The following is a 60,948-nucleotide window of genomic DNA, read 5'->3' as shown; positions in this document are numbered from 1 at the left end:
TTCTTGAGTTCCTCTGCGAGCACACAACAGAGTCCTACACCTCGCACAATGGAGGCATTAGTCGAAACCGACCACCCAACACAGCGTCACTCCCTAGGCAGAGCCATTGATTGATTGATTACAAACATCTTTATTTCTTGAATATTCTCAGAGCATGTGGGTGGGCCGCCTAGTCCGGTAGTCCACTGGCTGCTGCTGCTGCACTGGCCCTCCCCACCAGCCAGTGCTGACGGTCAGGATCATCGCTGAGCAGAATAGCCTCCCTCCTCCGAGGGGTTGGGAATGGGGTCAACTAAGGGATTATATTGGCATGCCCACACCATATAGTAGAGGTTAGCTACCGCTCCACAATGTGGACACTGCGGAGAGTACAGGCTGACCGAAAAATACTGTAACGTGCGTTGAATTTCATGTTATTTATTATTGTTTGCATTTTTGAGGATCGACACTGATTTTTTCATGTAACTTGTGTTTTTCTAAAATATAACTACTACTTTTACTGCCATTGCCGCAATATTTTCTAAGAAAAATGGTCTCTGAAGAATTGCGGTACTCCATTGTTGCCCACCACAAGCTGGAGATGCCTATTCAGAAAACTGGAAAGATGCTTAAATTGCACCGAGTTCAAGTGCATCGTGTCGTCAAACAATTCCAGGAGAGAGGAGGTGTCATGGACCGGCTGCGAAGCGGAAGGCCTCGAACTGCAAGAACCAGGGAACTGAAATTCGCTGTCAGCAAGAAAGTCGAGCGAAATCCCCTGAGGAGCATGCGAAAACTCGCCCGCGAGCATGGAGTTAGCAACTCCACCAAGCAATTACTTGTAAAAGAAGATCTAGGACTTCAGGTGCGCAAACCAGCAAAGGGCCAGCTGCTTACGGGCCACGTGAAGGCCTCCAGATTGGAAAAGTGCTGCAGAATGAAGCAGCTGAGCCGCGGCGAAGCCCTCAAATGGGTTCTCTTCACAGATGAGAAGATTTTCACTGTTTAACCGGCCTGGAATTCACGAAACAATCATGAATTGCTGCCAGTCGGGTCTTCTCGAAATGTTAGAGTGGATAAAACCCATTTCCCCGAGAGCGCCATGGTTTGGGATGGGATTTCAGGGCTTGGGAAAATCAACCTTGTTTTTGTCCCAAACGGAGTCAAAATCAATGCCGAGACCTACCGTGAGCTCATCCTGGAGGGCGCCGTCATACCCTGGCCTGAAGATAATGCAAAAAACGTTGACTGGCAGCTGCAGCAAGACTGGGCACCTGCCCATGGAGCGAAGAAAACAATCCAGTGGTGTGAGGCGAATCTCCCTGGCTTCTGGGAGAAAGACGTTTGGCCGTCCAATTCCCCTGACCTCAGTCCTTTGGAACTTGCTGTTTGGGGTATCCTACAGCAAAAAGTGTGTTCTTCCAAGCAAAAATCCATCGAATCCCTCAAACGTGTTCTGCAGACGCCTGGAACGAAATCAGTCCAGAAGGCATCGAGGCTATTTTGAAACATTTCCGAAAGCGTCTGGAGGCCTCTATAAAAGCAGGAGGTGGACATTTTGAAAATCAAATGTGAACTGTTTTCCAGAATTTATTGCGCTTACGAATAAAAAAAGCGCGCCTCAATTGGGTTGTTTTTTGAAAAGTTATTGTTACCTTTTTGCGTTACAGTATTTTTCGGTCACCCTGTATAGTGTAGGGTACCACTGGTGTAATTTAGCTGGTGTCGAGTATGTGTTGGTTTGTAGTCTCCTAAGGGTGTTCTCTTCTAACTTGTTGAGGGATTTGTGTGGTGTTGGGTACTCCTTTCTGGCTGTTCTGTATGGCGCAAGATTGTCAGCATACACTGCTAAACCTATTAGGTCGCGGCACCCTTCATGGTCAACAGGGGGAGACGCCCGGTATAGAAGAGCTCGGGCATGCCTGTGGGCGGCTTCGTTTCCTCCTGGTAGTTCCAGGTGACCGGGGAACCAGATGACTGAGACTTGGTTGGGTGGATGTTTAGTCAGCAATGACAACCCTGACTTGTGAATTAATCCGTTATTGAAGTTGCGACAGGCGTTCTGGGAATCAGTGAGCACAACGGCGTTGGGGTTAGATGCTACAGCTAATGCAATAGAGACCACAACAGTCATGACTCCATTCTTTGGTCCTGCTGCGTCCTCGTAAAGGGTGTTAATTTGCTTGTCCCATTTCTTCTGCAGGGCTTCACCTCTTGCTTTCCTCCTCTCGATGTTATATGCGGGATGCATATTCCGCGGAATGGGGTGCACGTTTATGCGTCTTCTTACATCGCGTGGGACCTCTTCCCTTTGGTCACTTGTGTAGGGCTGATTAACATGGATTTTTTCGAGCAGTTCTCTGCCGGGTTTTGTAAGTGCGAGCCTATTCAGTTGTGAGAGACATTGTGCTTCCCACATCTCTTTGAGGGTATTATGTACTCCTAGAGCCATGAGCTTTGCCGTTGGCGTGAAGTTCGGTAGCCCCAGTGCCTGCCGTCTTGTAGGCTTTCCTGATGAGTACCTCCAACTTTTTAATCTCTGACCTGGAGAGGTTAAGGAATGGCGTCCCGTACATTATCCGAGAGATCACGAAAGCTTGCACTAAGCGGATGGTGTCCCTTTCCTTCATGCCATGGTGTTTATTTCGGATACGATGTATCATCCGGAGGATTTGCTCGGTGGATGTTGTAAGCTTCTTCATAGTGGTGGTGTTCTGTCGCCCCTGCGGGATATACTGCCCTAGGATCTTGATCTCCGTGGGTTTCTGTACTGGGCGGTTCTCTATATACACCGAGATGTTCTGAGCTAGGGGTGTCCTCGGGTTCTTCAGGATTAGCAACTCGCACTTTTCCGGCGCACACTGAAGGCCTCTCTCCCTGGCGTACCGGTCCACCGTGTCGGCTGCTGCTTGAAGACGCTCCTCGATCTCGGCGTCACTCACCGAGTTGCACCAGACAGTGATATCATCCGCATACAATGTGTGTTTGATGCCGGGGATTTCGGAAAGAAGGCCTGGTAGATCTTTCATAGCCAAATTGAACAAGAGGGGTGACAGTACCGCCCCTTGCAGAGTTCCCCTCGGGCCTAGAGTGATGGGATCTGATTTTAATCCACTGAAGTTTATAGTGGCTTGCCTGGCTGATAAGAAGTTTTTGATATAGTTGTAGGTTCTTGCGTCACATTGGTATCGGCGAGGCTTTGCAGGATGTTTTTATGTAGAACGTTATCCAACGCTCCTTTCAAATCAAGTGCCAGGATGGCCCTTGTCTGTGACTTGGGAGGTGTCTCAAGGAGGTCTTTGTACAGGTACAAGAGGGCGTCCTGTGTCGATAGGTGAGGGCGAAAGCCGAATATCTAAGTATCTACACAGTCTCGTGTTGATGACCCTCTCTATGAGCTTCCCCAAACACGAGGTCAGCGATATCGGTCTTAGATTATCCAGTTTAAGGGGTTTGTTAGGCTTCGGAATTAACCGAACCTCAGCTGTCTTCCAGGATATTGGTAACGTTCCTGTAGCCCAATGCTGTTCGTTGAAGCATTCCACCAGCGAGGTGATGGTGTCATCGCTGAGGTTAAATAAGAGCTTGGCTGTTATTTTATCTGGACCTGGAGCTGCATTTTTTCTCATGGCCGCGATTTCTGCTTTGATTTCTTCTTTCGTGAGTGGGATGTCCAGCTTGGGATTTGGCAGCCCAGAATACTCCGGCTGTTCCACGACTTGGTCTGTGCACAGATACCTGGTCTTGAGCTTTTCCATCAACTCTGTGTCCGTACCCGGGGTGGTGTGTACGATCTTCGTGAGCCTGTCTTTAGTGGTCGACTTGCTGCTGCTGGGGTCGATTAGGACACGTAGGAGCTTCCAAGTCTTTGACACACCTAGCTTCCCCTGAATACCATCGCAGAGCGAATTCCAGTTCTGTCTGGTTAAGGATATGGCATAGGATTCTGCCTTTTTGTTTATCTCCTCTTTGTCAATGAATGCCTCGCTTCCCATAAATGTAGAAGGTGCGGATCGACCGCTGGGCAATCTTCTGTCGTGCAGATCTCTTTCGTAAAGGCTTTCAAAGTATGCACCTCATCTTTAACCCATTCCTCTAGGTCGGTAATAAGGTTTGCAGTAGATGCCTGGGCCTTTCTCCACCTGTCCCAGTTCGTAACTCTTGCGATACCTATTTTGCGCTTGCACGCGTTTGTGCTTATCTCCAGAGAGAGTATGAAGTGATCGCTTCCCAGGTGCTGTTCGATATTCTTCCAAATGACGTTTTGTATGTTCTTGGTAACTCAGCCGACTCCTGAAAACCAAAAACAGCAGGCAGTACCTAGCTCCCAGTCTGCCTTAGGCGAGGTCTACCAACAAATCATCCAAGAACTGAGGTCCTTCAAGGAGGAGTTTCAAGCTTTTCCAATTTACGTAAACGCTCAATTCCAAGAAATTCGAGAGGAGATTGCAAACAACCGACGATACACGGAGACGGCAATTTCTGCACTTCGGAAGGAACATGCTATAAAAGACATAAGTCGAAATTCGCTCGTACAATGCACGTGGACGAGCCATCCGATACGGATTCAACATGCCAGCCAAACCTAGAGTAAAGATCTGGCAGTGGAACTGCCGGGGATACAGGAGAAAGCAGGCTGCTCTTAATCTCCTTCTATCTCAGGAATCTGACCCACCGGCAGCTATCCTAATTCAAGAACCCCACCTAATGCTTATTAAACTCCAAGACTATGTGACTTATCAGCACGACCAGTTAACTGCCACGTTAGTGCACAAATTATACACTGCCATATTGCATGATTCTTTCCAGCTGGACATTGCGCATTGCTATATAACTATTCTTCCTCTCCAAAGAGGAGCGGCAAGCACGCACGTATTGAATGTCTACAGCCCTCTTAAAGACAGGCACGCAAAATTGGGTTCCCTCATAAATTTCTAGCCTTAGCGGGCCATGCCCCCTGCGTGATTGGGGGCGACTTCAACGCACCACACCCTTCATGGGGCTACCCGGCGGCGACACCAAAAGGCAGAAAACTGGAAGAAGTAGTGACGCAAGAGGGGTTATCGATCCTCACCGATCCCACTTACCCTACGAGGCTGGGAAACAGTGTCAGCAGAGCCAGAAATTCACCAGAGCTCTGCCAGGCTGTTAAGCAATAGAAATGAGAAGCCTAAAATTGAACTCAAAATTTTGTAGTTGACAACAGTAGTCGTGGCCATAAAGCGAGACCACATGCAACCTCATGACCGCCGAAGTCAAACCGCCACGTCGCACGATTTAGGTGCGGTCTTTCAAAGCCCTGTCCCGCAACTAAAACTTCGATGGAAACCACAAAGCTGAGATCACCCAATACCCTTTGTCAACGGAAACGTCCTGTCATTCAATTGCGCCACGTGCCCGTACGCTATGCTCTGCCGGCTTCTTTCTGTTAGAACCTATTAACACCATCGGCTAACAATGGAAAAACAACCCTGTGCAAAGTCGCACCTCAAAAGACCTCTACAGACGCAATAGACGATATGCGAAATTGCTTGGCGGTCTGGCAACACCGCGCCCACAACTTCCGGTTTCCATCTTGGCTCGGTCGAGCACGTCGAGCTGGTGCATCGTTTGCTATGCGTAATTTCTTCTTGCGAGTGGAATTTCAACAGGCAAGCTTCAGCTGCTGCGTTGTTTTCACAGCTGATCTTTGACCAAATGTAGGTGCTTTCAATAAGCGCCAGCTTACTCCTACCGCGTCCTCAGCTTCGCTTGAAGTCTGGCGCTGATGATCACAATAATCGGCACTCGAAAGTGGGTTGGAAAGTCGAACCGTGACCGTGTGCTGTTGTCGTTTTAATACTCGCATTAAAGCACCAGTTCAAGCATCACGCATTATCATGGCTATTTTATTCCCAGGTGGACGCGAATTCATCTGGTAGGGTAGCGAGCGGTTATTTTGCGGGGAGTGCGCACGTGTGTTGACAAACTTCTGTGACAGTGCGAACTTTCGTTCGCGCCGACGCCAGGAGCTTCGTGCATTGCAGTATAATCACACAAGACCCTCGACCAGCTGCGTAATTCGATTCCTTTACTGTAATGTGCAATGCGCATCCGCGGTTTTCAACGTCACCGTTTCAGAGCCCGGCGTCGGTTGATTTTCGCCACGAGTGGCGCTGCGGTCGCCGACGGGAGGGGACGCGCTTCTCATCGGCCCCTGCTATTATGCCAATTAACGCAGTGTTAATTTACAGTTACCGCGATATATTTGGTATCAAAGTGTGCGCGAAGGTGCGGGGCATCGACCGGTACCAGTTTTGACCAAGCGGTACGTGATTCTCCCGATTTACGAGGACTTTTCTCTGGTGCGGTGCTAGGCCTAGCGTCGGCCTACCACAAGTACGGCCACCGGTGGCGACGGGCCCGGCCGCTAGGCCTAACCCGACGACGAGTACGACCAAGATGGCGTCCGACATGGAAGTGGCCACGTCGATGGGAGACAACATAACATCAGCGCCGAGCATCGGCAGTCTCGGCGGGCGTACGTCCATTGAAGTTCCCGGAGAGGACATTACACCGGAAGAAGCCGAAGGCTGGTCGGCCTCCGGCAAGCGCATCAAGCAGATCATGGCCGGCAAGGAAAACGGTGAGTCCGCCGCCACTACTCGCCAGTCTAGACCCAAGACTAGGGCCAGTTTTGCTAAGAGAGTTGCAGCCTCGGTAACGAAAGCGGCGATGATGCCGATAGACATGCCGAAGGAAGACACCAAGATAGTCATGAGACCACGGGGAGGTCTCAACGTAGCGAGAACTGAGGTTTCAATAATTATGTCGGCTGTCATGACGGCGGTTCGAATAACGAAGGAAGAAGCCAAAGCAGACACCATCTGCACGAACGCGCAGCAAAACTCATCGTGGTCAGCACCCCGGACGAGAGGCGTGCCACGCTGTACTCTAAGGTCAAAACCCTAAACGTAGGAGACAAGGCATACGAAGTCAGCGCCTACCGAACGGCGCCGGACGGCACGGTCAAGGGAGTCATCCGAGGCATAGCCGTACACGACACCCCGGAAGAGATAACCGAAAACATCGTGAACCCATGCAACCCCCTAGCGGTGGAGGCGCACAGAATCGGCAATACAACCACAGTGATAGTACTCTTCGCTGGACAAAAAGTACCGAACTACGTCAAGTATGGCTCGATATTAGTCAGGTGCAGGCTTTACCGCAAGCACTTTGACGTGTGCAGGCAATGCGGCAGGATCGGCCATAGAAGAGACGTATGCCCGAATCCCAATGCCAAAGTATGCTTCGGCTGCGGAATCGTGAACCCCAGCGAGGATCACAAACGCGAATGCAAGCCCAAGTGCAAGCTCTGCGGGGGACAGCATCCAACGGGCGAGAGGGAATGCAAAAACAAGTACAAGATGCCGTATGTGGTCAAAAAACGGCAATGGCAACGCAAGATGGAAGCCATGCAGCAACAACTGGATCCGAAAAGCTTTCCGCCGCTGCGAGCGCCGTCTGCTGAGAGACCCCGCGGGGATTCGAGGCAGCGCGACAGCAGCCGCAAGAGGGACAACAGCAAGGGAGGCAGGAGCAACAGCTGCCACAGACCGTCGCAGTCGGGGGAAAGAGTCACCTGGGCCGAAGCAGTCAAGGCTAACATGGCAGAGAAGAGACAACCACCGGCGCAAAACGCCACGAAGAAGTTCCAAGAAGAGAATGGAATGGTAATAAAAGCCCTAAGAGACGAGAACGAGAAGCTAAAGCGAGAATCGCCGAGCAGGACGCAACCATCAAGGAAATCAACGCGAAGCTAACGACATTAATTGCGATGCAGCAACAGCAGCAGCAACAGCAGCAGCTGCTGCCGAAGCCCGCACAAGAGAGGGAACAAGAAGAGATAACCGAGGACGAACTAGAGGTCGAGGTGGACCCGAGAGCCACGAAAACGGCGGGACCGGCTCCCAAGAGGAGAGCCATAGAGGTCGCCAAGGGACGAAAGACAATGGAGAGAATCGAAAAACAGGACGTCAGACTCGACCGTCTCGAGGCGACCAGCAAGGAAACCAACGAACGACTTACTGCGCTCGCGCAAACGGTTCAGCAGATGACAACGAATATACAGAGCACGATCCAGAACATGATGGCGCAAATGCAAGCACAGCTGCAGACGCAGATACAGGCACAAATACAATGTATGGTGTGATAAAGATGAAGTGTGGAAGGTGCGCTGCACGCACTCGCGCGCACGGGAGTAGAGAAGACGACGAAGTAGCAGAATACAGATCGGCTCGACCGTATGCTACGTGTACTGCTTCATTCTAATTACCATTACTTACAATACAACATATTTTGGCGACGAGGATGCTGTTTTGATTCGGGACCTTCACGTGGCCTGCTCACCTTCCGTCATGAGCTTTTCTGGGCTTCAGCCACCACCGCCTTTCCTTCCGACTCCTGGTCGCCCTGCCCTTCCATGGGAGGAATGGGAGCTGGCGTTCCGGAATTACATGCTGGCCTCTGGTGCCTCTACTCTGGGCGCGGACAGGCGGAAGGCCATCCTGCTGAATTGCATCGGACTGGAAGGTCAGCGCATTTTTTATACCTTGGCGCCGCCGTCGTCCACTCCAGCGCCTACAGCAGCTGCATCGCACTCCGGTGACGAGGCGCCGCGCCTTGACGAATTTGATGCGGCGATATCCATCCTGTCGGCGCATTACAAATCGTCCGTGAATATAATCGCAGCACGTCATCGCTTTCGCCGTCGAGTTCAGGCTCCAGGAGAGACAACCGATGAGTACGTCGCTGTCCTTCGCAGCCTTGTCGGCGACTGTGGCTTTGGGACCATGGCGGACGATATGATCAGGGACCAGCTGGTGGAGAAGACCTCGAGTTGCCATCTGCGTGAGCGCCTACTCATGGAAGGCCCCTCCTTGACTCTGTCGCGCGCCGTGCTCCTTGCTCGACAGTGCGAGCAAGCTTCCCGTGAAGCCAGGGAATTGGCTGAGGAGGACGCTCCAGTACATCGTGTGGGATGCGAGCGCGGATCGAGACAAACACGCGACATACATTGCTGCAAGTGCCAAAGTCAACCGTCACAACCTGCTGCTGCAATACCACAGCGCATGTGCTACCGTTGCGGTTCTACGGCCCACCTGGCGAACAAACTTGCATGCCGAGCCCGCAACCGCAAGTGTCGTCGGTGCGGCAAGATGGGCCATTTCGACTCTCTCTGCAAGTCGTCCGACCGTCCTGTTCATGTTCAGCAAGTTGCAGATACTGCTGACACATCGTCGATGCCGGATGGCTTCAGCAGTGCATCTATTCTCAATGTTGAAAGTCAAAACAACGGAATTTTCGCCTCGGTCCTGATTGAAGGCAAGCCCATCCGCTTCCTGATTGATACCGGCTCATCTGTGTCAATTATTTCTGAAGACCTATACCACCGATTCTTCGCTGCAATTTTCCCGCTTAAACCAACTGCAGTTCAACTATTGGACTATTCTAAGTCTCGGATTATAGTCCAAGGCTGTTTTGTTGCCTCAGCCAAGTTTCACGACCGTACCGCCTGCATCCTGTTGTACGTTGTCTCGGGAGGCACAACGCTGCTGGGTCTGGATTCCATTGCAGCCCTACAAATGAAGATCAAAGGTGCATCGTTGGAATGTCTTTCCATGACACCTGGTACGCCTCTGTTACCTCCTGAGCTACGTCCACAATTCGAACATCTCTTCTCCAAGGAACTCGGAATTGCTCCTCTGCAACCTGTCGCCTTCCCAGAAAAACCTTGGGATAAGGTTGCCATTGATATCGTGGGGCCTTTCGACCAAGCTCCTAGTGGCTGCCGCTTCGCGATTACTCTAATGGATTATTATAGCAAGTGGCCAGAGGTTTTCTTCGCTGATGCCATCACAACTCAAACCGTTCAAGAATTCCTGCTTGGCCTTTTTGCTCGTGAGGGTTACCCTCAAGAGATTGTCTCTGCCCACGGACCTCAATTTTCATCGATGGCCATGCAAACTTTCCTCCGCGAACGGGGGATACGCCATTGCTACTCTTCAGTGTACCATCCCCAAGCTAATGGACTCGTGGAACAATTCAATCGAGTGCTTAAGTCCTATATTCAGCTGGCTCTGTGCGAGCGACGCGACCTACGTACAGCGATTGTGGACTACCTCGGTGTCTACCGCTGTACGCCCCATGCCACGACTGGAATTGCACCAGCTGTCCTACTTCATGGCCGGTTGCCCCGCACAAGACTCAACGTCGTAGGACTGCCGGATCAGTCCTTCTCAATGGATCCGACAAAAGCGCTTAAGCTTTTGCGGCAGAGGCTTGAGGAGAAGCAAACGCAGTACAAGCTTTATGCGGACCAGCGGAGTGGCGCTAAGTGTCGTCACTTTCAGATTGGCCAGTACGTGCGTGTTCGCAAACCAACTGTGCGAGCCAAACTGTCAGCTCGGTTTTCGGAACCTCGGAAGATTGTGGAGCAGCGTGGACCTGCATCTTATCTGCTGGATGATGGGCGAGTGTGGCACTCGTCCAAGTTTTCTGCGGTTCGCCCAGAAGTAGTTCAGCAGCAACTGTCCTCCCCAGCTCCAGCGGCCCTTTTCGCTAATATTTCGCCGCCTATCGAAGTTAGCTGCCCGGGCCCTTCATCGCACCTGGTTTCGCCCGCTCCGGAATCGGCAGCCGCTCCTCAACCCTCGTGTAGTACCATCCACAGCGGCAACTGCGGCTTCACTTCCTGCGCCGCCTCGCCGAAGTACTCGCAAAAAGAAGCGGCCCGCATGGTTCAAAGACTATGACATCCGCTAGACATTTTGTTTCTTTAAAGTGCGGCGGAAATGTGATAAAGATGAAGTGTGGAAGGTGCGCTGCACGCACTCGCGCGCACGGGAGTAGAGAAGACGACGAAGTAGCAGAATACAGATCGGCTCGACCGTATGCTACGTGTACTGCTTCATTCTAATTATCATTACTTACAATACAACATATGGAAGCACAGATCACCGCCAAACTGCAGCAATCATGGACGGGACAGCAAGTACAGCAGCATCCACACCCCCAGTGAGAGACCTCTCGGTCTGGCACTGGAACTGCAACGGCTTTACCGGCAAGAGAGCAGTGCTGCAGCAACACTTGCAGCAACTAACGAGGAAACCAGACGTCATAATGAATCAAGAAACACACAGCGAAGAGACGCCGAAACTACCGGGCTACCGGTCGCACGACAGCCCGCCGAGCAAAAGGGACACGTCCAAAGGCAAGGGCAGAGGGGTCTGCACCTTCGTTAGGAGAGGGATCACCTTCGTGGAACACGAAATGATCGGCAGAAGCGCCATCGAACACTGCACGGTGGAAGTAATCACGGGAAAGAAGAGGAGGGAGAGCACTTTCCTGGTGAACGTCTACAGCAACCCGTCCCACGGACAACAGAAATTCAAGGCACTGTTCCACAAGGCAGCTTCAGTCGCGGGAAGCAATACGCTCGTAGTGTGCGGAGACTTTAACGCACCGAGCCAAGACTGGGGCTACCACAGAACGACGGTCAAGGGGAGAGAGCTGATGCAAGACGCCACCGAAGTCGGACTGAAACTAATCACGGATCCGGCCTTTCCCACCAGGATCGGCACATCTGTTACGAGAGACACAACTCCGGACCTTACCTTCATCAAAACTGAAGGAGGATCAAGAGAAGCGAAATGGAGAAACACGGGCCAAGAGCTGGGCAGCGATCACTACATCGTAGAGGTCGTCATACTGCTCGAAGGCCAAGGCAACACCGGCATAAGAAAGCATCGCATTACGGACTGGGACGCCTTTCGAAAGGCGCTACCCGCGGTGCAAGAGGACATTACGGACATCGAGCAATGGGCGGCCAACGTCGTTGAGACGACGGAAGGAGCCACCAAAGAGCTAGAGACGGACGAACGGATAGACAAGATGGACAGTCGGCTGGCCCACCTGATAGAAGCCAAGCAGTCCATAAAGGCGAGGTGGCAGAAGCGACGAACCAACCGAAGTCTAAGGAAGAAGATCGCCGAGCTCAACAGGCAGATCGAGGTCCACTGCAGGGTGCTATGCACCCAACAGTGGAACGAGGCCTGCAACGAAGCCGACGGACAGATGCACAAGGGCAAGACGTGGAACATGCTGCGGCACCTCCTCGACGAAACCAAGACCAAGGGCCACCAACACAACAACCTGGCCAGGATCCTACACAAGGCAATCTGCGAACACGGGGAGGACGAGGTCAAGCGGCGCTTGGACGCCAAGTACCTGCCGACCACCCCCACGGAAAGACACCCGGATTACCAAGGCAAGGAGAACGAGACGCTAGATCGCGACATCCAGACCTGGGAAGTAAGAGTTGCCCTGCAGGAACTCAATGGAAGGTCTGCCGCGGGTCCCGATCGAGTGACCAACAGAGCGCTCAAGAACCTCAACGAAGCGGCCATCGAAACGCTCACGAACTTCTACAACAAGTGCTGGCAAGAAGGAAGGCTACCCAAGCAATGGAAAGCAGCCAAGACGATCCTCATCCCCAAGCCTGGCAGGCCGCCCAACATAGAGAACCTCAGGCCGATCTCACTCACTTCGTGCGTGGGAAAGGTCCTCGAGCACGTTCTCATGAACAGGTGGCAGCGTTACCTGGAAGAATCGGAGCTTTACCCAAACTCCATCATCGGGTTTCGGAACAAACTCGGGACGCAAGACGCCATGATCTTACTGAAGAACGAGATCATCGACGATACGACGGGCACCAAGGACAACAGAGCCGTACTCGGGCTGGACTTGCAGAGCGCCTTTGATAAAGTGAGGCACTCGGCTATCCTGGCCCAAGTATCCAGGCTAAACATGGGCAGGAGGACATACCAGTACATCAAAGACTTCCTGACGGAACGAACCACCGAAATCTGTGCGGGAGACCTACAGCTCGAAGAGAAGAAGCTGGGCAGCGTCGGAACTCCGCAGGGGTCGGTGATCTCCCCGCTACTCTTCAACCTCGTGATGATCGGGGTGGCCACCCGGCTAGAAAGAGTAGCGGGAGTCCGGCACACCATCTACGCCGACGACGTGACGCTATGGGTACCGGGAGGAAGCGACGGACACATCGAGACAACGCTGCAAGAAGCGGTCAACGCCATCGAGGAGCAGCTGGACGGGTCTGGACTCGTTTGCTCCCCGGCCAAGTCAGAACTGCTGGTGATTCCCCCGAAAGGATCGTGCAGGAAAAGAAAGAATATGGAAGTCAAGTACGAGCGTCCCAAGATCACGGTCAAGACGGCGGGAGGACAGGTAATACCGGAGGTCGAGAAGATTCGGGTACTCGGGCTGCTCGTCCAGCGAAACCGAGTCAACGGTGAAACGGTCAACAAGCTCGCGGGCAAGGCGGCTGCGGCAATGAGACTCATCAAGAGGGTGTCCAACAGAAAAGCGGGGATGAAGGAGGAGAGCCTGACTAGGCTCGTTCAATCCTTCGCAGTTAGCCACATAACGTACGTGGCCGCCTTCTACAACTGGAGGCCGAGTGAACGTAACAAGAGAGACGCCACCATACGCAAGGCGTATAAGGCGGCACTCGGTCTCCTCGGGGGCACGAGCACCGAAAAATTCATGGCGCTGGGAGTCCACAACACGCTGGACGAAATAGCCGAAGCACAGAGAACGGCGCAACTCGAGCGTCTCTCCGAAACGAGAACCGGAAGACAGATACTGCGGGACCTTGGCCTCGAACCGAAGGAAGGCAAGCAGCAGAAAGACGTACCTATACCAGATAGCATCAACAGAAAGCTCAGGGTCTTCCCGATCCCGAAGAACGTGAACCCCGAGCACAACAGGGAGCGGAGGTTGGCGAGGGCCAGGGCTCTTGTGGACCTCCACGCCAGAGAAGAAGGCGCCGCCTACGTGGACGCGGCAGAGTATCAAGAGTGCACCGACGCATACGCGGCGGTGGTTGTCGGAGCATCGACGGGTGCAACGAAGACCGCGGTGAGCGTCCGGACTCGAGAAGCGCACCGGGCGGAGGAGGTGGCCATCGCCTTGGCCGTTTCCGACCCCGGATGTACTACAGTGCTGTGTGACTCTAGAACGGCAGTGAAGAACTACGCCAAGGGTAGGGTATGTAGTGAGGCCGCGCGCATACTGCGCAAGGCCGAAGACATCGGACGCAACAGTCCTGTGGTGATCAAGTGGTTTCCGGCCCACATTGGCAGTGACGTGTCGGAACGCGGAAACGTGAACCACAACGAGACGGCCAACTCGGCCGCGCGAGGACTAACCAACCGCGCGGCTGAAAGCACGGCCGACTCGGAGTCCTGGTCGCGGCGCAGTGCCAAGGACAAGATGACCACCTTCAACGAAATAGTGAAATGGTACAGACTGAACAGACAGACTATGCCGCCACCTCACCCGGGGCTTACCCGGAAGGAGGCAGTGTTATATAGACAGTTACAGACGGGGTCCCTGCTCACCCCGGTGCTAGCTAAGCACGTGTGTCCGAGTGTGCACGCGAGCGACATATGCAGACTGTGCGCGAAGGAGAGAGCCACCGCGGCTCACATCCTTTGGGACTGTAGCGTAAATCCGCGCGAAGCCAGCGAGAAGACGACGATCCCGCCGCAGCTAGAGGCTGCAACGAGGAGCTGTGATCAAAAGACACAACTCAAGGCCGTCCAGCAGGTCTCGCCAGCTCTCGAGAGGCAGCGACCGAGCGAACCCGAGGAGAGGGGGGCGGCACCCCCAGGAAGGGGGCGGCGGCCCTCTCGAACCCGCGGAAGTAGCGAGGGACGTAACAAGACCTCAAGGAGCACAACGCACGAGATTGACGTAGTGGCCGCGTCGCGGTAAAAGCTTGTCCTCCCTGCTTGGAGGGAGCCTAACCGACTCTGCAGGCTGTCTAAATAAAAGTTGTTCTCTCTCTCTCTCAATTCGTTGAAACCGAGTCCTGCAAGTCCTGGAAAGTAGGCATGCACATGTAATTCAAAATATTGTAAGCAAAGACGCAGCTTTTTTTTTCAGATAAGCACTGAGCCACCGCGGCGGCTTGATTAGAGAAAGATGCTACAGCTGTAGATGCATGCACGGACTCGATACGCTGGTCAAGCTGTGTGTGCAGGGGCGAAATTAGCATGTTCGGTTGCTTCCGAAACTTAATTAGCTTACTCCCAAACTTGGACAAATGGCTTTGTTGCGAAGCAAGCTGTTGGAGCTTGCCACAACGATAATAAAATCTGATGGCCTGAAGCGTTTACAGAACACTGTTGCACGTATACTTTCTAGCTTAGAAATGCGTCCCTCCATAATAAAGTAGCTGTATTATTCGCTTATTTTTTTTTTTTAGATTTTCGTCGCCGCAGATATCGAAGGTATAGGAATCCTCAAGAAATAAAGCATTCGCACCTCAGTTTTTATACGTAGGGTGTATTGCTTCACAGAGACTCCTTAACGCGCATAACATATGCATATGGTCCAGAGAGTTTTCTCGCCCTTCTAAAACTAATTGAACACGGGAAAAACTTGACTGAACACGTAGAAAACTAAGCAGTAATCGGCATATGGTTCTTCGAATGAACTTATTTCGTCACGGCACGAGCGATTGGCCCGCTCAAAAAAGTTACCTTCTCTATCTATTACGTTGTTCAAGTATGCGTCTATATATATTCACGCCCGACCGGAGAGTTGATAAATGCATGAAATCGGCTTCTAATTTTGATCAGAGACAACAAAGGCTGTGGTCCTTATCTTAATTTAAACGCAAGTCACCTCGAGAGATTTGTCAAAAATCAGCGCAGAAAGCGAAAGCTGCGCACTGATCCGCGTGCTGACACATGATACCTCGCATGGCATTTGTGTTACTAAAACGTTGTGACGGAGTAAAAAAATAGAAAAGCGAAAAGCTGGAACGCACCTAGTTCTGGCACGCATCGTAGTGTCTTTTCACAGTGGAGAGGGTAGCGCAACACTGCATCGGCATTTTACTTTTCAAACGAAGCGCAGCCGTTTTAACCCAACGCTAGGCAGCGGTTTCGTTTTCTGTACCGTACCAACATGGAGGACTTAGTTCTCGGAGCGCCGAGAGATGGCGCTGCGCATTTCGCATATCGTCTATTTATCGCCGATTACTATGACTTGCCAAAACATCACATTCTGTCAATGTAGCCAATGACAGTATTACCCACATAAGAGTCACCTATGTTGTCTGCCTTTCTTTCTGGGGCAAAATCATCAACACAACTAAAAATAAAGTTATTGGTCCTAACAAATCCCTCTCCAGGGCCCACCATAAACTTTCACTCTCATTGAGTCATAGCCTGTCCTCCCGCATGGTCGAAACATACAAAAAGAACGGTCAGGGTTCTGGCTAGGATCCCTATACAAAAAAACTCTTTCACAAAAGAAAAGGATAAGCCCAAGTTCACTCTCTCTTGTGTTCAGGGATTGCCACTTAAGCTGCGCCCTTCGGGGTCGCGTCTGTCTGGCCTTTCTTCCAGCTGTGGAAGCGGGACGAATGCCGTCACCTGGCGGTAGTCATTCCCTGACCACTGTCTTGGTCCTTGTGTTCTGTCCAGAGGCTATGAAAGCCTGGGTAGCACATGTAGTGCTGAACCCTACTGGACAACAATGGTCCGGCTGCACGATTCCCCTTCTGACTCGTCTGCTGACAGGGCAGACACAAACGAGTTCCCTGTGCCTTTCCCTGTAGCCTGGTGCTACATACTTGTCGTGGTGGTTTACGACGCCGTCTTTTCTGCCTGGGAATCGTCCCCAAACCTTTTCAGGGAATAGCGTGGTCGATCTTAACAATACCCAACCCTCGCCGATATTTCACTTTTCAAAGGTTCGACCACGGCTCACTAAGTTGCCGCGGTCGTAAAACTTGCGCGAAATGCGCCTCAAAGGATCACCATTCTGATGAATATGACGCAGCCCCGCGCTGTGCAAACTGTGAAGAGACCATGCAGCACGCAGACGGAACCCTCCTTTTTCCGAGACAAAGGGCATCTGGTCTGTAGGCGTCGCGAGGTTGTTGCCTTTGTTGACAGCTCTTGGTTGTCGCTTGCTCCGGCCCACGTGACCAGAAGTACGATCATAACAGCTCGTCCGCCGCCAGGTAGAGGTCTCGAAAGGGGTTACAGCTCCTCGCTGTCCTCTGAAGAGACCGCATCAGCTGGGCAGGTCCCCTGTTTCCTGGGTGATCCATGGGTCGGTGTCTGCAGGCCAATGGTCTCAGGTAGAGCATTAGTGATCAAGTCTGCACAATGCTTCTACCCCGGCAAGGCAAGTTGTGGGGTTTTAACTGGGGAGATAAATACGTTCTCCTCGTTTAACCGCGGCTGACACAGTTCAAAACCGCGCGGACCACACCCCGTGGTCGCGTAGGCTACTGAGCGCACGCCGACCACGGCGGGCCTTGCTCTGAGGGAACAAAGGAACGACACACTGGCTGACAGGACGGCCGACTCACCAGCACGGTTACGAGCGAATGTTCGCCCATGGTAGGGCACAGGAAAACTCCGAGGCGGACAGGACGAGATGCGGGCGAACGTTTCTCCCGCTTTTATTGGTTCTCTAAAAAAAGGTAAAAAAACATAAAAGAAAGAGAGGATGTCTGGACCAGCAATGCTTTGCCAGGCTTAACGCCAATTCAAAATAAATGAAAAAGAACTAAATGTTCCAAAGAAAAAATAATTAAGCGAAAAACACTCAAAAGAAACTAAAAAAAACTAAAAGAAAAGAAAACAAAAGGCTCGTCACAATAAAAGTTAGTCGCAGGCAGATAGCCAAAGCACAGCGTGCAGTCCGCGGAATAAATAATACTAATATAAAAATAGAAAACCCAAGTCACTGCAAAGTCATGGTCACCGTAGCAGTCTAAGAAAGCACTGAGTGCCGGCCACAAAATAAAAATCAGAACCGAAGTCGCAGTCACACAGTCAAGGACACAGTCAAGACAGAGTTACAGTCACACAGTCAAGGACGCAGTCACGCCACGACAAAGCTGCTTGTGTTCAATAAAGGAGCACGGGGCGCTCCTCTGTGCAAAGCTTGGAGAAGAGAAATTTGTACTACTTATGAGGTGAACCATTTGAAGGAGAAGAGCATGTCGTGTCCGGTCGCTGTGTTGAATGCAGCGAAAGACGCACACGGTACTTTTAAGACTGTTTATTTAAAGCTGATGAGGGTGCGACCAGCGTCGACTGAGGCAGGAGCCGAACTGGCCGCCCGAAGAAAGGAGGGAGCGGAGAAGCGTCCACGGGAGGGAGTGGCTTCCCAAAACAGGAGGAGGATGCGGGGGCGCACCATGGGGGGCATCTGGCGACAGCGTGCGACGAGGGGCAAGTGGTCGTTAGGACCGAGCACTGCACTGGTAACACACAAGAGGGGGGTGCGACGAGGGGCAAGTGGTCGTTAGGACGGAGCACTGCAGGGGTAACACACACACAAAAGCAATAAGGGGACACAACACTTCCGTCCCCCTTAGAAAGTTGCCTGGTATCGTGCAGGGGGTCGGCGCTCACGCGTGGAGGCGCGCTGGCTTTGTGCGCTCGGGGGATAAACACTTGTAGGCTGGCTGTTGTTCGCTGTGTCTCCTAGGTCTGTCCTGGGCGAAGTCTCTTCTTCCGGGGAGAGGTGCCACGCTATGTGGGAAGATGGTGCACGTTTTCTCTCCGCTGGCGGACAGCTCTCAGACGGCGTCGTAAATCTACGCAGCTGGTTGAGATGTCGGCGTGCTACTGTGCCATGTATGTTGACGAGCCAAGAGCGCAGGCCTATGCGTCTGACAATTGTAGCTTCCTCCCAGCGTGGCTTTTTCAGAAACTGTCGGGCGAGGACGCGCTGCCCCCCATTAAGCGTGCCGCAGCGCGGAATTGCTTTTTCTTCCCGGAACGTCTCTGCCTTTGGCTCGGGGAGGATGGCTGTGAGCTGGGTTCGCATTTCACTCTCGAACATCATTTTCGAGGGGGGTCTCGCCTGTTGTGCTCTGAACCGTCGTGTGCTGCTTGAAGAGAAAGCGCGCAAGGCGGCGCTGCAGCGAGCCTGTCTGATCTCTTTCAAGGGCGCGTTTTAGCTCGGCTACGTAGCGCTCGGCTTGTCCGTTTGTCGCTGGGTGGTAGGGGGCCGATGTAACTGAGGAGATCCCGTTGTCGCGATAAAACTTGAGAATCTCCGCAGACACAAACGGTGTTCCGTTGTCCGATACTACCTTGCGTGGCAGGCCGAACGTAGCAAATAGTGATCGGAGGTTGTCAATGACTGCTGCTGAAGTCGTCTGTCCCATTTGCCTTATCTCAAGCCACCTTGTGTAGGCGTCTACGACCACAAGGAAAGTGCAGCCCTCAATTGGTCCTGCAAAATCAATGTGCAATGTGTGCCAGGGTGTGTCTGGCTTTTCCCATTCTGGGACAGGAGCTTTCGGCGGGGCGCTCCGGCTGCTCTGGCAAGGCTTGCATTCTCGCACCACTGTTTCGATGTCGTTGTCAATGCCAGGCCACCACATGTAGCTTCTGGCACACTTTTTCATTGCAACGATGCCCCGATGTCCAGCGTGGATGAGAGACATAGCTTGTGGGCGTAGTTCTCTCGGAATCACAACTCGGGACCCAAATATGATACAGCCGCGATGGGTGCTCAACTCAGTAGCTCGCCTGCGGTAAGCGTCGAAGTTGTCTCCTTTGAGTTTGTGCACGTTGCCTTGTTGAACAGCTGTGTAAACTAGCCGGAGAGCTGCGCACTTCTGCGTAGATGCTGCAACTGTGCCTGCTGTAAACGGAGGTTCTGGCAGTGCTTCGAACATCAGAACGTCTCCTGGTGGAAATGGTTCGTCAACAGTTGCGTCTAGTGGCAGACGGCTTAGCGCATCGGCGTTTTGATGTGTACTCCCATTGCGGTAGACCAGAGCGTAGTCGTACGCTGAGAGTTTGATGCACCAACGTGTCATTCGCGGAGACAAAGTTGGTGGCATAGGCCTTTGTGGTCCCAGAATGCCCAATAGCGGTCGGTGATCGGTTATAAAGGTCACCTTTCGGCCGGCAATGTACTGATGAAAGTGTGTCGCCGCGTAGACGATGGCTAGCCCTTCTTTGTCAAGTTGCGCGTAGTTGCGTTCTGCTTGCGACAACGTACGTGAGGCGAAGGCGATGGGGGCCTCCCTTCCTTGGTCGTCAGTTTGCGACAGAACCGCGCCGACTCCGTGCGCAGATGCGTCGCAAGCCAAAAGCAGAGGCTTCCTTTCGTCGTAGTGGCGGAGGACTGTACATCTTCGAATGAGGTCTCTCAGGGCATCGAATGACTGCTGATGGCGTGGCGACCATGTCCATGTCACATCTTTCCGAAGGAGTTGGTATAGGTCGTTGGCCACGGTAGCTCTTTGTTCCAAGAACCGGTCGTAGAACGTCAAGAGTCCGAGAAAAGCCTGTAGCTCCTGCTTGTTTGTTGGAGCTCGTGCTTCTGTGATCGCTCGCACTTTGTCCTCGGTAGGGTGAATGCCTTCTGCATCAATTCTGTGTCCCAGAAATTGCACCTCTGGCACCGCAAAACAGCATTTCGCTTTGCTTATGCGCAAATTTGCGTTTGCTAGCCTTTCGAGAACGAGCTCTAGGCGCACTGCATGCTCTTCAGTGGAAGTGCCACTGATGATGACATCATCAAGGTAGACACAAACTCCTGGGAGGCCCTGAAGCACTGTCTCCATGAATTTTTGAAATATGGCCGGGGCTGCAGCTACGCCAAAAGGCAGTCGCTTGACTTTGTACAAGCCTTTCAGTGTATTAATTGCCAATAATTCAGCAGTTGACTCGCTCACCTTCAGCTGCTGATACGCCTGGGTGAGGTCCAATGTGCTGAAGACTCTTGCGCCACGTAGTACACTGAATACTTCTTCAGGTGTCGGTAGCGGGTAAGAGGACGCTTTAGTCGCAAGATTAACGGTGCTCCGGTAGTCTCCGCAGAGGCGTATGGTTCCGTTCTTCTTGCGAACTACCACAAGTGGTGTGGCCCATTCTGAATGTTGCGTCGGCTCGATGACACCTTGCTGCTCCAGTTTGTCCAACTCCTTTTCAACTGAAGCTCGGAGAGCAAACGGCAGCGGTCTGGCCTTCAGAAATTTGGGTTGCGCGTTGTCCAACAACTCCAGTGTGACCGGGGGCCCTTCGTTTCCTGGAATCTCTTCCGAGAATACTGTTTCGTATTTCTCTTGCAGTTGTTCAACCATGCTGTGGCTAGGCGTCTGGTGTATGCCGCATATCGTCACGCCTAATGAAGAAAACCAGTTTCTCCCTAGAAGGCTTGATCCTGAGCCCTTCACAACAAGCAGAGGTAGCGTATGGGTCTGGCCGTTGTAGTTAACCTGCACGTTGGCAGAGCCTAATAGTGGCAGATTCTGTCCTGACCACGTTCGCAGGTGCGTGTCGTCTTGTTGCAGGGCGGGTGCGTCAGATGGCCATGAAGTTCGGAACGTCTCCTCACTGATCAGAGTACAGGCCGCGCCGGAGTCCACCTCGAACTTAATCAACTGGTGATGTACGCTTACTTCTGTAAAAATCTTCGGTCGCGTGCCGAGATTCATGGTGTTCAGGTCGTACAACACAGATGGTGTTGCTGATGTTGTTCCATGGAGATCAGATCGCGGCGTATTCTCTGAGGCGTCGACGCTGTGATTAGGCTGGGAAGGTGATTTTATCTTGGCAAGTCTTCGCTTCGTAATGCATGCTCTCTCGATATGCCCTCGCTTGTGGCAAAAATTACACGTGGCTGACTGGAATCGACATCCCTGGGGGTTGTGTTGGTCGTCACACCGCCAGCAGCGTTGTGCCTTTTTGACCGATTTTACAACAACAGAAGGTTTGCGCACCTGGTTGCTTGTCTGGTGTACCGGCTCGGTGTTCCGGCGAATCCCTCTCTGCTGGTGACCGGCGCTTTCCGCTCGAACGGCGATGTCGTAAGCTTTGCTGAATGTGAGGTCCTTCTCAGCGAACAGGCGCTGCTGCAGTGACTCGTCACTCGGTCCGCACACAAATCTGTCGCGTAACATCACGTCCAAGGGAAGCATGGTGGTGTTAGCAGAAGAAGCTGCGTCTCCCTCCTGCCCGGTAGCTGTTGTCGACAGCGTTCCAAAATTGCAGTCGGCAGCAAGCTTCTTGAGCGCGGCTACGTAGGCGCTCACAGTTTCTCCTCCCAGTTGATCTCGTCGTTGGAAGCGAGTCCGGCTGTAGACCTCGGATGGCCTTGGGTCGTAGTGTTTTTGCAGTGCTGATACGATGTCGTCGTAAGACACTGCCGCTGGTGTGCTTGGCTGAATAAGGGCGCAGACAGTGTCGTAGGTCTGCTCCCCGCACAGCGTCAGCAGGTTGGCCCTCTTCAAGGCTGGGTCTGTGATGTTAGCTTCAAAGTAGAACTGAAGGCGTCCAACCCACGATGACCATGATGAGCCGTTGAATTCTGGTATCTGATTGGGAAACCCTCGCGTAAGCATGGCTTGTCAATAGCGTTGCGTAGCGCGGGTCGAATCCACTTTCTCGTCCAACCCGTCGCCACTGTCGTGTCCGGTCGCTGTGTTGAATGCAGCGAAAGACGCACACGGTACTTTTAAGACTGTTTATTTAAAGCTGATGAGGGTGCGACCAGCGTCGACCGAGGCAGGAGCCGAACTGGCCGCCCGAAGAAAGGAGGGAGCGGAGAAGCGTCCACGGGAGGGAGTGGCTTCCCAAAACAGGAGGAGGATGCGGGGGCGCACCATGGGGGGCATCTGGCGACAGCGTGCGACGAGGGGCAAGTGGTCGTTAGGACGGAGCACTGCACTGGTAACACACAAGAGGGGGGTGCGACGAGGGGCAAGTGGTCGTTAGGACTGAGCACTGCAGGGGTAACACACACACAAAAGCAATAAGGGGACACAACAGAGCACAAGAAGGGAAGAGCGGAGAAAGGTGGGGTAAACAGATGGTGTGATGTCCGATGAGCAAAGAGATTTTGAAGGAGAAACTAAAGAAGGAGTAACTGAACAGTCCCGGAAGTAATTACGGATATTTTCACATAACAATCCACAGGAACAAATTGAAGACGGAGACAGGCCAAATTTTTAAAAATAGAACGGAAATCTACCATGCCCAGTAAGTAAAGTTATTAGAGGATTCCTGTGTAGACGAATAGGGGGAATATTAAGTGTATCAGGGATCCAATTGAATAATTCAGTGCCACCATTATTCTCGCGCCAAAAAATGCTCCATAAAATGAGTGAAGAATGATGCAAACTGGAACGCACGCAACGACGTGAAAGGGTAGAAATATGTAAACTTCCAAACTGCCTGGCACTACCAGCAGCTTGGTCGGCTAACTCGTTTCCGAAAATTCCGGAATGACCCCGGATATGAAATAAAAGTAATGGGGCTAAAGAAGACAAACGATCGAGATCTTTCTTAATTGCAATAATAGTCGGATGGTAAGAAGTAACTGAAGACAGGGCAGAAAGCAGAGATAGAGAATCAGTGTAAAAATGAATTAACAGGCATAGAGGGAGGGTTGTGAATAGCATAAACATCAGCAGAATGAAAGGCTACAAGCTCAGCGGCATAGGCGCTAGAGGGTGGTTCTAAAGAGAGACGATGAACATGTACAGTATTTTGTGTTGAGCTAAGAACAACAAATGCAGCACCAGCTGAGCGATAAGTGAAAGACCCATCAGTGTAAATATGCAGGGCACGTTGACAAGAAAAGAACAAAATCTCTGCCTCTCCCGTAACCGAGAGTAGAGTAAGCATGAAATGTTTACGGGCATAACACATTGGTTGTAGATGGTACTAGTCAAAATCTTGAAATGGGTCTAGCGTTCAGCACACCACACCACACTCTTCTTGTTGCGTTGAAGCGATTGCCTGCTGTAGTGCGGGCTTAGGTAGGCAGCCGCGTACCGCGGCGGCCTTGTCGCTTTCGGGAGCGGCCGCATAATCATGGCGTTGTCGGCAGGGATGAGCAGTCTTCTGCTGTGGCGTATCACTCGCAAAGCGATCGCTTTCCGCAAGACGCTTCCCACGAAACACACAACGTCTTACAAACGTCTCGGAACAGCTTCAAATGACTACAAACGTCTTGCGCTGCGTTCAAACGTCTCATAGATGTCGACAAGAAGAGGTCTCCTCTGCGACATCTCTTAAACATTTGCAGCAAGACGTTGTGAAACATCTGTAGTCAGATGTTTTCTAGACTTGTTTCTAACACGTACGTGGAACTTGAGACCACGTCAAGGAGAGGCGCCTAGCAATCAGCAGAGAGCTGCCGCCGTTGATTAAACATGCTGTAAATCACGGCACATAAATTAGATGGCTCTCCTGCTTGACGTTTCGAAGAGCAGGCGCGCCGGTGCAAAGACCGCTCTTTGTATTCGAACACTGAAAGCGCGTTCCCTTCTACGGAGCTCGAATCACGTTCCACATCGAGTGCAGCTAACCCGCCACTCGTAAGGCTGGATTTATAGGTAACATATAATGGCCCTGAAAGCCGGCGGTAGTTACGCGAGTGAAAAAATTTGCTTCATGTTGCGAACGCCTCTGTTACGCCTCGGCTAGCTGGCGGCAGCACGCAGATTGACAGGCGCAGCCATGGACGCAGCGTACGCTACCTTGCCGCCTTCCCGCCTCCTTCGCCAAGCTCGCTCGCGCGCAATCTTTTTATGGCCTCCGAGATCACCCGCGCGTTATCGTTTCGGCTCGGTGGACCTTGGAGGCAATAACCTTTCTTGAGTCACGCCGCAGCTTGCTGCTTGGTGTCGCTCCGCACGGTGCCGATGCAGGCTAGTTTGCCAAAGTGGTTTTAACCGTTTCAAGCAGAAATAAATCTTATTGCAAGCTGCAAGTGCTTAGTTTTATACATGAAAGTATAGATTCAGTTTGTTTTTTTGGTTCTTTGATGATTTGTTTATTTTTGCGTTTAGAAATTTAGTACTTTATTTGGCGATTTGGCGTTGCAGAGGCTAGCGATAGCTACGCGCGCGAAGTGGATACTTCGCACATTGTACGTTTCGCTGCGCACTTTTCTCTGCGCTGGTTGGCACTTCACTAACTTCACGCCGCTGCATTTTGCACTTTCCCCTTTTTCTGCGGTGTCGTTTACTACCAGTGTTGCACTGAAAAGTGAGCCTCGTTTTCTGCGAAAGTAAGTAACCTTCCATTTCTCTTCTGTGGTGAAAGTGTCGGCCTTGCTTTGGCTAAGCCACTAACGCGCCTGATTGAACGGTCGGCTAGTGTGTCACTCCTTTGGTTTACAAATCACAAAACAGTAGCAGCCAGTGTTTTACATACCAAAGTGCAGCGTTGAATGTATTAAAACAGGGCATTTGCATGTATTTGAGCTTTTGTTAAGTGGATACAGCTAGGCTGCTCTCGCATGCGAGTTGCTTTCTTTACCAAGGCGGTGAAAAGGTGAACGTGACAAAGCTTCAAACCAACCAGCTTTGTTTAAGCGTACAGTCGCGGGTAAAAAAGATTAGCACACGAGACGGAACACCAGAGCGCCGGAATGACAACGCGTGGCGCTGCGGGTGGCGAAGAGGCTGATAACGAGAGTGCCGGGCCGTTCCCATTCTACAGTATTAGGGGGGGTTCAGTGGACTGCCACGGACCAGCGAAATTACTAGGCTAAAAGCAGCGCTATCAGCTATTGTTCCCGCGAGTTCCTTTTGACAAACCATCGCGGACATAAAAAAACAGTAATAAAAAAAACCATCTTTGCTTGATAACCGAGCCAAAATAAATGCCACATGCACAGTCACGTAGGGTCGGCACTTCAACGCTCGGGTGGTGCACGCTTGATAAAGCTTACTTCCTGCCGTCCCCCCCTAGGCTGCAAAACATGGAAACGGCCCGATAAGCAGGTCTGCGTACCGGAGCGCCGCGTGGTGAGATATACGAATTCTGATCGCCAGTGATCTGTGCTAATATTTTTTGCTCGCGACTGTACGTTGATAAGGCGCGAATTTTGATTGCCGTCAGTGAAACTCGCGTTAAAAACGCTTTGGTTATCTTAACTGCGTCAAGCTTTTATTTAATTACGATTGAGAGCCCCGGTACAAAGGTAGTTTACTCAGTAGGGCTGCTCTGTATGTGTGCAGGCTGTTTGACAGTGCAGTGAAGTAGTACGGTTACTGTTACTGTACGGCTCTTTGCAGGCATGGCTGCTTTTATTTTTTGGAAAACCATTGCACCGTGCACAGCTGGCGTTGTCTCAGCTTCACTGTGTATATTTCGTTTTGGCTACAGGCTGTTCAACAGTGGTGTTCAGAGGACATCCTTGCCTGCTCAACTTCTCAAGTTTTGGTAAGCACGCTTTGCAGCTGACACCTTTTCTTTCACTTCATGATTTCTTGTATAGGTCTAGGCTGTTTGCTAATGTTCATTCCACAAGCCCCATTATTTGTTTGACCTTTAGAACTCCAACTGTTGGCCGGAGGAGCAAGGACCTGGTCTAGTTTCACACAAATTAATCGCAGCACCTTGTACCTGGTTGTTCAGACGACTTGGCCTGGAGATTGTTTCAGTTCTGAGGTGGGAATCTGGACTAATGCTTCTTGTGCAGTGGTGTAAATAATCTCTTGTCCGCTGTTTGAGCTTCATCGTACAGATTAGAAAGGGTTTGTTTGGCAATGCAGTGTTAGGAACCTTATACACACGCCCTTTTATTTGTCTTATCTTTCAGATGTGCCCCTGTGTGGCTGTCAAGGTAAGGTCCAAGATTTAACCCATCTCTGGTGTATACTGAAATGATGCAGGTATTACCAGGACAGCAGCATCTCTGCTATGTTTTCTTGCGACGGTGCAAGATGTCAACCATCAACCACTTTTGATTCAGCCACATCTTGCAGGTAAGAGAAAGCCTGTTTGCAAGATGCAGCTTAGGAGGTTCTGTGAGTACAGTGTGCATCACAGTAAGGCAGTGCACTTGCTATTGACTGCTTGGCTTTCAGTGTCCAAGCATGCTGTTTGAATTTTGCTTCTGTTAAAGGCCTCCACAGTGATTGACTTCTTGAGTTTATGGTGAGCCGTAGAACTCTGCTGAAATGCCGCTTGCAATGACATCATATGCATCTATGTTTTTCGTTAGCTTATTTTATTGCCTGTGCTGTCACTCCTTGCCATTTCCTGGTCTTATTTGCTTCCGACTCCTCATTGGCCATTCTACATGCACCTGACCGACTGTGCTTTTGGTTACTCTAATATTTTTCACTTCTGCAGGCTGCTGAACAGAGCTGGATTTGACTTCCCCTTGTTACCATCTAGTTGTCATCCTCCTTGCAAGAAAAGCAATTTTTGGAACACCTAGCGAGCTCTTCACTGCCATCCACATCACAGCAACTTGCTCATCAATGCATCCGTTGTGAACAAGGCCCGGGGCCGAATCAATTTTTGATTTAACAATTGGTTGCTGCTCGATACTTCCCAGCCATCCAAGTTATTACCGTTGTAATGTCAGCCAAACCAGTGAAGCTACCTCCTCCATGGCTTCTAACATTAATTTCCTGGTCCTTTTCTTTTTTTGTGTGGGTGTATGCACTGGATTCAATAAAGAATTACGCAGTGACTGAAAAGTGTGCTAGCACATGCATTTATGGCTCCTTACTACAGCCATACATCCCTTGTAATGGGGCTCATTATTTTGGTCATTGCAAATCAGCTTTGAGTTCTTTTTTGAGTGGTGTATACCAGAAAAATGAACTGTAACATTTTCAAAGCTTTAGAGGGTTTAAAGGCAGCTTTAAAATCCGGCTTGAAATGCGTAAAATAATCCAGGCACCCATTTCTGAAAAAAAAGGAACGTCTAAAAAAATTCTAGAAAAGTTCTACCTCAGAAGTTTTCTAGCCGTATACAAGCGTAGCGTTAGCAGAGCTAATAGAGGGCTAGTAAACGTCTAAGTCTAAAAAACTGCTTAGATGAAACTTCTTTTAGATGTCAAGCTTTTTCTTCCGAGACTTTTTTTAGACGTCTATTAGCGCTTTTTGTGTTTCGTGGGGAATTCCTATCTCTCCTTTCATCAGGCTCCATTGCTCGGCTTAAAGGGAGACTGAAGCACTTTTTTTGAAAATCGGGCTGGCAGCGGCATCCTATAGTTTTTCATGCTGTATACTGGAATATCGCATCCAAATAAGGCAAAAGCAAGCGCGAATTGCCTTTTTTAGCCGAAATATGCGGCCTGTGCCGCGGGGCACGCCGCGCGGCGCGCCGCCGCCCGTGATTGGTCAAGAGAGGTCGTGACGTCACTTTGAGGACTGGAGAAGCTGCCGATGCAGATCCGGCGCTTCATTGAGTGCAGATCGCAGCTTTCCGTGTCGTTGTAAAAGCGAATATGGCGACTATTTTTTTTTACTGACCTCCGAAGAAAAGGATACTACAGTTTGCTCATTCCACGTATCGCCTGAAACCAAAAAAGACACGAGCAAAAAATTCTACACCTAGCACAAGCATACGCCAGCGTCAAAGACGCGATGCAGACCATGCGTAAAAGGTGCCAGAACAACCTCGGCTCGTATTCTCGGAAAGGAAGGGGTGCGAACAATACTCAAGTCAATTACCACCACCGGACGCCTCCTGGCTCACCCGGAAGAGCGTCATCCTAAAGAAAAGGCCCAAAACAAAAAATCCTGTTCTCAGTACCCGGCGTTGCAGGTTGGGGCAAGAAAGTATTTCAAGGAAACGATGAAGGAGCACACAGTTGGTGTCAAAATCAGCGAAGCGCAGTGGCCAAGCACTGCGAGGCATGTGACCACAAGATAGTGACGCAATCACTGTGCGCTGGAAACCAAGCCAAATACGCGCACAAGGCTGCTGCTTCACTCGTGGCGCGTTCAGCAGATGCCAGAAAATATTAATCGCTGCCTCGCAAACGTTCGCCCTTCCTAGATTTGCAGTTTAGGTTCAGTGAAGTAGTTGCCAACTATATGTGTGTTTAAAAGCCAAGCTAGCTGCAACTCGCCCGCTGCCACAGCTTGATGAAGAAACCGAGTAAGGTTGCGGTGTTTTTTTGCAAAAACTCGGTTGGCATTCATTTCTCTCATAAATTTGCATCCGAAATCAACGTCGAACGCTTTCATTTGAATTGCTTAGCTGCGATTAAACGAGATGCCGCATATGAAGAAGAGCTTCAATGCTTGCTTGCTTGCTTGCTTGAACACGTCGAGCCGAGTGTGAAATCACTAACCGAGCCTTGCTGAGCACGTCTCAGGTGGTCTGGCCGCACCTAAGCTGAGGAGAGCGACACATGCTTAAGCCTCTATAAGGTTTCTTCAGGGGCTAAGTGAGCATGTTTCTACTTTTAAAAGAGGCGCTTCTTCGGAATGGTGACACGCGTCTCATGCGCCAGGAAATCGAAGGAACTGTGTCATGGTTCAGCCGCGCCTTTTCGACAGAAATCTCCAGAGGTCACATTAGGGACAAATGTAGCCGCTCTTACGAAAGTGCTTCGAGCAGAGTAGGCTTGCTTTGGTCAGCTTGAATTCTTTGTCACAGCAGCGAGCGCTTGCGCTGCGAGCTTTTGATCTTGCTAAAAACAGTAGAAGACGACACAGTCTCGGCCGTATTTGTTCATGGACATGAACGCAGAGTAGTACCTCGTGTTGAATCTGATTCTCAAGGTCGGCTGACACGCTTTGTACGTCACAACACGTCACAACGCACGCAGCACGAGAAACAACGCGCGCTGAAAGCTCGCTCGCGTGCGCCGAAGTATCCCCGGCTCCTTAACGGGACGTCACGTTGGCCGACATGGACGAGGTTTCCCTCTCCGCTGTTCTCCTCTCCTACGCTCGCGCGGGGCGCGGGAGATTTGAACATCGCGCTTTTAATTGGTGATTGCGCCACTGTTTTAGCCAAAATCGAAAAAATAATTTCACAGACGTGATCGGCAATGACACTATTTCAAAACCCTAAAAAATTAGCTGATTCGAAAACCGCCTCAGTATCCCTTTAAGCAGCTGTGACGGTGGCGGCAATAATGAAATGCAGGACGATGCAGAAGCGTACGCGGACACGACGAGACGCAGGCCTGACAAGAATGTATCTGCAGCAGGGTGTCGAACCGGAACCGAACCTGAACCCGAAACCGGAACCGAACCCGAATTTTTGCCCGGAACTGGAACCGAACCGAACCCAAATTTTTTTCGCCATCTTGGAACTGAACCCGAACCGGAACGATTGAAAGGAACCGTTCCGAACCGGTTCGGGACTCGGTTCAGCCGCACATTTTGTGCAACACGGCATACTTTCGTTTCTTTTTTTTTTTCAGACCAAACGGCATATGCCAGCACGCAGATTTACCCAGCGAAAGCTGTCGGCGCTATGCAGTGAGAAAATGGCATCCAGTCGAAATTGCATCCAGTTCGACAAAAAAACTGAAAGAAGTCTCGTGTCTAGGAAGAAAGCTAATTGGCGTTTCCGCAATGTGCTTTTGCTAATTCTAAAGCATTTTACGCCAGATTGACGTGAGATGTTATATTTTATAGTATCCCCCTTTCACATGCTTACGTACAGCTTTACTCGAACTGTTAGCACAGCTTTAACTTGTAAAGCACTGAGTGACAATGGTTTCCTTTTCTTTGTGTCGAGTACCATAAATATGTGAAGCATAGGCGCAATGATCCAATTACGTTGTGCAACATTTACTTTCTGAGGCATTCTTTGTCTCAGATGGCAGATAATGAATAAGACCCCTCACGATGGCTCAGTTGTTGTGGTGCTCGGCTGCTAATGTCAAGGTCGCGAGTTCGATACCGGTGGCGAGGTCGCATTTTGATAGCGACGAAATGCAAAAAGTGCGTGTGTGCTGTGCGATGTGAGTGCACTTTGAGGAATCCCTGCTGGTTTACGATAATCTGGAGTCCTCCACTACAGCGTTCCTGATAGACTCCGCGCCGCTTTGACTCAGAACACACATAATACTATTATTACAAAACAAAGAAATATACATATGCGCTTTCTTTTTAAAGAATCCGAACATTCTTTGTGGCACGCGACGGAAATAAGCAATGAAAGGCTGGCATGTAGCAGGGGTACGATACTTAGAAAAAGAAAATAGTGATTACACAAAGAGGCCATGCGGAAATACATGCGCTCGCTGAGATGTGATAAACGCCTAGAAAGGGGCTACTGAAATGAAATGTAACTGTGATGAAGTGGTTTTCTGTTATGTCGATGCACTGAAATTCTTCTGCTTATATAAAAAAAATATCAATCGCTAGCGGGCAGCTTCGTCACGCTGTCCTCAGACTGCTGCATCTTGAATTCTCTGACGTGCGGCTTATATCTGCCTCTCTGCCGCACATGAGGGAAGCCAACAATAACCGAAACCAAGGAGCATAGGGGATGTACTTTTTTAAAAGTAATTTGCGGTGTTCATCAATAGGAGCTTAAAGAGTAATTATTTTTAACGATAATTGATTAAACTGAAAAAAAAACATGCCGCCAATAGGATCCGAATCCCCGACCTCCGAATTTTGTGTTCGGTGCTCTGCCAACTGAGCTACGGCGACGATTTTTTATTTATTGCATGGAAATAGTGCCGAAAAGGAAAATCGGAGTAAGCCCATGCCACAAAACACCAGGCTGTGTAAAACGAGCCCACCACACCGCTGCACGTCCCCACCTCCCTGAACATCTGAGAGGCACACCCATGCATATAGATAGGAGCGCCAGCAAAGCGGCCCTTCCAGGGCAACATATACTCCCCTCACCAAAGCGCACTGCTCACGGAACAAAGATTTCGATGACCGCGGTGATTCGGCGGTGATTCGGCGGCGATCAATCATACGGTTCTTGAGACTAAACAGTCGATCACACGGCAAAACACAGTTTTTCTCCACTGGCAAAAAACGGGTACTAATCCGTGCGATTTCAATGCCCTTCTCAAGTGTACGTTCGCCGTAATTATGTCCCAGAAGAACGTAGCATCACTGCGCAGAATAAAACAATGGTCAATGGTCTTTGTCGCATTGAGCAGGCGGTAATTTACCGTCCATGACACAAACATCTCCTCAGCATGAAGTAATGCCTTGACAGGCAGCGTCGGTGTATGAAGCTTAGAGAAGAACGTTTTTGCAGCAGAAGAAATAAATGTACATTCACTTAACACGTTTTAAAGCACTGGTGTTAAGGAACTCCAGAATAGGTTGCCGGTACAACAGTAGAGGAAACAAATACCCTGTAAGTACATGAGTCGTCTGCCTTCTTCTGTGGAGGCTGTACAGAAAAGCGCACAGTGAGGAAATTTAAGTTGTCTGCCTACCTCCGCGCTGCGGCTGCGATTGTCTTATATTTCTGGCTTTCAGGGGTACTTACGTGCAGTGAAACCGAACCATGAGAGAGTTCACCAGCGCCATCCTCGTCAATAGCAGCGAACGCAATGCGTCTTCTTTTACCGAGAGTGCCACATAAAAAACGTGGTCGAACGGTGAGGGCGGGAGCTGTGCGAGAACCCTCGCTTCGGCTTGTTTGTGTCTGAGGAGAGAGGCTTAAGGTTGGTTCACATGCAAGCGAATGGGCAACTGAGCGGCGCGTCCCAGCGAAAATTTCCAACTTATTGTAATCTCGCCGCTCACCACCGCGACGACTCAAAGACAAGTTTTTGCACCACAGATGCAGGATTCGCTAGCGTTTTCGCGTTCTTTTGTAGAACGCTTTGCGACGGCACACCTGCAGCACTCACAGCATTCCACCTCAGGTAGATCGGCTGCAGGTAGATGGGGCATTTTAGACCGCAGCTATTATGCGTCCATTCCCCAGTTGCGCGTCGTAGTCGGCGTAGTCGGCGTAGCCGGTTGTCCAAGTAGCAGAGCCACGGGAAGACCCCAAGAGTGGCTAGCAGCGTACGCCACATGCCAGGTAGCGTGTGATGAGTTGCGCTTAAACTTCGCATTACCGACAATTGCAACTGTCTGTCAAATTTTTGCCAGTGAGTGCCCGGATGTGCGCCCACCAAACACATGCTTAAGCGCACGCATGCATTGACACACACACACACACACACACACACGCACGCACGCACGCACGCACGCACGCACGCACGCACGCACGCACACACACACACACACACACACACACACACACACACACACACACACACACACACACACACACACACACACACACACACACAGACAGACGGAAATTTTTGAATTTTTGAGAAAGGAGACTATACTGCTAACGCAGTAAAGAAACCAACTACATACAATACTCTAACGCTAAGTGGGAATCAAGCCAGTGGCGGCGGCCGCAACAGAGAAGCTTCGTTTACTGATGCCTTAGGCTAATCGGCCATCTTTGAAGATTCTTTTTATTGTGGCCGCATAGAATATAGAAACCTCCCTGACCTCGTCTTGCCTTACTTGACTGGGTCGAATTCCGCGACGTCGGCATACGGCCTCATGCCACTATCACTCCCTTGCTCTGCCTGCACATAAAAATTCCTGAATACGCACACGTCAAGAAAGGGCTACCAGTCAGGAGGTTGAACTTTCGCAGCATGTACGTTCTGAGCTGAAATGAACTGTTCTCTGAACAGTGACCTGGCCGAAAGTGGCAATTGTGCGTAAGCATACAGCTTATTCACACGATAAGCAGTCTTATTAACAGGAAAAGTTCACACGGAATTCCGGTGTCCTTCATTACTGGCACAAATCTTATAGTGTAAGGCATGACCTCAATGTCCTTTTTAAGAGGCTGCTGAAGCGAGCTATGTCTGAAACGAACATAGCGTCACAAATAATTTCGTTGTTCAATTGTCCCTCCTTGCTTGCAGATGTAGCAATTCTCTGATCATGGCACAAACGTCCCCTTGGCTCGATGGCATGTGCTGACACGTATGGTCGACGTTTGAAGTCTAAGAAAGGTTCTTGGGGCCCATTGAATGTACATCCTCTGAACTCGCCTTAATATAAGGCCGTCAAGAAAGGCTAGGTAAGGCTGCACGTAGAGGAAGTAATGACCGATCAGGAGCTTTGTCAGCTGTATTCTGGAGAAGCCGTGAAGGTATTGTAAAGAAAAGCGAATATTTAGGAAATCGAGTGTGTCAGCGCAAAATTCCCTCACGGCTATGTACATAAAAGACAGATGAGCATTTAGTCACCTAATAAGCACAGCTGCCAGGAAGCGGTGGTTATCGGTTTCGGAAAATAAAAATCATGAAACAGGTTAGTGGACAAAAACTCCACGAAACACTCACCATCTGTATCAAGGTAGCATGGAAATCTGTCCACGCATGGGCTGCCTTTGAAAACGTCCCAGAAAAGTAACAAAAATTCTATTTTAACGAATTTACGGTCCTCCTCTCGCAATGCACCAATCGCTGCATTGTCACAACGCAACGTCGCATTGAAGACGTCGCATGTTTGTGTCCGTGCAGACACGAAGTGCCCTCAACCAATGCAAGCCTGCCTTTTTATCATGCTCTTTTCATCAGAGCAATAGACGGCGACATCAGCATAGGCTAAAATCTTAATTTTACACTGTACTAGCGACAAGCCACGATTAGCTGTGTTTTTGAAGAAACGAGCTATAGGTGGTCGAGGTATATAATGCGAGTTACAAAGGCGATATAGAGCAGGTGATGATGATGATGATGAAAACGTTTATTTAAAGCCACAATGCCTTAGTTGAAGGGAAGGCAGGTGATGAAAATAAAATATTTTTGGTAAACTCTCTAGATGTATGCTGCAGGTGTGCCAGAGTGGGGGGTGACTGGCAAGCCGCTTTTGGGGTGACAAAATGGTGTCTTTACTGTATATACCTGCAAATACAAGGCAACTTCCGCTCATAGTGGGCGCATGCAGCGGTCCTGACGGCGCCCGCTTAAGCATTTTGCGGCGGAGAAATTCCCAATTGACACGAGCTTCAAGAGAGACCCATTACTCGCCTGACGGGGACTCCGAAACTGCTGAAGCTTAAAAGTTTCGTAGATGAAAAATCCATCAGCCTTTTTTTATGTAGCTCATCAGATAGAGTCTAGTTCACAAAGCCAGTGTACACTAATTCTGAGTTCATTTGATTTCGCGGCTCTTGAGTAAATTTAAATCCTTTAGCCGCGGACAGTAAAACATCTCGCATTGAGTAACTTTTGCAGTGTTGCTTTATATGTTGATTTCACAAAGAAAAGTAAGCAGAAAAACAAGGTTGAATAAAAACCTACGTTCAGAATTTTTATGCGAAGCATACTACTTTAGCTACCACTTCAGCCCTTCACCGTGGTTATGCGCCTCCAAATCACGTGATACATGACGTCACTCCACGTGACACGATGACGTCACGACAGTAGAGAAACGGGGCCCACCTCGCGCCGTCGCTGTGGTTGTGCGCCTCCAAATTACGTGACACGATGATGCCACACCACGTGACACGATGACGTCGCGACAGTGGAGAAACGGGGGCCCACCTCGCGCCGTCGCTGTGGTTGTGCGCGACACTGCTTCCGACAGATCGCCGTCACGCGCTGGGAGTGGGAGAACGATGCCATCGCACAGACGCCGGAATGTCCTCGAGCGGCATTCCCGCGCATTTCGAACGCGCGTTCACACTCGGTGTAGGTGAAACGCTCGCTCCACTGGGCAGGCAGACGCGGCTTCCGTAGCAACCCAGGCGCTCACCCAACGCGCGTCTCGGGGTTAGTCGGCGTTCCGCTGTAGCCATGCCGTTGTCTTCCCCCACGACGAAGGCTTCTAGTGGTTGTATTAAAATGACCAAGTATTCAACCAAGGAAAGCCATGTATTACCAAGCCTAGCCATCAATATGCTTCGCATCTGACTAGGCTTAACCTTAGCTAAGCCTCAGCCATTTTTTATAGTCTGAACCCGTTTGAACCGGTTCGACGCTATCCGGAGCGGTTCGAACCGGAACGGAATGTCGCTCCGGAGCCGAACCCGGAACTGAACCCGAAAGGCGTGAACCCGAACCTGAACCGAACCCGAAAAAATTCCGGTTCGACACCCTGATCTGCAGCGCGTCCGAATACTCCGCGAGCGTGTATACATCTGCCTGCCAAAGGGGAACCTTCATGAGCTGAAGGCCCAGCGGCCAGTCTTTTACATGCGTGAGTGTGGGATCGCAGCGCCATCCTTGGGGACGGCGCGGAAGCGCGGCCCTCTCTCTTAGAGAGGGCCGCGCTTTAACGAGACTCTCGTAGAGAGTCTCGTTAAATCTCGTACGGTGCCCGGATGCTCTCGTTTCAGTGCCCGGATGAGTGGAATTCAGTGCTCGGATGAGTGGAGTTCAGTGCCCGGATGTTGGCTCTCGGTCTCGGCGTGACGTCACCACACTGCCGACAACGGGAGCTAAAAGCATTTCATGCTTAATACAGCATCTTGAGTGTTCGCGAAGAGCGGAGTCTCGCGCTGCGTACGAGATGCGGGTAAACGTTCCTCCCCACGAGGGTTCGCGCCAGCCGGCGACGAGCGGAGTCTCGCGCTGAACGTCAACGCGCTTCCCCGGCCCCAAGCAGAAGAGCCCCGTCTCTCCTCCGCGCGCGCAGCAAACACGCCATCCGTGGCGCTTGTGTCGCTGCGACGCCAGCGCCCTCCCCTGTTAGTTAAAGTAACACAACTAAGGAGGGTTCGTTGCGGGGAAGTGAACCACCTGGGACGAGTTGAGGGTGCATTGCGGGGAAGCGAACCTCAGGGGACGAGTAAGCGCGTCCCCGTAAATTGCACCACCCTTTCCTGAGTCGCGCCAGGCAAATAAAGAACAAGGCCTTAAGCTGTGCTGCTAGAATATCCCCTTTTTGGCTCCACCCCTCAGGCGGTCTTGTTGGGTAAGCTGCGGACGTGACCTACACGGGCGATTCACTGGCACCGCATCTTTCAATTTTGAATCAGGTTTGAGGTTGGAAGAAACTACAGCTGCCGTTGCGGTCCACTGACGGACGGCCGGTAGATGAGTTGTGAGGATAGTAGAGTTCAACTACTGCACATATCATAATCTGAAACGCTAAATACATAACACAACATACATAACCTACACTCTGGAACTATACATTACAAGACCTCAACATATGCGATGCCATGATAGAACAAAACATTTTATACGCGCAGGGGACACTACATCTCCAAGGGAACTTGATTGTTGCTGCAGTAATCGTTTCCCCAGCACTGCATGGGACAACACTTAGGTTACATAAAAACAAGCGCCTTTAAGGTACTATCGGCCGGAAAATAAAATGGACCACCGCTCAGGGTAACCGAGCGGCTGCGGGGCCGCACAGGGGTGCTGTTATCTCGCGCCGCTCGCTGGCAGCCAGAGTGCCCCGAGTGACGACAAACTTCGCCCTCACCCTCGCGCGGGGGCTTGTCGCGCTTGATAAATATCTAGTGTTGCGTTCAGCTGCTCTGCTGTTGACGGTCCCGACGAAGGGGAGCGCGCATCGCCTATTCATCGAGCACATCGGGCTGTGGCAGATCAGTTGGACAGCCGCAGTCCGTCAAACCGCGGCTGTGTGAAGAAACGAGTCGGAGTTTTGTTTTTGGTTGTCCTTTTATATTTCCCTCATGTTAGATGTCACTGCTAATCCCCTGCATCCACCATAGCCGGATTATAGGCAACGTGGTCCAAGACGCCGCATCGGCAGCCACCGTGACGGGCGCTTTTTCACGCCAGTGAGATAGCAGAGACGGCGAACTTCTCTGCGGATTCTGCTTCTCTTTCGAAGCTGTCGTATTGGCACTGTCTTCGCAATAAGCTTAATATTCTGTTCACCAAAACATCTGCAAATTTTTTTTTAATTGGGGTCTACGGTACGTAGCCTTTGACGATAATTTCTTTGCAATAGTTCAGTCCCGAAGAGATTCTTAGGAAGACGAATCACAAAAATTATTGTCAGTGATGAAGTTTATTTGCGAAAGCAGATTAAATATCTCACTGGCATTCTTCGGAGGGACCTTAGTGAGACGAAAAGTTGCCGTCTGCCGCGATGACATGACTTAGTCGTCTTGGCATAGAGTCATATAGTGCCGCCACTAGGTCTGGACGTCGGCGCAGGGCTTCCCGTTCCTCTTTGACGGCATGCCAGAGCTGGTCAGCTGTGCCACTACAAAGGCGCCGTGAGGAAAGTTCCTTCTTCATGACTCTCCAGATGTTTTCGGTGGGGTTAAGGTCAGCCCCGTTAGGCGGCCACGGGAGCCGACGCACGGCGCAGCGCTGAAGAAGGTCGCTTACAGCACGTGCCTTGTGCACAGGGCTGCGGTCGTGCTGGAACACGTAGCAGCCATCAGGGAACGGTCCGTCCAGGACGTAGGGAATCAATCATGTGACCGGTAAGGATCTCGCAGTACCTCGGCCCGATGAAAGAGCCCTCGATCCTCACCAGTGGGCCGAGGCCGTCCCTACTGATGGCGCCCCAGACGCTGACTGAACACCGGCCACTGCTGAGCACGTTGTGGGTGTAGTCAGGGAGATACCTGTGCATAGGACAGCAAAGATGTTCCAACAAACATTAGCATATGTCGGCTCCCAAACTTAAATCAAGAATGACAGGTCATACCTGCTGTTGAGCGGGCGCCACAAACGTTGCTGCTGGTCCCAGCGCGTGCAGAATGTGGACTCATCCGAGAAAATCGCTTCCCGCCACTCCTTTGGAGACCACTGCTGGAAGGCTCTGGCGAAGCTGAGTCTCTCTTCTCTATGGTTTCTTGTGAGGTGTGGTTTTTGAGCTGCAACGCAGTTCACTAGACCTGCTTCTCGCCACCTGGATCTAATTGTGTCGCAGGAGCAGCTCATCCCAAGTTCGTCACGAACCTCCCTGACGTTCAAGAAGGGGTCTGCAACTACTTCAGCAACGATTAACTCATCTTCTTCAAGCGTAGTACTCCTTGGCCGTCCACTGCGCTCAGCATCGGAAATTCTGGCAGGGTGCATTACATCCATTGTGGCGGCGGAGTCGCGCAGGTTGCGTCACCATCGCCCATCATTCACTGTCATTTCGCGCATGTATGGCTCTAGTAGGCGGACATTTTCCTCGTCGAGAGTAGTGAGCGAAAAAACCAGCCGTCCTTCGACAGCCACTCGTGATGTGCCCGGGCTCGTTACAGCGGAAACAGACTGTTGGTTTCCTCGCCTCGAAGGCTTTTGCACGATCCTTCTCTTTTTTCCCTTGTTTTCGTCATTTCTACTGACGGATCCTTTTTCGCGGTCCCCCTAATTTACTCCTTTCTCCACCCTCGGCGGTGCCGCTCTGTTCTCGTCCCGCAGTGGGCGCTCCCCGAACTCCCTGTAGAGCTTTGTTGCTGCCCGCAAGCTTTCCTTTCCTGTCTCGCGCCTGACTTGGAACTCTTCTGCGAGCTCGGCAGCGCGCTCCAAGCTTTTCTTTTCGGTCCTGTCTTGCACCCAGAGCCGTATTTCCTCATTTAGATAGGCCTGACCCGATTGGGGAAATCGGCAGTCGCCTTTTCCTATCCTCCCCTCCATCTTTCACTTTCCTATCTTCTTTCTTACAACTCTCCTGTCTCCTCCCTTCTTTGTTTTTCCTTTTTTCTTGGCAGCTAGGGTTAACCTCGTGTGGCCAACCACCCTGAGTTGTGTCATATTTGGTTATAGTTGAGGTGTACAGCTGGCGTATGCGGGACTTGCTCGCAAGTTCCTGTCCCGTCCCCTCGTTGGGCTCCATGGTGGGTGGCTGGCACCATGACTGAAAAACTTAAATTTTTTATGGTGCCTCCCCTTTCTAAACCTGATCGCTCCCTGAAAAGTGGGCGGAACGATGCAGGCGACTTTTTCCAGAAAAAAAAGACAACTTCCCGAAATTCCATGTTGTACATAGCAATGAAGAAGAAAAACAAACTAGACTGATATCCCCGTTCCTGGTAGCAAAACGCTTGACAGATACCTCGGGCATTGGGTACAAGGTATCAAAAATGGCCAGCGGTGACTTACTGCTCGAGCTGCATGACACCGCCCAGTACTCTAAACTCTTCAAACCTCGTGTCCATAGGGGAGATTCCCATCTCAGTTACTTCACATCGATCTCTGAACACTATCCGAGGCAAATGTAAGACCCTACATACCCAACCCACGCGGATGTTTCAATTGCCAGAGGTTTGGCCACGGCTCAGAGAGTGGTCGCGGCCGCAAAACTTGCGCAAAATGCTCTTTGAAGGACCACCAATCTGAAGAATGTGTTGCTATACCGCGGTGTGCAAACTTTGAAGGAGACCATGCTGCCTACTCCAAGGCTTGTCCTTCTTGGAAGAAAGAAAACGAAATAATTACTTTCAAAAGTACTGAAAACATTTCTTTCAAGGAAGCAAGAAGGCGCGATATGCTCAAACAAACAGGTTTTCCTTCAGTGCAAAAACAAACTTCGCCGATGGGGTGCGTGGGAGCGGCGCACCACACCAGGCTTCGGCACCTGTCCAGGTCACACGCAGTGATCCTGCGACAGGGCCATCCGCGCCCTCGTGTGGAGTAGCTAGCGCTACTCCGCCAACCCCAAAGGAGACGACGCAGACCCTCGGGTCGGCGGGCCTCAAGACCTCTTCCCACAGGTCGAGGTCAAACTCGAACGCAAACGTGCCCTCTGCACGGTCGTCCAGCGCCTCCGCAGAGGCGATGGACACGGCCCAGGGCAGCCCCGTGCTGTCCACGTCGGACGGTCGGCAGAGCTCCCTGGATCGGTCAAGAAAAGTCAAGCCCCGAGTCCCGGGGCCATAAACAACTTGATCTAGTTTTTCACCCTATAGAAACACAAAATTAAGATGGCTTTCATAATACAATGGAACTGTAGAGGACTTCTAAACAACTACAGTGACATAAAAGACATACTAGGAGCACACGCTCCTGTCGCCTTATGTCTACAAGAGACAAATTTAGGTCCCCCCCAAAAAATAACTTTCCTAAGAATTATACTGTTTTCCGCCGCGATCGAGAGCAGGTTGTCGGGAGGCGTAGCCATCATAGTGAAAAACAGTGCCCCGGCTCGTGAGCTTAAACTAAAAACAAGAATCGAAGCTGTCGCAGCCACTCTGCTTGCACATAAAACCATTACAGTGCGCTCTCTATATATCGATCCGCACCTTAAGGTAACACATCATGACTTGTGTTTTAGACAATCCATATGGAAGCGATCATCTCCATGTTATAATAAGTCTCTCATCCTCGCCAACAGTCGTTCCCACGAAACCACGGCGTTGGAAGCTACATTTAGCTGACCGGGAAATGTTTAGAAAAAAGGCCACATTGGAGGATATAGTTTTAGAAAATCATACCAAATGCTCACAACATGCATCCTTTCTGCCGCACATGTATCAATTCCAAAATCCACCGGAGTGGTGCGCCATAACCACAAATTGTGGTACACACAAGAATGTAAAGAGGCGAAAAAACAACAGAATGAAGCCGCACTTGTGCTCTTCATGGTGGCATGGGGGCCACCATGAAGAGCACAAGTGCGGTCTATTCGGCGGAAGGCCGAGAGAACATCACGGCAAGCTTATGTCTCTTCTATAAAGAGCTCAACCACATTAAAACAAATGTGGGAGGAGGAGGAGGATATAGAAGATGAAAGGCAGGAGGTTAACCGAAATAATAATCGGTTTGCTACCCTACACGGGGGGAAGGGGGTGAGGGGATAAAAAAAATAAAGAGAAAGGAGAGTAACAGGAAATTGAAGTCACTATAAAACGTCACTGTTCGTTAAAGTCACAGCCTGTCGTGCAGGCCAAAAGTTCTCAAGAAGCGGAGCAGTGCCTGGCAGGCCTTCTCCGCCGACGACCGCCGCGGCCAGTGGCCGAGAATCTTCAATTCCGTGAAAGGGCGTGTATCTAGGCGCTCCAGCGCACGGTTGAGAGACTGCCTTTCGGTGGTGTAGGCAGGGCAGTCACAAAGAATGTGGGTTATGGTCTCGTCATGCCCGCAGATGGAATATGCAGGACTATCAGCCATACCGATTAAGAATGAGTAGTGGTTGGTGAACGCTACACCAAGCCAGAGGCGACACAGCAAAGTTTCTTCTCGTCGTGGTAGGCCTGATGGTAGCCGGAGCTTCAGATCTGGGTCCAAGGATTGTAAACGGGAATTGCAAAATTGGCCGGAATTCCACGCGGCAAGCGTGATGTCCCGCGCAAGTGCGCGAAGCCTGCTCGCTGCATCCGATCTCGAAATGGGGATCGACACAAAATCGCCGTCGTCGTGCGCAGTTCGCGCGACCTCATCCGCGCGGTGATTACCTGCTATGCCGCTGTGCCCCGGTAGCCATTGGTAGATAATGTCATGTCCTTTGTTGATGGCAGAGTGATATAGCTGTCGAATTTCTGCGACCAGTTGTTCATGGGCTCCACGGCGAAGAGCTGCTTGTAAGCCTTGGAGGGCAGCTTTCGAATCGGTGAAAATATACCACCGCTGAGGGCGCTGCTGACTGATGTATTCAATGGCGACACGAAGAGCGGTGAGTTCTGCACCCGTCGAAGAAGTGCGGTGACCTGTCCTAACTCTAATTTCTGTAGTGCTTGCGGGTAGGACGACGGAGCCAGAAGAAGAGATAGGGTTCACTGAGCCGTCGGTGTAAACGTGCACCCGGTTTGCATGGTGCTCATGCAAATATTCAAGGGTGACTTGTTGTAGTTCTGTCGGCAATAAGTCTATCTTCTTCCTGATGCCAGGTATCGAAAGAAGCACACGGGGATTGTGCAGGCTCCAAAGTGGCGAGGACAGTCTAGAGGCAGGTGTAAACTGGGATGGCAGAATGGCGGGATGTGCGTTAATGATGTCTGTAAACGATGTGCGCGGCCTGGCAACAGGAAGACTGGTGAGATGGTGAGAGGGAACCCGGGAAATGTGCCGGAAATGTGCCCTCAGTGCGTCAACTGTTAAGTAGGTAGGGATTGGATGCTCCTTGGCGATAAGTACAGATGCGGCCGTAGAGGCACATTTCGGCAATCCTAGGCAAGTCCGGAGAGCTTGAGCTTGAGCGCTTTGCAGACTTCGTATGTTTGTTTTTCGAATATTTCCAAGTACAGGGAGGCTGTAGCGAAGAAATCCCATGAATAAGGCGTTGTAGAGCTGCATCATCGACCGCACCGACGCTCCCCACGACTTTCCCCCAAGAAAGGCGAGAACGTGAGAAATCGCTGTCAGTCTCTTTTTCATGTATGAGATATGAGGGGTCCATGATAGATTTCGGTCGATGATTACTCCCAGAAACCGATGGCTCTTTACGTAGGGTATTGCTGTGCCGTTTATGCATACGGTATAAGGAGACATGTTCTTTCGTGTAAAGGCAACCAGCGAGCACTTTTCGGTTGAAATCTGTAGGCCTTGCTGGCGAAGATAGGCCGCAAGAATACTTGACGCCTTTTGAAGTCTCGCTCGAACTTGTGGGCGCGTAACTCCGGATGCCCAGATACAGATGTCATCCGCATATATTGAGAGTTGCGCCGACTGTGGTAGTATATCGACATGCCCGACAAGTGTAAGGTTGAACAGCGTTGGGCTGAGCACTCCACCCTGCGGGACTCCACGGGAAGTGAAATGAGAAGATGTTGGGCCTTCCTCTGTCTGCACAAAGAGAGATCTGTTGGATAAATAACTACGTATCCAGCAGAATACGCGGCCACCAAGCTCGGCAGCTTCCAGAGCGTCCAAAATAGCCTGGTGGGTTACATTGTCGTATGCGCCCTTTACATCCAGGAACAATGCCGCGGTCAAGCGCTTCAAATGTTTTTGGCGCTGGACGGATGACACTAGATCGACCACGTTGTCGATTGAAGAGCGTCCACGTCGAAACCCGGACATTATATTGGGATATATGCGGTAGCGCTCGAGGTACCACTCAATGCGTGAAAGTGCCATCCTTTCCAGTACTTTGCCAACACAACTAGCCAGCGCAATTGGACGGTATGATGTCAGGTCAAGAGGCGATTTCCCTGGTTTCAGGAGCGGAACTAGACGACTGGACTTCCAATCGTCTGGGACTGTGCCCTCATTCCAAGATTTGTTGTAATGCTCCTGAAGGACACGCCTAGCTTCTTGTCCAAGGTTTGCAAGTGCAGTGTATGGCACACCGTCGGGTCCCGGCGATGATGATCGTCTGCAACAAGCCAGCGCACGTCAAGTTCCTCCACGGAGAAGGGAAGGTCCATCCGAGAATCCCGAGAAGCAGGAACATCGCTGCAATGCAGCGTCGCAGATGGGGCAGATGGTCCTGCTACCCTAGCGCAGAAATCCTCAGCTACCTCGACCTCGCCACGTCGTTGGAAGAGTGCAAGAGACTTGAAAGGGTGCAGCTGGTATGGGGATGTTCGAAGGCCACGAACTACATTCCAGATGCGTGACAACGGTTTCTGTGGATCAAGCGTTTCACAGAATGACATCCAACGTTGTGCCTGTACTGCTTGAATTCTGCGCTGAATTTTCTTTTGCATGCGCCTCGCATCTCTGAGGTCAAGGCTCGACTTTGTGCGTCGGTACCTACGCTCGGCCCTACGCCGCAGTGATCGCAGGCGCCGCAATTCCATATCGAATTCCGTGTACTTTTTAATTGGGGTGAATAACCGTGTCGCGTTCTCCATGGCCTCCTTAACTTTCCCTTCAAAACTTGCGGATGAACCTTCTCTGGATGCGTCTTCCATAAGTGCTTGAAACACTGACCAATCAATGCGTCGCATGCGTGTGGCAGAGGTGCATGTGGAAAGGCCAGTAATGGTCAGATATGTAGGGATATGGTCACTGTCGCGGGTTTCAATATCCGAAAACCACCGTACATTGCTGATAAGGCATCGAGAAACGAACGCCAAGTCAAGGCAGCTGCTGTAAGTTGTCCCTCGAATATAAGTTGGGGAGCCGTCATTTAAACACTGAAGATCATGGTCAGAAGCGAAGGACACAAGTTTCCGTCCCCTAATGTTCATTCTAACGCCTCCCCACATGGTGTGGTGAGCGTTAAAGTCACCCATGACGATCCAAGGGCCGGGTGTAACAGCGATCAGGTCACTCAGTCGTGCGGCGTCAAATCGACTTGATGGAGACATATACGCACCCACAAGCATAAACGTGAGATTACGCTTCTTCACTGTTAGACAAACGTACTGGTTGTCGTTATTAGGGGGAACTGGATGAAGCACATATGTAAGTTCACGCCGAATGTAGATGATGACTTTACTGTTCCCTCGGTGCGTGGGAGATGCAAACGCCTCGTAACCTGACAGTCGCAATATCTTCGGCACATTAGGCTCACAAATGATAAGGATGGGGAAATTGTTTACGTAAACATACTGCCGAATATCTGAAATTCGGGGCTGAAGTCCGCGGGCATTCCATTGAAAAATAGAGGCTTGCCTCAGCTGCTTTTGAAATGTTAATGCTGGGGGAGCCATTGTTCCTGCTACTGTAACGCCGCTAGGACTGGTGTTAGCGCGTCTAGTACTTGCAGCGCATTCTGTGCCGCTGGCGTACGCAGGCCTGCCAGCACAGCGCGGATGGGACTCAGGATGGACTTCAGCATTGCCATAACCTGTAGTTCTTGGCCATGGCTGAGATCTTGGCCTTTCTCCGGATCAACAGTAGGCGCCGAACTTGGAGATGGCATTGACTTTCCTGACGCAGTGGATGTGGGAGGTTTCGGGAGTGACGGCCAGGTAACGGCCGATGCAGCAAGTCCGGCCTCATCAACTGTCGGGCTCCCTTGGTGTAGTACGGCAGGCGGAGGAGGAGGACAAGATGCAGCAGTGCTAGAGACCTCTCTGTCAAAAGTGACGGCTTTCTTTGAGGACCTTCGACGACGCGAACGACGTCGTCGCACCTTAGCAGCGGCCTCTCTGAGCGTGGTGCACAAACAAGTATAGGGGAACAAGAAGATATCTGATGGGAGCAATTCGTTGCGGTTTCAAGTTTATTTATTAATTAACACTATAGCCAGTCATTTTTAAAATACAAAAACATAGCTGAAAAACAGAGGCTCCCAACAAGTGGAGGCCCAAATGAAAAATACAATAGTCTAATTACCCTCCAAGAAATCAATAGAGTACTATCTACCGGCAAAAAAACTGCTCCAGGATCCTACCATATACACTATGCTAGCAAATCTTTCCCAGCCTGCCGTAGAGGCAGTTTTAAGATTCTTTCACAGAGTTTGGGTATCGGGGAAAATACCCGTGGCCTGGAGAAAAGCCAACACTGTACCATTTCTTAAACCTAGGAAACCTCCAACCTCTCCTAGCAGTTATAGACCTATAGCCCTGACCAGTTGCATCTCGAAATCCTTTGAAAGTGTCCTTAATATAAGATTAAAACCTGTCCTTCAATCCTCTGAACTTCTTGACAGCCATCAGTGTGGCTTTAAAAAGGGATGCTCCATTACAGATCACCTAGATCGTCTTGAAAATACTATCCGAGAAGGTTTTGCTCATAAACGGCACTGTCTTCATGTATTTTTCGATTTAGAGAAGGCATATGACACAGCGTGGAGGTTCGGGATTCTTCAAGACCTTGCAGTGCTTTGCATCCGAGGCAGAATGTTTAACTTCCTACAAGATTTCTTATTTAACTGTTCATTCCATGTACGCCTGGATTCAACCGTTTCGAAGAATTTCTTCCAGGAGAATGGGGTACCTCAGGGGCGTATGTTAAGCACCACGCGGTTTATTGTAAAAATGAATTCTCTAAGTAAAATAATTCCAAGGTCAGTTATGCACTCCGTCTATGCCGACGACCTCCAGATAGCTTGCATAAACTGGCAACATGGGCGGACAGAAATGGTTTCCGCATTTCTCCACAGAAAACAGTGGCCATTTTGTTCGCACTCAAAAGAGGTTTACAGGCAGATCCCACCCTAAACTTGAACGAAACAGAGTTACCCGTAAAAATATGAGCATAAATTTCTAGACATAACATTTGAAAGAAAACTTACTTTCCTGCCTCACATAAATGCATTGAAAAAGAAAGTCTCCCGATCCCTTAATATACTTAAAGTACTCCCCCGAAAGCACTGGGGATCCGATAGGTCATGTCTATTACAAATTTATCGCTCTGTAGTGCGGTCTTTCCTGGATTATAGATGTATAGTATATGGGTCAGCGAGACCATCGTACCTGAAACGACTGGACCCGGTACATAATTTAGGTTTACGTCTTTCCACTGGTGCATAGAGGACGTCGCCAATAAACATTCTTTATGTAGAAATGCTGGAAAAATACCACGTGCGTGCCCCATCCTCTTATTATGCTCATTAAAGAAAAACGTTTTCCAGCGTGGCTCATCATGCATACGGGACCTGATACGCCAGCACGCAAGGCCGCATTTGAGCGCCTATTATTCGAGTGCTCGCTCTCTACGGCAAAGCTGTAGCATGCAGATGCCATATGCAGCTAGACCGGCATTACGGTATGCGCGCTTCTGCGAAAAATACGTTAAAGGCCCGTTCACACTTGCGAGTCGCAGAGGTCGCGCGACTGTTTTGGTCGAAAAGCGACAGTCGCAAACGGTCGCCCTGGTCGAAAAGCGACAGTCGCGGGCCAGTCGCTCGGTGCTCGATTTTTCAGCCTCGCGACTGCGAGTCGCAAACCTCTGAACCAATCAGCGAGCGAGCCAAGCTTCCGGCAACGACACCGCTCGCGGGCGCGCCGGGCGACGACCTGCGCTGCTCCCAGCGGGCTGCCGTAGTCGTCGCTAAGCCTAGCCGGTTTCATATCGATGTCGCAACTGAGGGCGCTTCGGATCCTGGCCAGCGCTAGTAATTAAGATGCTGCTTTCGTCACCACTTTATTGCGGACCTTGTATCATAATAATATCAAGACATGCTCGACTTCTGCGACGCCTTCAGCAGCGGAGCTAGCAGACAACAGTCGAGCCGCATGGAGCAGCAGCAGCAAAGCGGCTCTGGGAAGAAATTTGCTTTTGTCGCTGTTATCCCTTCTACCAGCAACTCGGTACTGGCCAGCGATCTTCAAAAATGATTCATTTTTACATTCCTGTACCCAAGGGCTTGGTATGAACGCGAACAAGCAATCTTTGCGCATTTTTGTGACGCCGCGGCGGCCGACATACTGCAAGCTGGTAGGCCGGCCCTACAGAGAAGCGCGCCTCTGTCTTCGTGACGCTTGTACGACCTCGGTGCACATCAAAACCGTCACGACAACCTAATCTTCGCTCGGGTAGTTGTATTACATTGCGAATAGCAGTGTAGACTATCGAGCGCGAGTACAGGAGGCGCGGCCAACACAGACGAAACTCTCGAAAGCGAGCGAACGTCATTCCCGAGAGTTTTCGCTTCAAACGAGAATCTAACGAGAAGGCGACCCGCTGGTCGCGCTTGCAAGTGTGAACAACGGTGTTGTCGAGCTGCTACTTGGTCGCAAGCGACTGCGAGTCGCACGCCCTTTGCGACTCGCAAGTGTGAATGAGCCTTAAACCAGCTGATGCGTGTTCGTCAAGATTACGCGTGTATCCCCTGCCGACAGCTATAGCCGGCAGGCGGCAGACTACACTCTGGTGGAGCGTACCCTGAAGCTTTTAAGGCGGAAGCCTTTAATGCCCCATCGTTGTAAGCAGGAGTTGTCGACAGATGTCACGCTTTTTGATTGGTCGAAATGGTCGTGAAGTTACAGTGCGCGAATTTCAAACGGGCCAATTGTACTTTGGCTAGTAACCATGCAACCAATTAAAGGGATGGTATAGTGATGCTCCAAGTAAGTGGGACTGAGGTTAGTTAATTGCTTAATTGACCAATTAGCCTAATTAACCTTTCTAGTAAGACCAGATAGATAAATAAAACCAAGTAGGAAATTGGTCGAGTTAAGGAATCGAGCCAGGACCTCTGGAGTGCGAGACGAGCACGCTACCACTCCGCCATGCCAGCTCGATGGTTTGGAATGAACAAAGGCACGTCTAGTAAATACGGTGTGTTCGTTCACTCCCATCTTCCTCCCTTCCCTTACAGCGAGGTTCAGGTGTCCACCGAGTGTGGGGTTTAAACTGGGGAGATAAATCCGTTCTCCCCGTTTAACCGCGGCTGACATAGTTCAAAACCGCCCGGACCCCACCCCGTGGTCGCGAGCGCTACCGAGCGCTCGCCGACCACGGCGGGCCTTGCTCTACGGGAACGAAGGAACGACACACTGGCTGGGACAAACAAGGCATTTATTGCTATAACAACAATAACGCCAGCTAGCAACAAAATACACTGAGGAATCGAGGATGTCCGACTCACCAGCACGGTTACGAGCGAACGTTCGCCCACGGTAGGGCAGAGGGAAAACTTCGAGGCCGGACGGGACAGGCTTGGCGGGAGCAAGTTCCGACCAAGAGACGCCCGTCGACGAAGAGCGAAGCCGCCAGCGAAACGCCACTCGCTTCCCGGTCCCAGGGAGAAGAGCGCCCGTCGCTCCCCGCGAGCGCGCAGCAAAACGCCATCCGTGGCGCTGGTGTCGCTGCGACGCGAGCGCCCTCCCCTGTTAGTTACAGTAACCCAACTGAGAATAGTGCGTTGCGGAGGAGCTAACTACAGTAGGGGTTGCAATGCGGGAAAGTGAACGCAGGGGACGAAAGCGTCCCCACATCCCCCCAACCTTAAATAGACCCACGCGCCTGCAAGTTACATGCTATGGAGGAGTCTCCTGGTCTTCGTGCACTTGAGGCAGGTCTTGCAGCGGAGGTCACGCCGACAGCGTGCACGCGTCTTCCGCGGTATTCCGAAGGCGGCGTGAAGGTCTCCGCTGGGACGACTCCGGTAGACCACTGCAGGCCAGGATTCTGCAGTAGTCTCCGGGGTAACAGCAGCAGACAGCAGCCAGAAGTGTCTGCTGTCTGGTCTCGCCACGGCTGCCCCGGATGGATGCGGCGAACAGGATACAGGCCGCTCCGTCGCAGCAGGCGGCAGCGAGACGATGTGCACAGGACAGCAAGCCGGAGTGGCTCCACTGGATCTGAAAAATTTCCGAAACACACTCCGCATGCCTTTAAAGTAGGTCACGGGAGGGGAAACGGCGTACACAAGGGCCTCGTGGCTCAATGCTCAACTCGCTAGCAAAACGTGTCGGGCGGCTGTGCAACGCAAAGTTCGAGTGAACAAAGCCCTTTCTTGAGTTGAACGAGAATGCTCGGTTCATGCGAGGTTAAAAAAAACGGGCGGCCAGCAAAGTGCGCCCCCTCTCAACACCACGGTCCGGTGGTCGTGTCACTTTTGACAAGGTGCAGGCAGCTATGAATAGCCTTAGGCCTCACTACCATAGTGACGGTCGACGACCCCCAACAAAAGAAAGACCCGAAACGGGTTTCGTGCGCGCAGCCGCGAGGAGACATCAGCGTTGTGGGATGGTCCTACCCCACTCACTGCACGAAGCAGCTTCTGAGTGATCGGCGACCTCCGTATCGGACGGTGTCGGAACGCCCGGTGCCGAGCTGCAATACCAGCGAGCTCGTAGCGGCACCCGTGGCCCCAGGCCACCCGGCTCCCGGAGCCGCGACTCCCAGAGTCGAAAAAGAGACAGCGAGAAAATATATACAGAAAACTCGGACCACCCACGCGGCTTCCGTACTCACTCGCTTCGGGCTCGGCAACTCCGCGGGCGCTAGGCCTAGCGCTCCCTCGATGCGGACCAAGTGGTTCTCGTGCCGAAGAAACCCCCGAGAAAACTAGACAAAAAACATGCTGAGCATGACGAAAAGGTTCAAACATGCTGCAGCGCAATACACCTCGCACTCAAGAAAGCATGCCGCAGGTCCTAGCGATCAAAATTCACACTAGGCGTACCACTTGTCAAGTACGGACAAAGAGCGTTCCTCGAACCGAACTGACAGTCGTCCAATGTTCCAAGAGCAGGCCCCACGTTGGGCTGCCAGATGTGGGGTTTAAACTGGGGAGATAAATCCGTTCTCCCCGTTTAACCGCGGCTGACATAGTTCAAAACCGCCCGGACCCCACCCCGTGGTCGCGAGCGCTACCGAGCGCTCGCCGACCACGGCGGGCCTTGCTCTACGGGAACAAAGGAACGACACACTGGCTGACACAAACAAGGCATTTATTGCTATAACAACAATAACGCCAGCTAGCAACAAATACACTGAGGAATCGAGGATGTCCAACTCACCAGCACGGTTAGGAGCGAACGTTCGCCCACGGTAGGGCAGAGGGAAAACTTCGAGGCCGGACGGGACAGGCTTGGCGGGAGCAAGTCCCGACCAAGAGGCGCCCGTCGACGAAGAGCGAAGCCGCCAGCGAAACGTGCGCTCGCTTCCCGGTCCCAGGGAGAAGAGGCCCCGTCGCTCCCCGCGAGCGCGCAGCAAAACGCCATCCGTGGCGCTGGTGTCGCTGCGAAGCGAGCGCCCTCCCCTGTTAGTTACAGTAACCCAACTGAGAAGAGTGCGTTGCGGAGGAGCGAACTACAGTAGGGGGTCCAATGCGGGAAAGTGAACGCAGGGGACGAAGGCGTCCCCACACGAGATATGCGAGATAGATACATTTCCTTTCCTCAAAAACCAATTTACGGACGAGCAAGGCGTAGAACCGAACGGGCGATGGCGTTCTGTGGTCTCCCTGGCAGCGTTGCAAGACGCTGTCGCTTTCCACTCTTAGAGGCGAAGTTTAACATAACCACACATCAGTGACACAAGCATCACCACCGCGCTTAAGGCTTCCGACTCACCGCACTTTAGGTCAACAAAGCGCCCCCCTGAATTTTTCCGCCCGCTTACAATCTACCGGAAGCAATTCACGTACGTAGAAATCGTAACTAAAACAGCAGAGTCAATCACAAGGGTCGTCTGCTATCATACTGTGTATAGTTATAGTCAACGAACAAGCGCTAATCGACAGCACAGCGCGCCGTGTGATTAGCAATGCGCTTGCAGGCTTCTCATTCGGATGTGGTGTTGAATGATATGTTAAAGCGCGATTGCTGCTTGCATGCTTTTGGGGATCCATCGAGGCTTACGTGTACACTTACAACAGTAAACAACGCACAGAAGGCCACACGCTCGCGTGGTCGTCAGCAATTTGTTCTGCATTCTGTGTCTGCCGTCGATAATTTCACGCACTTTTTTTCACACCCACGGGGCCTATTTCTACAGCAGTACGCGTGTGTTGCAACGAGACACAGCCACACGTGATGCAGCAGCGGAGAGCAGCTGCCTTTCGGTGGGGTGAGCGGCTAATACGGCCTGCACTTGAACCTAGCAGCTGGGACGGCTCACTCAGCCTGCGGACTAGTTCCGGTTTCCGGCCGCGTTTCCTGTCTTTGGAAGTGGCGCCTTTGATTGGTCAGAGAGCTCCATCGCAAAGGCGTCGTGAAAATGACGCACTGTTCTAATGTTTCGTGGGCGGTTTGAATGTAAAAGGGTTTCAGGACTTTAATTTGCGATTTCTCATCAGCGGAGCCACCTTAGCACGCCGAAAAAAGCCTGGGTAGCGCTCCCGATGATTAATCTATACGTCTTGCTTAGTTTGATATCTCCCTTTAGTGTCAGTTTAAGCTAGCGTTGGTTTCTGCAGTGTCTTCGGTAGCGAGGAAAGCTACGCAGACCAGGCGAAAGCCGCCGCTAGCATTGGGTCAGTTAGGTTGGCTTCACCGCATGACAAGTAGTGTAGCAAACGTCGGCTTTCTCGCATGACAGCGGTGTCGCGCGAAAAATGGATCGGCAAACCAGGGACTACTCCAAACTACACTCCGTTCTTCTTGTCATGCGGCTTTACAACGCCATCGCGTGACCGGTGTGGCCATCGCTGCCAGCAGATGTCGAAAGCCGAGCAGCTGGCGCTTCGCGCGCGAAAAGTGATCGCGGGAGTGTCGTTAGAAGCGCCACCTAACCAAGAGCCGTTCGATATATCCAATGTACCGCTCAGTGGAATTTCGATAAACGCGAACGATATTTCCATACTTGATGACGGAATTTTCAAGGGGATGTTTTCACTGTTCGATACAAATAATTCGATATATCGGGATTGACAGATCCGGGATCGACGTTCTCGCGATCGGACTGTTAATCTTGGCTTTACCTTTGTACTTTATATTTAGTCTTCCGGGAAACCAATTTTGCTTTACCTGTTCATACCAGATGACGATCTGCTCTACAGCTTTGAACAATGCCTTCTTACTTTGTGGCGCTAGCTCAGCAATTAACCTGATCGGAATTTTATGGGGTCCGGTTGCTGTATTCTTAGGAATCATTTCCAGCGCTTTCTTCTGATTCAGGTTCCCTTTGCTTAACTGTTCGTCTGCCACATTCCGCATTGCAGGGTCTTAACTCAAACGGCTACTCAAACTACTACAAACTCGTTAATTATTCCAATCAATAACGTACCGTAATGCCGCATCCCCCTTTAGATTCTCACTTCACTTGCTCGTGACATTTGTCTTCTCTATTTATTATGACGAGATCATGTAGCTCATAGAGATCTAAAAGCAGGACACCGATGGATGGAAGGATGGACTGCGGACGGACAGACGGACGAGCGGAGAAAGCTTCCTTTGAAAGAGCGTGCTCTTTGAAACGGGGTGGTTGCGGGTGCCACCGGGCTCGGCATTTTTTTGTCATTTTATTCCTTTAAACCTACATAAACATACTTTCTTCAGATATTCACAGTCCTTAAATACAGATTCCAATGATTTCCCCGACTTCTATGTTTTCGGTCGCTGGCCTGCTTTTAAGCCACCAATTGGTAACCATTCCTACTAATGTCTAGCGCATATGCATTCACGTTACTTTCGTTACAGGCAAACTTAGTCCCTTGTGGATACTGACTGTGCCTGCCCCGAGTGGATGGATACTGCCACATTCTAGTAAAATATTCTGAATCGATTCTTCTTATTTAACACAACATGCACATACATGGCTCATCGTATTGGGCACATTCCTTCTTTCGCTTTGCGTTCCAGGCATCCTGATCTCGCTTCAAAAGTAGAGCGGCTTATCTTGAATTGTGATCGAACGATTCCTTCCTAGCTTCCCTGTTCCTCGTTCTGTACTGGTCCAGAGTCGTCTTTTTTTTCCCATCGCACTGATCCAGTTTACACCTTCTGCCTTTTTGGACCCTGCGTTCAACGCTGCCTATTTCCAATGGCGAGGGCCGGTTCTCATGAGCTTGCTAGGGTGACAATGCAGGCAATGGCAGATGAAAAGGGATAGGCCACTCCCTTCATGGTCGGGGATAGTATCCTCCCTGCATTGTCACGCCGCTCCCTGCATTGTCACGCTACCTGGGTCATGAGAATCGGCCAACGCCGTTAGTTGAAAGAGAGTCCCCTAATGGGGGAAAGCCGCTTCGTTGTTGAGTTGAATCCGACTGTAGCCATTTTCCTCCCCTCTGAGTCAATGGTTTTTTTCTTACAGGTACTTAAATACCAAGCTGTCCTTCTTCTTCAGCCATTCTTCATACAATATTTTACTGCACGTACCTGGCGCTTCAAGTGGTGGCCAGCCCATTCCCCCTATACCTCATTTGTGGTGTTGCCGTGAGCACCTAATGCTAATATTTTAACACCTCTCTCGTTTATTTCTAGCCCTGATTGAGCTTTGGATGTCACACACCCCACTGCATTTAGTGTTCCTGTATATGCTGCCGCAGTGCATATATAGGAACACTAAACGCATTGGTGTGACAGTGCCATGTCGCGCCGTGGGGAGGAAGCACTTGCATTTTTTTTCTTTTTGGGCCCTCTCCGGATTAACGGCCCGTGAAAACCCCACCGCGAGCCCGATAGAGGTGGCTGTGCCTGCTACCGTGCGCTGAGCTACGACGTGCGCAGGAATCTCATTGCTGCCATTCCGTCGCCATTTCATTAGGGACGCCAAAATTCACCGCTGCCCACCACGGCAGGTGTGCGGGAAAAGGGGGGGGGGGAGGGAAGGGCGTGGCGACGAGTGCTTCGGACTTGTCATGACGGTGACCGCGCAGGGAATATAGTACGTGCTTAAAAACGTGAACTCGGCTTACCATAAGCCAAATGGGCTGAGATCATATAGTAACTCGATGATAGCAAGCCGCGTGTGCACACAGCGCCAGCAATAGTGCGCTTAAGTGGTCACATGATATGTTTATAAACGGGCGCGCGAATGCTCGCTGCTGTATCGAAGGCCGAGCCGGTGCATTCTCCTTCTGCAGCCAGTCATGATGAGGCAGGTCGGATGCGCATGCACTTCGAAAGTTGTGTTTGAGCTATCTGGCGTTTCCTCTAAGGCGAGTTTGACGGGACCATAGCATCATTTAAACGCAATAACATTAAGGACCCCCGTGTCCCATAAAAGCCGGCGTCGCCGTTGCTGTTGTAATGCGAAAATCTCCAAGGAAGCAAATAAATATAAAAGTCACATAAAATGGTCCTAGAGCATTGGAATTGGTGGCAAACACCTTAGAATTGTTTGTATATATAAAGTAAAGCAATTGCAGTGAAACATAAACTCGGGTGAATTACATGGGAATCCAAGTCAGTACCTTCGGATTGCGAGACGGGCACACTATCCATAAGCCACTAAGGCTCTTTTTTTTTCCTTTATTGCATGGAAGTACAAAAACACTGACAGGCTTCTAGCCTTAACCAGGTCACATCACATAACCCGTCATACATAGTCACCAGCATTCTGCTATCACTCTGCCGGCATATCAGAATTCCAGGAGACGCACCCATACATCGAGTAAAGGCAGCCAGACAGGAGGGCATACCCCCGCACCAAAGCGCACTGCTCTCTGAAAAGAGAGTTCGACGAACGTGTCGGCTCGGCGATCTAACATACGGCATCTTACAGCATAGGGCGTGATCTCAACGCCCGTGTTTTTTTGGGCATTCTGTCCGTTAAAGAATGTCTCAAAAGAACACGGCTTCAACATAAAACACAAAGCAATTATCAATAGTCTCTAGCTGCTGACACAGGTGGCAGTTCACTGACCATGGCACAAACGTGCCCATAGCATGAAGCCAGGTGTTTACAGGTAAGTTCGACGTGTGAAGATTAAAAGAGAAAGAAGACTGTTGTCTAGAAAGGTGAGGTAAGGTTGCCGATACATCTGTACAGGAAATAACGCCTCCATCAGAACTTGTGTCACCTGCTTTCTGGAGAGACTGTAGAGATACTCTAAGCGAATGCGAGCACTGAGGAAATTAATATGGCGGCAACTTCCTTAGTAAAACCCCACAAAGGCCTCTCGCATCTATGACCAGTGAGCTCGAACAGAATTGACAAATGGGCACCTAATCGTCTATTAAAAACAAGCACAAGGAAGGTATGGTTTGCTTCTTTAGAAAAGAACAACCTTGAGACAATCTTATGGGTAAACTAGTGCTGAAGACTAGCCCCACCAGACTCCAGAGGGAGAAACAAATATCTCGACGCTTATAGGCTCCCACTGAGAGCCCCACACGAAAGTCGCAAAAATTCTGTGCGTCGCCTGTACTTTTTTCCTTGCACAATGCAACACAGGGATTACGTAGATGAGCTTCGGAACTAAGAAGACATTGCGCACTTGTGCTCGTGTCCACAGAGACAGCTCACTATGCAGCCTATGTTTGACGCCTGAGGGAACCCCAGTGAGGCCAACTATTGCGGTACTGATACGAGGGAACACCCAAATACTCTAGGACTTCGGAGCCCCACCTGAGGGCTCCAAAAAGGTTCAGTTTCGTACCCCATTATCCTAGACAAAACCCCTTTGATTTATCAAAGTTAAGACCCGCACCCGAACTCTCATAAAACTGATCAGTTGAATGCAAAACCTCGGGCACGCTCTCAGAACAGAAAAGGGCAATGTCATCAGCATAAGTCAAAATTTTGATTTCACATTGCGATACTGAGAAGCCACAAATTGCGGTGTTTTTGATGATACTAAAGCATATCTGCTCAAGATATAAATCGAATAACATAGGCAATATCCTGCAGCCCTATGGAACCGATGATTGAAGCAGAATAGGTTTGTTAAGCTTTTGATTAAGGATCAGTCTTGTAGAGGACGTTTTTGTAACATAGTCCTAACAAAAAATCATGACACACCTTATCAAAACTTTCCCTAGATCAATCTGAATAAGAGCCACTTGGCCAACCTCATCTGACACTGCCTCCAACACCGCACGTGCGATACGGATATAGTTTTAATCCCACGGCCTTTGATTCCACACACTTGCTGCGGCAATAATATATCTAATGCCGCAAGCTGCAGACGAAAATAACCGTGGAAAATATCTTGTAACCCACGTGTCATAAAGACACCGGACAATACCCTTTAATAGTTTTCAACCATATGTATCTGTACTTTTCCGGACAAGTATGGTATGAGCAGTACAAACGTGCGAGGTAAAAACCTCAAGTCATAACCAACACTGAAAACTTCCAATAAGGCAGGTGTTAGACAAAGCATAAGCGTTTTATAGAACTCGCTACTCAGACCATCCGGACCAGGAGACTTCTGACCCTGTAGGCCTAAGCATAAATGGCCGATTTGACTTCGACTAAAGTAATAGGTCCTCAGTGACTGCACGCTACTTATCTTCAAGTCGAGGAAACGCTTCTTTTAAGTGGCTGAAATCTGACCTACTGATTTTTGATCACTACCTCTAAAGAGTATTGATTTCCTAAACCTCCTTGGAATGAGCAGCCTGCATTTTATAATTAAACGCGCAGCGAGGTGGTTGTTCATTAACGAACCTCCGTGTCCGCTATCTAATCAAGGCTCCCTGATATATTTCGGCGCTAAACTGTTTTAACTCTGCTTTAATATTGTTGGCAATTCTTTCCAGCTCATGCAGTTAATTTTGGGTACGCCCCACTTCAGGAAGGTAAAGACGCTTCAGGATTGAAATCCTTGGTGGTTCTCCAATAGTAAAATTCTTAATCTCCTGCTTGGATAGATCCCACCTCTGAAAGACTGAGAAGCCTGCACGTGTCCAGGTATCTTTGAAGCAAGCAGCTACAGCGCACTGAAAACTTTCTTCTTAGAGGAGAGAATTATTTAGCTTCCATAGCTCCCACTGTGGTTGGTGTAGGCGCCGAGTATACCTTCCTGTCTGTGGAGACACCATGCAATGGTCGCTGAAAAATATCAGCCTCACCCAATAGCCATGCACACGGGTTAATGTGTCAGCAGATACGTACCTCCTGTCAACTCGAGCATTCGAAGAAGATTGGAAATGCGTGAAATGTATACTGTCGATTTTTAGTCGGCCAATGTCAACAAGGCTCTGCTCGCAAGCTGTCAGCGAAAACAGAACTGTGGTCATAACGTTCGTGATACAGTAACCGATCCTCATTGTTACATTTCTATCTAGCTGCTTCCCAGGCGCATAAAGGCAAATAACTCGCCACTGCTGACCCCAAATGGAGAGGTCACAACATATGAGTCGCTGTTCAACAAAAACAGCACGCACCCCCAGACAAGCCCTTCGAATCGAAGACTATGATATACCGAGGTGCAAACAGATCAAGAACAGTTTCCGACTTCTCATCAGTAGCTAATTTAGTTTGATGAATTGCAGCTACATTCACGCTAGATCTTTCAAACAGGTGATTTAACTTCTACTGCCGCCTTCGATTCCGTAAGCCTCTAACGTTAAGGGTAGCGAATTACTCCATCCGCCGGAGAGGGGAGTGCCGCCTGCCAATTGGCGGCCTTTAGGCTGTCACTGTCCTTTTTTTTAACCCATCCTTACTTTGGCCTCAGTATCGGTTAGGTAGCAAGGATCTCCCCTGACACCCGGCTCCTCATCCGCGGGACGCTTTATGGGCGCGCTGCTGTTCATGGAATCATGCGAGATGTCTATAAGGCTTCGGACTATGAGGTTTAGAGCACCACGTCACTTTCAGCTCGATAGTCGGCCGACAGTTCTTTGCAGACGTCGGTGGCTGACTCCAAACGGGGCGCACAGCACTCCAGCGACAGCCTGCCGAAGGAGGAGCCTGGGCGCACATCCACTTCCTTCTCGGGAGCCTTTGGTGAAAGATCTTGCTCTCCCTCCACAATATAACGCGGCTGTCTAGCCAGCTCAAGGTCAGGTGCGCCATGCACAAGCGGACCAGAGTTTGGAGGCTTAGGCTCGGGAGGTTCAGAAGGTGGCGGCTTTAGGTCGTGTGAATAGTGAATGTGAACTTCTTCGTGTGGAGCCGTGGTGCTGAGCTCTCCGGAAGCGTCCACAACGTTCGAAATACCCATGATGTGCTCTGACACTCCATTGTCTTCTTTGGAACAGCGGCCTTGACGCATCCTATCCGCATGGGTCATGATCGACACAGCTATCTACTGTGTGACCAAAGTAACGACACTGAGTGCACCGAGGCGCACAGCACTGCCGCCGGACGGGTCCAGCACTGCTGCACCGAAGACACAGTGGAAGCCTGGCCGATATAACCACCAGGGCTTGAATTACAAATACATTCAAGGCATACAGTGCCATACGACCCCAAAGCTTCTACGATCCGGCGATGCTCCATGTGGCATGGGAGCCAGAGTTTCAACTTGATGGTCCTGGTTTCCTGATCAAATGTCATGCATTTCAGACTTTTTTTACGCCCAGCTCTACCCAGTCAACGAGCTTCTGTTTTGATACGCTATTCTCGCAAATCACCGTGAACACATGATTCATTTGATATTGTCGAATGGAAACGACACCACAAAGGTCAATAACGCGGGAAGGGCTATCCCCGAAATCAGGAGCTCGGTACGGATAGGTATTTAGGTCACCATGCAAAAATACGGTGTTGACCACATCACCGGACGGGAGACGAGGCAGACAAATATTGTAAGTGTCAGTGATGATTCGAGAAGTTGGAGGACCTCGGCCAGCGACCGATGCGCTGTTTCCAGCTAAGAGCATAACGAAAGCTTGGCTGTTCCAAACGACCTCTTCTTCGGCCACTAAGTCCACTAAAGCTCGTTGGTTCAAGCTGAATGAAGGGGAACCTAGTGAATATGTTGTGGCCTTTGACTTCAGGGAATGTCTTCGAGACATAGTATACTGATGTATACATGAGTACGTGGGAGTATGCTAATTAGGGTTTAGGTAATTATGTAGCCGATGCGAACAGGACCCGATAACGCTGTCGTGTTCTGCCTGCCTGCCCGCCCGCTGTGTCAGGCGGAAGCCCATTTAATCGTGAGAGACTGCTCGGAAACAGCAACCTGGGTCGCAGTCGAACCCAAGCAAACCAAGTCCCATCGATGGCACCACTTGTCATAGCATCTGCCTTGTGCCACTGCGGCACTGCTCACCTGCCCACCGGGTGGCTTACTTGCTAAGGTGGAGCCGGTGATAACCAGGCGAGAACCTGGGGCGTTAATTAGCCGGCACCGCAACTAAGCGGAATGAGCAGCTGCGGTTAGGAGGAGAACGTAATTCGAATGATGCTTGCGCAGTAGCTAAACGGAAGACGAACTTGGGGTGATAATTAGGTGGCAGCCTGGTACCACCTGGTAGGTCGTAGCTGCAACAGACACTGACGTGGTGCTAGCGAACATATCCGCATTTGGCTAAATTACCCAAATCGACTGACGTCTTTTTTTTACCTGGTTTGTCGAACTAAGGAGATTCCGCTGTCGTTTCGAAAGATGCGTCAGTCTCTTGAGTGTTCATTTTTAATACAGATTGCAAGGTTGCTACTATAGAGGTTAACATGTGCAAAAACCAAGTAATACTGCGAGGATACTGAAAACGGATGACCGCTGTTACTCGAAGATTGCGTTTAAACTGGAGATCACCATGTTAGAGAGCAAGCCTTCTTATGAGCAGTATTTTTTTACGTAGCACTTGTTTCCTGTCCTGCATTTAAAAGAGACTGATGCTCGAGGCATCCAAAATACTATGCTATTGCGGGTGAAAAAAAAAGATGTGGTGCCGACATCACGGAGACTTCTTGCCACATAAATGTCCAGCCACTATGCGTCGTGACCCCTGTTTGCGCGTCTATTCTTGTTCGCAGCCTTTCCGGCATGTTTAGTTTCTTTTTATTTCACCATGTTTCTTCCCATTGAGCCTTGTTAGTGTGTTCTTTGTCCGCATGTGTTTGGTGCGCTGTGAATGTTCGCACACCTTTATGCACTCGTTAGGCTGCATTTGTCATTA

General features: G+C 50.7%; 1 long non-coding RNA gene and 1 pseudogene across 2 annotated transcripts; both read left to right on the top strand.

Moving 5' to 3' along the window:
- Window positions 1-11,269: 11,269 nt before the first annotated feature.
- LOC149352780 (uncharacterized) lies at window positions 11,270-14,750 on the top strand (annotated as a pseudogene).
- A 10,169-nt stretch (window positions 14,751-24,919) lies between these two features.
- Window positions 24,920-27,532, top strand: LOC149352779 (uncharacterized). 2 transcript variants are annotated; one of them, XR_016289553.1, is made up of 5 exons: window positions 24,920-25,116; window positions 26,220-26,276; window positions 26,389-26,539; window positions 26,656-26,821; window positions 27,192-27,532. It is a non-coding gene; the product is annotated as an uncharacterized LOC149352779 (long non-coding RNA). The 2 variants fall into 2 exon arrangements; XR_016289552.1 differs by having other exon boundaries at window positions 26,389-26,821.
- The last annotated feature ends 33,416 nt before the right edge of the window (window positions 27,533-60,948 follow it).

Source organism: Amblyomma mixtum, chromosome 3, assembly GCF_055824585.1.
Source record: "Amblyomma mixtum isolate Tamu chromosome 3, ASM5582458v1, whole genome shotgun sequence".
Classification (NCBI taxonomy): domain Eukaryota; kingdom Metazoa; phylum Arthropoda; class Arachnida; order Ixodida; family Ixodidae; genus Amblyomma; species Amblyomma mixtum.
The sequence above is the reverse complement of the archived record's forward strand: the minus strand, read 5'-3'. Positions and strand labels throughout refer to the sequence as shown.